Here is a 55,000-nt window from a genome sequence, read left to right on the forward strand (position 1 = left end):
TGTGATTTCACTCCGGACGGCAGTGCAGGTGTTCCTAATGCATGCTGCTTTCCGTATGGACTCAATCAATTAAGTAACCATTAAACTGCCTTTCTTGATTTATTTCTTTACCTTTTTTTTTAGAATGGTCTCCTCTTCACCTTTACGGAAATCGTTCCAAAGTCTTGACGTCTTTTGAGCAGACTTGTTTCATGGTGTGTTTGCACGGCCCACAGGTGGCTCTGCCGATATGATTCAGATAATGACGCATGGCCCGCTGGTGAGAGATGTTTGCGATTCATAAGTGTTCAGTTTGGATCTGGTGTATATATAAGCTATTTCCAATATGTCTGTCTAGATGAGAGAGTCTCCTGACAAATATTTTTTAATGATTTAAAAACCGTCCCAATCCCCACATTTTTCCACTTGCCTGGCGTATGTTTTCAATTGTTTTCAATGGGAAGCGTTTTTTTTCACACTGAAGCGCCGAGCACCCAACATTTTTTACTGGTCGCCGAGAGTTGAAAAATGTTCCACTTTAGATAAAACGCAGTCACTGCCACTTACCCACCCATCCAATCACAGTGGAGGAGGGGCAGGACTAATACCACACTGACCAACTGTCACAACATTCTTTCTGTACAACGACATCAACCAGCAGAGCTAACCAAACAAAATGGATGAAAAATACATTTTTAGAAACGAATTATCTGCTAAATCAGTTACAAGTAAACTGTGCTGAGGATATTCTGTATCATAGCAATGAACCGTCTCAACGGAAAAAACGCTGTGCTACCAAAACGCTTTGAAGCACGGCGTCTTCAGCAGAGCGTCTAGTGTTTTCAGCTGGCTAAAAACGCTTTAGTGGACACACGGCCTAAGAGTCTATGATTGGATCATTATTGCAGTGATAATTATGTTTATTGCATGTTATGTTGGACGACAGTTCTTCTAACCCTAGGTGATCGAGTGTGTAGCTTTTCATTTCTTTAAAACCTTAAAGGGACAGTTCACCCAAAAATGAAAATTCTGTCAGTATTTTCTCACCATCATGTTGTTCAACCCCGTGAGACCTTCGTTCATCTTCAGAACACAAATTAAGATATTTTTGATGAAATCTGAGAGCTGAATCACTCCTCCATACTAGTCCATAGGCTTCTTGAGGGATTGAAACTTGCCGGCCTCGAAAAGTTATTAAAGACATCGTTAAAATAGTCCAAGCGACTACAGTGGCTCAATCTTAACTTTATCAAACGACGAGAACACTTTTTGTGCGCAAAAACATAAATAACGACAGTAAAAACGTCACACGTAGGCTCACTATTGGCTGACGCTGGTCATATGTGTGATGCGTGTGACGTACAACAACAGATCATACGCTGTTAAACTAGTAACCTGACGGAAATGAATTGTTGAAATAAAGTCGTTTTTTATGTTTGTTTTTGCGCACAAAAAGTGTCCTCGTCGTTTGATAAAGTTAAGATTGAGCCACTGTAGTCACTTGGACTATTTTAATAATGTCTTTAATAACTTTTTGAGGCCGGCAAGTTTCAATCCCTCAAGAAGCCTATGGACTAGTATGGAGGAGTGATCCAGCTCTCAGATTTCATCAAAAATATCTTAATTCGTGCTCCGAAGATGAACGAAGGTCTTACAGGGTTGGAACAACATGATGGTGAGTACTAAATACTGACAGAATTTTCATATTTGGGTGAACTATCCCTTTAAATATATTGAAAGTCTTTGGGACGTGCTGGAGGAGACTTTACTGAGTGCTGGACTCTAGTGTTGTCAATACGTAACAGATCTTGACCAAAAATGTATGCACCTCTTGATGGAAATAACATCAAAACATTTACTCAAGAGAACAAAATCATCACTTTCGATGAAATTGGCGTAAAATATCGGTAATAAAACGGAAGTTGTTGCAATCAATGAAAACATTGTGGCTCTTTTTTCCTACATCATAAATGACGTGCATCTAAGAGCGCACAGACGACACGCAATAAACGATATCTTGCGTTCGGATGCTGGTTTCAATCATATGAGACGCTTCTGGGAGGGAATTAAACCAATCATTTTGATGACAGGCATTTCAGAATGACCAAACCAACAATAAGGTACTGTGAATTTTTCGAAACAACCTTAAAATTCTCTAACCTGTTAGTGCAGGGGTGCCCAAACTTTTTCCTACGAAGGGCCAAAAAATCAAACTTGATTGTGGGCCGTGGGCCAAAAGTAAATTTTGCATCATAAATCAAACGGTATTACATTAAAGTTGCTATGGGTTTATTTATTTTATAATATTTAAAATAAATAAAAAACAACTTCAATCTGATTAACTAATGCAGTTTTATTTGTAAAGTTTTGCATTTTAAAGAAATCCCCTCTCCCCGGACGGTATGGCGGGCCAAATCAAAGGATACCACGGGCCAACTTTGGCCCGCGGGCCCTAGTTTGGGCATCTCTGTGTTAGTGCAATTATCAGAACTGCAAAATGTAGCCAAAACATTTGACTTACGCTTCAGTTCAGAAGCAGTTACAGTATATGTCAGTAAATTGGCCAATGACATCAAAATAGAAAGTGTTTTTGTCATTGTGTGAGGTCAAAATGTTTAGATGTTGTTTTTTTCACCATGGAAGTATTTGTTATTTCCAAATTGTATGTTTTTTCAACTTTTTTGTGACATTGACTGCTTTCTACAATCTACTAGAATGTATTTGTCTAGAATGTCTTTGTTTTGTCTAGTTGAATGAGCTTTTCAGATACAGATTTTAACAGTAGGTAAATATTTACAGCAAAAAGTCAATACTGTACATTTGTACTTATACAGTACATTTATTTTTGCAGAAATGTATGTTACATGCAAACTGAAAATTCATTCATTTTTACACATACTATTATGCCTTCCCGTAATATACCACCACACATTCTTACATATCTTCCTATAGTTCTTCCACGTCAAGCAACTGTGAATTTTCCGTTTACATGTAACAAAACTCACACTAAACCAATAGTGTGAGCAAAAGCAAATGTGAGATAAAAAACAAAAGCAACAACGGCATTTTAACTTGTTTCTACAATACGTTGCACTTGTCTGTCAAGTGTCATGTTTCACACTCCAATACCAGAGTTGCTCGAATCACAAGTAAACTGAGCTAGTGAGCAAGTTTATAGCATCAGAAAATCCATTAATATGGAGCTGGTCAAAATTAAAATGTACATGCTTAAAATGCACAACGGTAAAAGTGTTTTGGGGTCAAGGGACACAGAGACAAGTCTTTATAAAGATTAAACACAAAATTAAAATGGACTAAATGCATCAATGTAGAAATACTTAGCATCTGCATTCATCTTTGGCTACCAATGGAAATGTCCCATCCAGCATGACAGACTGAAAAACCTTTAGCCGAAATGTCTTGACACAAAAAAGGAGGGGATTTTTTTTTAAGGGGGAAAAAACTCACCAAACCAGTTTGAGGAGAAAAAACAGTCCTTCTTTTCCATCTGTAAGTGACTGAAATGTCATTAGAAGAAAACTTAAAGCAGGAAAACACCATGAATGGGTTTTATTTGTAGCCAATGGGGAATTAAAGTGCTTCTTTATGGCTTCAAATCACTGCCATGACTTTTTCCATTTTTAAGACAAGTCCGATGCAACATTTAAACAACGGTGAGGAAACATTTCAGGGAATCCAGTCTTTACCAAATGCAGAGCAAATCAGTCAAAATTTCCAGCAGGCAATTGTCGGTAGGGGTGACGTCTCAATGGAACATGCCAAATAAAGACCTTTACAGATGAGGAAAATATCAGCCGGAGCTTTTCCATTCACTCCCAAAATAAATATAAATCAAATCACTCCACATTTCAGCTTGATTCCGGTTTGCAAAATTCCAGCCACAATCAAATGAACTGTTCCAAAACAAGTACAGTCGAACTCTATAACACCATGGGAGGCCTGCTATTGATTCGTCCCTCAGCTTGTAAAACCATGTTTACAGTAATGCACTTTTAAAAAGTCATAGATTAATGCATTCTGAAGAGTTTAACAGTGCATTGTGTAATATTTAAAAATGCAATATCAAATACTATGTTTTCAGTGGTGTATTAAGACCTTACTTAATGACCTGTTATGCGTTTATTACCTAAGATGAGCATTTTCTATCTACATACACGGAGGGTTACATTGAAATGTGCCGACATGTTTCTACAGGAGCCCTAAATGGACAAACATCACTATGTTGTTCTTCGTAGTCAGTGAATAAAACACTGACAAAATGATGAACAAGTAACAATAATATTTGCAATAACATAGTTTTAGTAAACCTATTTTCGTAATTTATCTTTGTAATGAAACATCATTGCTTAACTTCTCCCTGAGTCTGCTGTCAGACGACGACATCTTTTTTTCTGTCGACCACCTTAACTTCTGTTGGTTGCAATTCGCAACATCACCACTAGATGCAGCTAAAAATTACACAGTTCACCTTTAATTAAAGACTTAACTGAATTACTGTAAATGCGATTGTTGTTTATTTTTACAAACTAAAGGAGTTGAAATTAATGTCTCTGGCAACATGAAGCTCTAGAAAGAAAAGATGCCTTTAAGCTTAATCCAAATCTCTCAAGCAACACTTCCTTATTATTGCTTCAGTTCAAGGAACCCATGAAGCATTCAGCTTAGCTATTACTAATTTTATTCTCTTAAATCATCAGAACGGATCTGGAATCGTGCCGAAACCCTGCCAGCAAAGAAGAAAACGAACATTATTACCCATCCTGGCTTTAGTGGGTGAATCCCGTTGCACGGGGGAGACTTCTACTGGATCATACATCATCTGATTTATGGTCCACACACCACGTCTAATAATCCTCCTCTAGCTCCACAGCTCAAGGGACCAGAACACTGCCACATACCTGCAGAAAGGGCATCATCTCTGGGTAACTGTCTGTGAAACGCCCCCACTGGAAGCACAGTGCCGATCGATGAAGGTGCTTTACCGCTGAGCAAGAAACTTCTGGAGTCTTAAATGCTATGGGAGAGAAAAGAAAGGGGATTTCAGAAGTGCATGTGACACAAGAAAATATGCAATATATTCATGCCTCTACGATTTGTCCCTTACATGCCCTCATCCAGAAATTTTCACTCTAAAAATAAAACCCAATATAATGGAGCCTTCCAGGTATATTTGACTACGTTTTAACAGAAACAGGCCAAGTAAGCCATTTTGCTACAACAATAAAATTGTGATATTGAAGCTCTTTTGAGATTCAAAGCACTGGCTCATTTAGTTCCATATCTTCAAAAGGCATTGCTAATAAATACAAATCCTTTAGAGAATTTTTTGAGAGTCAGTTTTGTTTTTTGTGTAAAACATAAAACGTATGAGTTTATATATTCATGTTATATTATATAATTCTGTAAAAGAACATTACGTCTTGATGACACTTTCACCTTATCATGATAAGAAATAGAAACCAATGTCACTAGACAGCCATAACGTTTAAACTATGAAAACAGAAACCACCTCAGTCTTCAACATGAAATGATTATGTGGTTTTGAACTGTTCATCCAAAATTGTAAATTTAAGTCTTATATTTTACTCACTTTCAAGCAGTTCCACGCCTGTGTTGAAATTTTTCGGTGGGCCTCAAAACAAAAGAATCTCTATGAATCTCTCCTACATCAATACATGGTGTCCCGACTCCCGACCCTCCAAAAAGAACAAATAACATCCTAAAGAACAATATTGTGAGCAAAATTTCAAGTCTTCTGAAGTTATGCGGGTTTTATGTGAGAAACAGACCCATATTTTATTTGTTGTTGTTTATTTATTTCCCCGTTTCTTGGAGATCTCGTTCACAGTAAAAACTGTTGTAACGTTACAGAGGAGCTGTGTGAAGACTGCTCGTGTTAAAAAATTAATTAATTAATTAAATAGCATTGAAACAACATGGAGTGGAGTAACGTTACATTATGAAAGAATCAGGAAAGAATGGACTTTTTTAGGTCAACTCCGTTTGTCCACGTCCGTTTCCCTCGTCTTCAGTCTGTGCTCTGGCGCCTCCTGTGGGCTGTAGGCAGAACAAGCTTGTGTTTATTTCAGGAATCTGACGGGTCTTCTTGTATAATGAGTCACATGAGATTACAGCCCTGTTTTAGATGCTTACATCATGTACATTATTAGCTACGGTCTGTCTTTAAAGCATAACAGAAGCCTACAATATCTGGTGAATATGTATTCTTCCATTTCATCCAAAACAAAAGTACAAGTAGCCTAGCCCTATTTGCTCATTCTCTTCCACAATCCAATAATTATGCAAGCAGGCTTGGCATATTGTTTTATACTTATACACATTTTATTGCTTGTTTATTTTAATATATTGTTATGCAACTGTTTTAAATTACTAGTATTATTAAAGATGCTATTGAATTCAGAATCCCTTGATAATGGCGACACCGGTGGTCGTTAAGTAAACTGCAGACAGCAACTTATTGCTCATGCTCGCACTGCACGAGTCTAGTCTAGTCTCTAAAGACTAAATAACAGCAGTTAGGAAAGCATCTGATCTTTGTGATGTGGATATGTTTGCACCAGCTGCAGTCACGGCATCATGTCGACAGATGAGGTAACCTACTCAATTATGATGGATTATAGTAGCCTATATCTGAAACTATAGACTAGGCACAGATCTGGCTATGTGTGACTATAGCCTAAGTTTGAAATACGGTAATCACTTTTCTTTGCATGGCACATTGTCATTACTGTACATGACTCTTTTGGCATTGTCCTGAACCTTGTATCACTCGTTTCATGTGTCCTTGAGAAGAGAGGCTCTCTCTAGCGCGCATAAACGTCACATCCTTTTGATTTTCCCGGCAAAAACGTCCCGATACGAGTCCTTCACATAAAAATCAAACTACAGGCCACAACATGAAGTTCTTGTTTTTTATGTTCGTTAAAGTTGATCATACATTGGCAATAAAAAAGTATTTAAAACGTAAAAATTCTATACAGACCTTTTTTTAAAATAACTTTAAATCAACTTATTTTACAATGTAGTGAATGTCAGCTAGTAGGCACCACTCCAAAATGGCGTCTGTTCTAAAAATACAATGCAAATAATGAAATGCAACTAACAATAAAAATGTACACATTGAGGACAGCTAAATAAATATGCTGATAGCCTACATTGCAAACGAGTCAACTCACACTGTGTATCCAATCCAACTTCATCACAAATTCATCATAAAAGAAATTGCAAATTTGGAATTCGGCAATATATTATTGGCTACCATTGAAATTAAATCTTTTCATTTAAAAATAAAATAAAAATTGGTCGACAATCACTGATTTAATGGCATGTAATAATGCAATATTGTAGCTGAAATAAATCAACTGGTAATTCAGAACAGGAAACTTTGCACTGTCAGGGAACTTATTCCCTTTTGTTCATAACTAATGAGACTTATGATTGATTCTTGCTTTAGAAACCCGTATAGCAGACCAAATCTGGCAAAGAAACGAGATGAAGGTGAAGAGAAAAGATTGTAATAATGCTTTTCTAAGTTTTGCGCTTGATTTAATTCCACGTCGATGAATTAAACATGGCACCGGCTGCCGCCCACTCTTGGAGTTAGGTAATACCAGTGGCGCGTGGAGACCGAATGCTCCCGAGAGTGTGTGTTTGTGTGTGTATTTTTACCCAGACTAGGGAGGGTATGCGCTGATGACTCACACCCTTTCACTTTGCTTTTACCCTCCCCTTGATACCGCTTGGAAGAAATGTTAGTTTAGGCATCTCCATGTAGCCAATCTATTTTTAGTCAAGAAGAAGTTTTCATTGTGTTCCTTTATATCTAACTTGCTTATGATGTTATTTAAATCACTATTTTCCCACTCCAGCTACTACAAAAGCAAAAGTTCTGGAGATAATTAGGGGTGTTTGCAAAAAAAAATTGTTGTAGGATTTACTACGAAACTATTTTCACTCAGAAATTGCTTGTAAATTTAAACCAATGATTACAAAGAGACAGTATTATTACACATTAAATTAAAGATACAATTTTATAGTTCGTAGAAAGACTGATACTTACAATCCTGATACTACACAAGCTTGTTTTGTTTTTAAGCGTGTTTCACAATATTCTGCCTTTTTCCTTACAATTGGTGGTTTACATTTACATTACAGTTTTTGTAGGAGAATTGTGAGTTATAAAGTCATAATTAGGAGACATAAACTCGCAATTGTGAGGAAAAAGTCAGAATTATGACATATAAAGTCAGAATTGCGAGTCCGATTCTGAGGAATTTTTTTTTTCTTCTCAGAATTGCATTTACAGCACATCTCACAATTCTGACTCTATAAAAAAAAACCCTATAAGAAATCAGTCTTATCAAGCGAAACGATCGGTCATTTCAAAAATAAATAAAAAACTTTTATAGTTTTATAAGCTCAAATGGTCGCCTTGCTCTGTGCTTTGATGCGTGTTTGTGACTCTCCTGTTCAAACTCGTTCATCAAAATGAACGAATCTTTTTTGGTTGATTCAACGAACGAAATGACTCGAAAAAAAGATTTGTTCATTTTGAATGTTAATTTTACCACACATTATAAAACGTAAAAATTGTTATTTATTTTTGAAATCGTTTCGCTTGATAAGACCCATATTCATCGTCTGGTGTCGCCCTTTGAAGCTGCACTGAAACTCTCTTTTGGACCTTGAACCGTTTGGTACCCAATGAAGTCCATTATATGGAGAAAATCCTGGAATGTTTTCATCAAAAGTTTTTTTTAAAAATTAACTACTCCTTTAATGAACTGGTGCGAGCAAAGAAAAGGCCATCATTGCCTACGATGTAAATGTACCGAACTCGTATCAAACCGTGACACATACCGAACCGTGACTTCTGTGTAGAGTTACACCCTTTCTATCTGATCAGGGCTTTCTGAGGGCTCACGATGGAAAGGTCAGTGGAATTGCTTGGGATAAAAACAGCATCTCGAAGGGTGGCAGGGAGAAACCTGTGGAGAATTGCTGACGGCTCATTAGAGCAGCCTGAGCGCCAGAGCCGGGTCAGACCGGAAGCTGATGTCTGATTGAGACGTCCATTGCGAAGGTCTGGGGACCGAAGGGTTTGCTGAGGATCGACAAACGCTTGGCATTTCACAAACTCGCCGAGGACCAAAACTGTTGGAGAGAATGTGGGAAAAGTCAGAGATGCTGTTTTAGGAACTGAGGATGACGTGGAGTTCAAGCTGATCATGTGCTCACAAAGACTCTTTTAAGAGATTGTTTTCTCTCAAAAAAGGATCTGGTAGGAAATCTCCTCCCAGACTAATGCCAAATAATATATTAATATGTTATCCAACAACTCTGATTTTTATGGAAGCACATTTCTGCTACTGTAGGCTATATAAGCAATAAAACATGCATTGGTAAATCGTAATTATGACATACTAAGCTATTTTAATGAGATGAAAAGTCAAAATGATGACAAAAGTCAACATTCTGATTCGAAAAAGCTGAAATTATAACATATTAAGTCAATTATGAGACAATTATGGCAATTATAATTGTGAGGTTAAAAAGTTGACATTATGACAAAAAAAATCTAATGTAATGAAGTTGAAAGGATAACATATTCATGATAAGTCATGATTATATGAGATGAAAAAGATGAAATTATGACAAATTAAATCAGAATGACAGTCAATTATGAGATTAAAAAGTTAAAATGATATGCTAAAAAGTCTAAATTATTATTTTTTGTGACTAAGTCATTATTTCAACTTTTAATAAAGTATTTTTTCTACTTTTTATGTTTACAGAAGCAGGATTTTTTTGTGTGGCAGAAATTAGCTTCTATAGATTTTACATAGAGAGGCAGCATAACAAATAACATAATGAAAGTTAGCACTACACTCTTTGGGCTATTATAACTTAAAATAAAATAAACATTGGCTTAAATCAAATATAAAAAACTTGCGAACAACATTGTCATTTAGATGAACTAGTGATTTTCGTCTGTGTCTCATAAAAATAGAGCTTTCGATGCCTAATCGATTAAATACATTTCTGCAAGTTCCAAAGGCAGTATTTTTATGACAAATTCATGTAGGCTATACTTAAATGCAATCCCAGAAGACATTGAAAATCAGTCACTTTTGATTCTCAGAAATTTGGCTCACCCTGCACACATCCTCTTTGTATGCAAATATTTCTCCAACATTTTCCTTTTATGAAACAATGCCGTCTCAGTAACTGTGAGGGATCCAAACAAAACGACTCTGGTAATGATGTCTTCCTTCCACATATAACAACTTGACCTGAGTGCTTTAGATCGGCTTGGCAGCAAACAAGCGGTGTGTGTCTGTGTGTTCCTACATAGAGAGCGAGGGACACAGGCGCCCCCTTGTGCTGGTTTATGGACAATACAGAGTATTTGTATTAGGCAAACAGCAAGGGAACACTTCAGGGTTATTATCGTAACTAAAAATAAACTAAACCAAACCAAACCAAATAAAAACATTTGAGTTACTTGAAATAAAATAAACATTAACTGAAATAAAAAATGTAAACATTTGTAGCTATACCTATAGATTTAACAAAATTATCAAATAAAAAAAAGATTAAAAAGTCTAATTTATGACATAAGTCAGACATACTAAGTCATAATTAAAGTTAAAAAGTCAAAATGATGAATTTTTTGTGTCATAGTTAATAGTTATATATATGTAAAAGTCAGTTTCGACTTTTCATCTCATAATGACTTTTAAATAATGATTAAATGGTCAAAAAATTATTAATAAATTGAAATTATGACATATTAAGTCATAATGATTACATTACAAGTCAAAATTAAGGGTAAAAATGAAATTATGACAAATTAAGTCGAAATTGTGATAAATAAGTCAATTATGAAATAAAAAAAGCAGAAATTATGGTATAAAAAGTCAAAATCGTATGACTTTTTAAATCAATTTTGACTTTCATCTCATAAATATGACATTAAAAAGATTGAATGAACAAAAATGGCAAAATCACTAAAACTTTAAAATATAAAAATAAAAACAAATCCTAAATATGAATAAAAACTATAATAATATCATGATTCTACTAAAACAACAAAATGTTTGAATGTCATTGCATTAGAATGTAAGACCAAGTGGCAGATAATATTCAACACACAAAAGAGTTTGTCAGGCAGCCAAAGTGTAGCCATGTCTGAACATAAAGGCCAACAGCCTTTTCTGATTATGCAACTGCAGGAACGAGCCCGAATTGTCCAGATATGCAGGTAAAAGTCAAAGTGATGTTTGATGTTAGCATCCTCAGTGACACGGGTCTCGCTGGTCTGTGTGTGGCGTCGGGACAGGATTGGGACAGTAGGGGACAGCTGACCTGTCATCGCACACGACCGCCCGCTGCTGTCCCGACAGAGCACACACTCCCCGAGGAGATGAACAAAGGAGAGGCACTTGTCCGGCGCCTGCGAGGGGCGAGGATGCTCCATTGTCTGCGTTTGGCTGCAATGGGCGGCCAGAGCGTGTTATGAAACAATGGAGCCGGGGACCGAGTCCATATTCGAGGCCCTGCTAAAAATAGCGTGATACGCCGAACATCATAAATCCCCAGTTCATTGTGAGCTTTGGTGGGGCAGAATCCGACACTTCAGAGGACCTGGACACACAGCTCGAGGAATTCATCATATGCTTTATATAGAGGTCAAGGGTCAGGTCAAGGTTTCCTCCTCTTTTTTTTTTTCCTTTCCAAGTTCAAGAACACAGGAAGTTCTATAGTCTTGATGTCTTCTAGACACACGAGCATGTCTTGCACATGAAATATGCCCTTTTAGGTGCTCATAAATCACATTTCCAGCATAAAACAACCGTATTTGGAAGTCAGAGTGGTTTTAAAATCAAAGCACAATTTATATGTTGGACTCTTCAGATATGAAAACTTTTAAAGAACATCAATTCAACTTGTTTTTTATTTTATTACATTGTCCTTTATTTAAATTACGAAAGTATTATTGTGCAACTGACTTATAAAATACTAATAAAATAAATTGTATTTTCAGATTCATTTCAGTGGTGCTTTTAACTTCACACAGCATTGTTTAATAAAAAAAGTTATTTTTCATTAAATCAAATAATATGTAAATAAAAATAATGAATGAATGAATGAATAAATAAATTCATTTTTATTAATTGGAAATCTTTTCTGTAAAATAAACAAATCAAAATAAAATACAATATGTAAAACAAACAAACATTTAATTAACCCTTTTTTCAATTAGGTTTTATTTATTTTTTAACTAACAATCAAAAATACTTCTAAGGCATTTAATTAATCTCCTAATTCATGCTAATTTCATCATTTGTTAATATATTCAAATTAAAAGTTGTATTTTGTTAATATTATTTGGACCTGAGCAAAAATGAACAGCTGCATTTTAATTAACTACCATTAACAAAGATTATAAATAATACTGTAACCAATGCATTGCTTATTGTTTAACTAAAGTCAACTGGGCCCATGTGTGTATGATCCATTTATTATGAAATAATTAATAATACATCGCTTGTTTATTCCCCATCTCAAATATGTAGATGGTGTCTTTTAAAAGTGATATGCTAATAAATGAATAAAGCTGAACTGGTTGAAACTGGATGGAGTGAAATGTCCTCCGTGCCCTTTAAATCCCCACACCGAATGTGTGCCGAACCAGAACAGACTGGTTTAGCGCTGAAAGTCACTTCTTGTTTTTGTTTTGATATGATATCATTCTCCTCGATAATGAATCTGTTTTTCTGACCCACTGTCCAATTCTTTAAATTCCAGAAGGGTTTGAAGGAAAGGTCTTTTTCTCGAGTGTATCCCGTTACAGCCGTTTCCTGCTGTGTTCCCAACATTTCCAGGTCAAACACATTCAGCATAACGCCGGGCCGCTCCGCCGTTTCGGCCGAGGAGATGGCAATGTGACCACAACCTTCAGGAACAAAACAAGATATCGATGACAAACTGCTTTACTATGCTACGGATTGATAATACAGTGTGTGTGACACAAATGAACTTACTATCCACTTCATTTGACCTCAAAAACACATAAAAGCACATAAAAACATTCATAGGAAGAAACATTACAAAAGAAGTCTCGGTTGTTTCCCGTAGACAACAATGAGATTAAAACGCAGATCAAATGGATCTGATACAGTGTTATTTTAGGATTTAAACACTATTATTGTTGTTTTTAATCAGCTTTGTTTTCATATTTCAGTTTTCATTGTTATTTTAGTTCTTGATTTAGTCATTTATATATATAGCTATATATATATTTCTATTTAGCTTCGATTTAGTCATTTTAGTTCTACTTTAACTTAAACTTATTTCATTTATTCATATTTTATTTGTTATTTCATATTTCAATTCAGTTTTATATAGTTCACAATAACAACACTGTTCTGAGAAAAATCAATATATGGCAAATATCTCACATCTTCTTCAAAGTTTGATATCATCTGTGCTCAGACTTTTTTTAAAGGATAAATTAGAGATATGCACATTAATACAGCTTGGTCTATGTCAACAAATTGTGTTAAAATATTTTAAAGGGATAGTTTACCCAAAAATAAAATGTAATTTATGCCTTCATTTACTGACCCTCAAGTTGTTCCAAACCTCTATTTGATGAATGTTAACCTGTTGATGGACCTCATTGACTTCCAAAGCATTTTTTTTTTCCTAAAACAGAAGTTAATGGTCTCGGTCAAATGTTTGGTTAACAACATTCTTTAAAATATCTTCGTTTGTGTTCAACTGAAGAAAGAAACTCATTCAGGTTTGGAACTCGAGGGTGAGTAAATGATGGCAATTTTAATTAGGGTGCTATCCCTTTAAGAGAAATGGTTGAGACAAAATTGATATGCAGATGAATGCAGTCAGACTCAATTAAATATAATGCACGTAAAATCGTCAATTCTTTATTTATGAAATATTGCACTAATTATTTGTCATCTTTAAACATCTTTAAAAATAAGGGCGGGGCAACCTGTCACTTACATGAGATCCACCAATAGCAAACCACAACCGTTCAAACATCCAATCAAATCCTAATTGACGACATCAAATCCCGCCCTACATTCATTCTTGTTTGAGAAGCCGTTTCTCTAATATAGGGCAGAAAAGACAACCGCAACTTCCGTTTCAATCGCAAGATGATTATGCACGGCTCTTATAAAGCACTTCCTGAATCAGTCTCCAGGCACATTGCATACAGTAGAAACGCTAGCGTAGACCCGACTCCCTCCATTCTTCACTAGAAGTGTTGAAAGACTCTTTACACGGGGGCCGCTGAAGCGCAGCAGAGCTGGCCAGCACAATGCACACAATATCCTGGAATGAAATAACAAAATAACACAATAACAAAAGCCAGCGATAATCAGCAGGGAACTTTGACTCCCAGACTAGCTGATTAAATTCCTCTGCTGTGACTCTATTGTACCATCTTGTTGAACTTCCGCAGCTGTGCTGTTAAAGTAATGAGCATTGTGCTCATTTAAAGGTCCACGGAAAGGTCCGCAGAGGTCTAAGCATCCAAATGGGGTACAGGCTTCAACACAGGATACTTTGCCCTGGGACGTTTCTAGTGGACACTCATTTTTGGGGGCTTTGATGCGGCCGCGCAGCCAAAATAGAGAGTGACGTGGCTGACAAATCACGCAGTTGTTGGGCATTGAGCTGACGTTTTGATCCACTTTTGTGATTTTGAAAATGTCTGGGAATGGTTTTGATTGTTCAGAGCCATCAGTTAGCATTATTGATCAGTGGCTCTGTTTCAGGACATTGTGAGCTGACAACAGTACATACATATGTGGCATCACACAGCTATTTCAAAATGTTTTGCATACTGCAAACTTTAATAGAGAACTTTGCAGGCTATGATCTGAAAATGTAAGTCCTAAATTTTAGGTAATAAAGTTCCAAAAATATAATTATAATTAACATTACAGCAGAGAAACAAAAATCAGAAGCAAGAAAGACAAAAGAAAATATATTTAATTTATTATGCCTATAGAACAACTCACCAGCCACTTAATTAGGTACACCTGTTCAACTGCTCATTAATGCAATTATCTAATCAGCCAATCACAAGGAAGCAACTCAATGCATTTAGGCATGTAGACATAGGCTGCGTCCGAATTCGCATACTATCCGCCCTAAATAGTATTAGTACATCCTAAATCGTAATGAGACCCAGATGGTCGGTCAGAATCCGAACGATGCACACTCTTACGGCTAATATTGCCCACAACCCATTGCGCATTGGCTGAGGATTCGGTTAGAACTACAAAAAAAAAAAAAAACTACAGACATGGAGGACGTGTGAGTCTGACGGTTATTTCGAGAGGTTTATGGTGCGTTTATGGCAAAACGAGAGGTTTATGTGAGAAAACGAACAGTATTTATATCGTTTTACCTCTTGTAACCACAGCCACGTCCAAGTACTCTGAGGCCGCGGGCGTTTTGGTATGCGCAAGTGCCGGAAATGATCTCTCGCGCGGTTGCGGAAAAAATTAAACGTTGTCTGTTATATCGAAATCGTCTTCAATTGCGATTTCCTGTATATCTAAATATGTTTAGATCTTCACAGTGAAGGGTAACCTCTGTGAAAACAATGAGTGACATAGACGTGTGAGAGATCACTTACAGGGCTTTTCAGCGCTTGTGCAGACCGAAGCGTCCACGCCCTCAGATCACTTGGACGTGGCTGTGATTACAAGAGGTAAAACGATATAAACACTGTTCATTTTCTCACACAAACCGCTCGTTTCGTGTCTTAGGCCATCAATGTGTACTTACATTTACGAGTCATTAAATCATGTTTAATTTGGACTTCTCTGTGCATGCTCTTTGAGGTGGTGACCATAGACCGCCATTATATGACTGACAGACAAGAACGGTTTGACCTAAAAATATCAAAATTGAAACTACTGTGGAAACAAAGACACCTACATCTTGGATGCCCTTGAGGTAAGATAAAACATACCAAAAATTAATTTCAAAGTGAACTATCCCTTTAAAGGTAGCTGCTTACTTGGACAGGGAGCTTGTTGGTTTTGGAACAGAGCCAGAGTCGGGCCGTGTGGCACAACCTCACGTCCTTTATCATCTGGCGGCCGTCGTACATCCGTCTTCACGCCCGTTTTAAAGGATTTCTAACAAATTTAGTGCTCAGATTAAAACAGTGGTTCTGAAAATAGTACCGTGGCGCCCTCTGAATGTCTCCAGGAGGGCGTCTCCTCGACCGCAGGGGGTAAGGGTGAGCTGGGTCTGCACGTCTAAACCAGTGTGCCAGTGTGGGTGCGCTGGGTCTGCACGTCCACGCCAGTGTGCCAGTGTGGGTGCGCTGCAGAAAGACGGCTAAAGGAGATGAAAAGCCTCTGTATAGACTAAATGACCCATGAGGCCATGAACTCGCTTCTTGTCGCTTTATATTTCTGCAACCAATGACTTATGAAAAGCAAACAAGTCAGTCTGACCTCTATTGTGATTTCTGAGTGGTTATACAATTGACATTGTACTATTCATCATGAATTCGGCAAAAAGGAGCCAAAATGGTAAAATGTCAGCCAAGACTATATTAAAAACAGACTGTGTCCAGACACTGAGTCAAAGATATGATGAAAATCGGGGAAAACTGACCCAAATGAATTGCATTTATTTATGCCAACTGGATTTTTCTTCTTTTCAATTTCAACTATTTAATAATAAAACAAACATTTCTACATTTTATATATAATTATATAATTTTTTTCATTAAGTAGGGATGCATTAAATCGCCCAGAACATTTTCAGCTCTGCGTCATTTGAATGAAATTACATTTTACAATATTTTACAAAATAAAATGGTTTAAAATGTAATAATATTTCACAATGTTAAAAGACTTCTGTCGAAAAACATTGGGGAAAAATGACATGAAATAAATAGACGAAGAAAAAAATGGTGTGTGTGTGTGTGTGTGTATATACAATTGTCAAACAATTAATCGCAATTAATCGCATCCAAAATAAAGTTTGTGTTTACATAATATATGTGGGTGCACTATATATATATATATATATATATATATATATAGATAGATAGATAGATAGATATGTATATATATATATATACATACATACACACACATGCTTGTATATATTTAATAAAAAATATTATTTATATATAAATCTATATACAGCATATACATGAAAATATTTCTTAAATATATTCAAGCATGTGTGTATTTATATATAAAAATGAATTATATAAAGCACACACACATATTTTATGTAAACACAAACTTTTATTTTGGATGCAATTGTTCGCGATTAATCGTTTGACAGCCCTAATATATATATACACATATACACATATACATATATATATATATATATAATACATATGCGATTAATCGCATCCAAAATAAAAGTTTGTGTTTATATAATGTGTGTGTGCTATGTATAATTATTTTGTATAGATAAATACATATGCATGCATGTACATATTTAAGATTTGCATGTAAATACTGTATATATAAATACTTAATCTATATTATATATAAATATAAATATTTTATATATGAATAACACATGTTCTTAAATATATACAGTACATGCATGTGTGTGTATTTATATATACAAAATAACAAACTTTTATTTTGGATGTGATTAATCAAATTAACTTTTGCACAGCCTTAAATATATATATATAGTTGTGCAAAATTAAAATATGACTTATTGATTTAATATTTATGGACTTCTGCATACACCATGTATTACTGACAATACGTTTTCATTTCAGTAAATGATGACCACAAGGCGACTTTTACTGCAAAACCTTTTTATTTCAACCGAGCGCAGAGTATTTTACAGAGGAGCATTTGTTCATAAATAAAGGTGCTGGAAAGCACAGCTGTTTGCTCATACAAAATTAAAAAAAAGAACATATCATACACTATCTACACACGCCACTTCCTGCTGAGCGGCGCTTAAGAGGGATTGTCAGAAATCCATTTGCACACGTTAGAGTCTAAAAGAGTTACATTTTAGCATGACACACGTGACAGGCGTTTCATAGGAGAACCCGTGTTTGTGTCTGTCAAGAATGTGTTGGTATCATGACCCTCTCGGTATTACAACCTTCTCCATTTCAAGGCCTGAAATCTTATCGTCCATTCATGGCACATCTTCAATTCAAAAATAAGCCTTTTTTCACACACTACACTGGTAATATGACCCTCAAAACTGTGCAAAACAATAAAAAACAAAGCTTTTTTTCTTGCAGAAAAAAGACATGCAGATTTATTGTTCCCATAATCTTAAAGGCAGCTATAAAAGTGTTTCAGCACCAATTCTGCTCAGGCAAACTTCATCAAAACATCGCAATCAATCAAACCTTCTTGCAAAGGGAAAATACTCGGTTTCAATACACTCAAACACACACAAGCAAACAGCAACACGGACGGCACACTTCTACACAACTACAGCTTCACTCATCAACACAGACACCTAAAGCTTGTGTTTCAAAACATCATGTTCAAATATGCCAATTCTCTATTTTTATTCTCCTTCAATTTTTGTCCCTCTCTACAAACGTGTGTTTTTACGAGGAAAACAATTAAAATTCAACTGTAAAAAAAAAAAAAATTAAAAAGTATAAGGCTGTGTTCAGAATGGAATACTACACTGTAAAAAAAAAAAAAATCACGATTTGTTATCATAACATTTTTTCTTTAGTCAAATCAACTTGTAATTTATGTAGTTCAGATAACATAATATTTTGAGTTTCTGATTATTAAATCAATCTCCTTCATTGAATTAACTCAATTTTTAAATTTCAGTGAACTTAAAGTTTTAAGGCAACCAGGTTACTTTATTTTTTAAGTTAAACCAACAATATTTTTTACTGTGTAGTATACACACTGACTGTACACAGTACTTTTTTTTAAAGTAACGTGAAATTGTATGCAGTATGTTATCATTTTCATCTCATTAAGTTGTAAGTTTAATTCAGTTCCATCCTTAAAAAGTTGTTTTAAAATAGTTATTTTGCATCTTTAATGCAATTTTTGTGGTTATTTCATGCATATAGAATTATTTTCGTAGCATTTTTCATCCTGTTTTCCAGTAATATCTACATGTATTAAAAAGTGTATTAATCAAGTTACATTAACTTAAGCAGAATGACATTAGAAATGAAGTCTAAGTTTTATGCTTCGAATAAATATCTGCCAACGATTCGCTTTTAATTTAAAAGTACTTCTCTTATCCCAGATATAGGCAGATATATTTTCTCTTTTTAAAGCTTAAACTCGCTTAATTTTGATATTTAATATTTGCCATTTACTGGATAACAAGTCAAAAGCACTAAATTTTAAATCATTTTTTGCAGTGTACTGCAGCAATAGAGTAGATTGGCAGTAAGCCATTTCAAACAGCGTAAAAACTGAATAGTAATACAGAATCGAATAGTAGTACTGGACTGAATGTGACTCTTTCTGACTCGCACAATCAGACGGTTGTTCCCTCAACACTCATTCACAGTGCACTGTCGCCCTCTGCAGCGCTGCTCTGCTACTGAAAGTCAACTATTAGTTGCAGAAAGTTGGACCCTCATCAATACCGATCACATCTGAAAGCCTTTTATAGTAACGACAAGCTTTTTCAGGAGTTGTTCAAACTGAAAACAGCTTCATGAATTAGTGCTGAGAAATCTGACAAGCAAAAACACACAATATAAAAAGTCATAGACGGTTGTTTAAAAAAAGAATCATACTCAATTTGAAAAGTCCTAAAGCTGAAGAGATAAGGAATACTTTGGCTTAAATTAACACTGTCAATGACAACAGAAGAAAAGAGCAAAAGGAATCATTTCCCACGATCCTATGTGTTTCGGTGATTTCAACATCACTTTTCATTCGATACATTGTTTTAGACTCACACTGCCACATGTGGAATGAAATGTTAATAAACAAAAAAATATTATTTTAGTAATGCTTAAATACAAAAATAAACAGGAGATTCAAAGGCTACATGATATAAAAATGAAAATAATACTTCAAACTCATTTGAAAAGAGGATGCAGTTGAGTTTGATCTTGTTTGAAAAATTACATATATATTATAATGCATTATAATAGTTGCATTTGTAAGGTATTATGAACAACTTTATGATGCATTAAAATACATTTAAAATGCATTTTATATATATATATATAAAGGCTGTCAAACTATTAATCGGGATTAATCGCATACAAAATAAAAGTTTGTGTTTACATAATATATGTGGGTGCATTGTGTATAATTATTTTATATATATAAATACAATAAATACACACACATGCTTGTATAATATTTAAGAAATATTTTCATGTATATACTGTATGTAGATTTATATATACTTTATATTATATATAAATATAAATATTTTATAATAATTTTCTTAAATATACATGCATGTGTGTGTATTTATATACGCACAAAATAATTATACACAGTGCACCCACATATATTATGTAAACACAAACTTTTATTTTGGATGCGATTAATTGCGATTAATCGTTTGACAGCCCTATTATTAGTATTATAATACTTTCCTATTCATAGATACAGTGTTAACAGCAGCATAACATTTCATATAACACGTAAATTTCTGTTTTTAACGTATTATACTCTTTGTTGTGGATGGTTGTTAGGCGGCTTTAAAATGAAAATAAAATAAACTTAATTATGAAGCTTCATCTGTACGCCAGGTAAAACGCGTTCTCATTCAAACCCGATATTTAATACAAGTTTGTTCGAATCCCTAATCATCAAGCGATTATTCTGCTTACGACTGCATAAGGCTTCATAAATACCTTTATGATACATTACATAAAGCTTCATAGAAAGTGCGAGCGAATAAATATCAAAAAATTCAAAATGCAAACATCTACATTCAAAACAAATCGAATAGTCTTCAACTATAAGGTTATTATTAGCATTAAGACATAAAAAATGAATGGTGTTTATGAAAATGATACAAAAAAAATCTAGTTTATAATGTTTTGGTGGAAACTTACGGAAGGCAAATTATTAACAGTGCAATTTCACACGCCTGTTGGCAAAGACACGCGACAGCTTTCAAGTACAATACATTTGTCTCGTATAACAATATTCAGAATAAACCTGTGACGCCAATGCAAAGGAGAAAATCACCTCTTGATTTACTCACATAGTCGTACGCCAACCTCTCAAACTGTGTCGAACGAGTCCAGGGCGAAGGTGTCCGTCTTATCTTTTAAGGCCTGAGGTTTAAGTCCCCTTATTCGAGTAGGGATAGTATTGCCACAGTAATGCTGGATAAAATGGGTTATACATCAAGACTTTGATTACTATGAACTAACATTTGTACAAGGACAAGCTCAGATTTGAATGTGCACAGGGCAGGGAATGGGAATCCATGATGTAATCCCAGGTGATGGATTACATCATAACAGAACAAAAAGTTGTAGACCATAGTGACTTTTCCAATACTTTTCCATATTATAAATAAGGCATTTTCCATTATGGATACACTTGACCAGATTACTCCAATTAAGGTCCATTGCATAACCTTCAGATCTTACACTTTTTAGACAATTTTCAAAATGCAGAAAGTGCTGAGGGGAAGCCATTTCTTATGGAGGATATAATACTGTTGGACCAGAGTGAAGATCCATAATCACACAAACAGGGATGTTTCAAACCGCTCAGCTGAATAGTACTGTAGTTTAGTGGTGTTTTCCCACACTGATTAAGGATACATAGAAAGACAAATTATTAGAGGATGCTTTTGATGCATCCATCCTAGCTTTATGGCCCAACACCACTCAGTTTACATAAAGCTGAAGCAATCCGTGTGCAAAAGCAAAACAAATGTTCACCAAAGATGAACAAACATCCCAGGATTCATCCCAATCCTCCACCGAGGCAGTTGGCACGTCGAGTGAGTTTCAGTCATTGGCCTAAAATGGTGTTTTTGCTTCTTGAAATGCTAAATTCTCCACTCCAGAGGGTTTCATATAGTGGTCCATTGGCCATTGGTGACTCCTAAAGCTCATTTCTGTGCACCACAGGCCAAACCTCACCTCGAGCCCGGCTCTTCTGCCGGCTGATTGGCTGTGTCAATCAATGATGCTTTCCGTCCGTTCAAAGAGTGGCCAAGATCCGTGAGAATGAAAGGATGACGGTGAAAGCGGTCTGGCCCACCCCGAACACCAGAGCTTCAAGAGGAGCCATGTCCTTCCCTGCCACGCGGTACACAGCCGCCACTGCCGCACCTGACAATTACAATACATGAAGACAAACTTATATTTTGAAAGTTATGGTTGCTAGGTGGTTTCTAAGCAGTTTCTGAGGTGTTCCAGATAGAAATCACACAGAACACCTCAGCAACAGCATAGCAACACACTAGCATCAAGGCGGTGAAATGTAAAAATTTAGTTGGATCAAAAACAGCACAATTGTGCATTAATGAATCATGCACAAAAACACCATGCACATTTATTCATTCGAAGTCCGAGAACATGCGCACTTGACTTAATGTGCTAATATTGTCCGATAAGAAGAGCAGAAGTGTGTGAGTACTGACTGGTGATGACCCCTCCGGTGAGCGAGGCCAGGAAGCCCACGCTGATGAGCACCAGTGTGATGAGCCGTCCTCTCTTATGACGCTGCAGCGTCACACACATCAGCAGACCCACGGCGCTGTGAACCAACAGAGAGGAGAATAGACACCACAGGAACACCCAGTACCACATTTCTGCAGAGAAAACACACACACACACACACACAGAAAAAGAGAGCACATGCATGAATATGTCAGATGCATGGACATAACATTTGATATAATATGTTTAACTTTTGGCTGTTCAATCCAAGAATTAGTCAAAAAAAAGATTTGATTCTGGATGCATATTGTGCACAGTAAATTTTGCAAAAGTACTTTAGTAGAATAGTAATTTGTGCATGTTTTTTTTTTCTTGCTTTAAAAAGTTCTGCTTTCTGCTTCTTGAGTGAAGAGGAACTGCAATGTGTTAAAGAAACACTAACACAGTAGATTCCAACCATTTTTATCACATTAATTTGTCATTTATTTGAATTACTTTAAAAAAAATACCTTTTATGTGACTAAATATCACCCTCATCCCACACCCAGACTTTTCCAAGTATATTTGATTAAACACAAATTATGACTGTCACTGAGTTTTGACGTTTTTTTCAACACAACCAACAATTTTCCCATTATATATATAGTAATATAGGACTACTTGGTTACCAAGGAGAAGAGCAGGAGATGAAGATAAAGGTTAAATTTTGTTCTTTCGAACTTTCTACTTATCAAACAATCATGAAAAAATGCATCACGGTTTCCACCAAAATAGGAAGCAACACAACTGATTTCAACATTGATAATAATAAGACATTTTTCTTAAGCAGCAAATCATCATATTAGAATGATTTCTGAAGGATCATGTGACGCTGAAGACTGGAGTAATGATGCTGAAAATTTAGATTTGATCACAGGAATAAGAAAATCGTTACTTTGAATTGGAATAATATTTCACAATATTACTGTTTTGAGAGTGTTTTTATCAAATAAATGCAGCCTTGGTGAGAAAAAAGGGACAAGAATTCATAGAAAAATATCTTACTGGCCCCAGTAAAAAAGCAAATATCACCAGTCATTTTTTTTTTTGTAATTTCCAATCAAGCTGTTAATTTAGTCAAATTATGCAAAAAAGCATGAAAATATAATTAATTGTGTGTGTGTAAATAAACAAAAATTATATAAATGTTCTCCAGTCAGATCCAATCTTAACCAAGCAGAACACATTGTACTTACAACAGTGAACCTCGATAAATACTCGCCCACTATCACCAACCACTTTCTCATAAACTGTCTAGTCCACTTTCATAATCTCTCTCTCTTTACACTCAACATGGACAGTCTGTCTCCACTGAGAGAATCAGACGGCTCTGGATCGTTCCAGAGGGCTCTGTGACATGGACGAGCATCTTTGCTCAACAACATAACTGATTATCAAACTGCTGTTGTCATGAACGCTGGGAAATGCAGCTCCGTATAAATGAAAAATGCTTGAGAAACCAACACGCTCGGGCAGAAATACTGCTGACAGCTTTAATTTAACATGTCAAAGCAAACGCGTCAAATAACCAACTGCATAGTTGCACATGGGACGCTGTATATAGTGCTGATCAGAGCGTTTGTGCCCTGAAGCGTGAAGAGACGTTGTGCCATTAACACCCTGTGTTCATTCAGCACAGAAATGAATTTTCAGCATCATGACTCCAGTCTTCAGTGTCACATGATCCTTCAAATCATTCATATATGCTGATTTGCTGCTCAAGAAACATTTCTGATTATTATAAATGAGGAAAACTGCCTAATATTTTTTTGGGGGGAAACTGTGATACACACTACTGTCCAAAAGTTTGAAGTATGTTTTTAAAAGAAATTAATACCTTTATTCAGCAAGGACATAAACAAATTCTACAAAAATATGAAGCAGCAAAACATGTTTTCGACATATATAAATTGTTTATATATATATATATATATATATATATATATATATACTAAAAAATGCTGAGTTATTTCAACCCAAATTTGGATCAAATATTGACAAACCCAGTAATTGGGTTAACATTTTAAATGACATTTTTAACCCAAAGTTTGGGTTTGTCCATATTTTACCCAAAATTGGGGTTTTTAGAGTGGATATATATCCAAAGAATGCTGGGTTGTTTTAACCTAATTTTGGGTAAAATATGGACAAACCCAAACTTTGGGTTAAAAATGTCAAATGTTATCAAATGTCATACTGGGTTTTAACCCAAACTTTGGGTTAAAAATGTAATTAAAAATGTTAATCCAATTACTGGGTTATATATATATATATATATATATATATATATATATATATAGTCTGTCAAAAGATTCTGATTGGTTGGAGGGTGTGCAATAAAGCCATTTAATGCACAGGTAGGTTCAAGTCAGTTTAATACTAGTCCGTTCTATATTAATGTGCTGCTTTCATTATTATATAAATATTAATAAATGAACTTCGCAACTGAATCACTTGATTATATTACTCAGCAAGGACGGTGTAGTTTTTGAAAATAATTCAACTCACAACTTCATTGCTAGAAGACAGACACTGCAAATTTGCAGGTAATTCACACACACACTAAGACACTCATCTCTCTCTATATATATATAATATTTATTTGAATGAATCTCTCACGATCGGCTGATTTATTCAAATAAATGTTATAATTTAATCAAATAAATAACCTTTCCGCACTACTTTATCTCTGTGTCTGATTTAAAGCTGACAGACAGAATGCTAGATCTAATGAGTGGTATAAACTATCATTGCATTAGATCATGAGTGACATGTAAAGGTCAAGTATGATAACGCATACTGTATTTAAACCAACCATGTAAGTGCACACACATTAGGAGTAGTGAACACACACACAGTAAACCGTGGACAACCCTTTGGCGCTTAGGGAGTGATTGGGTGTTAGGTGCCTTATTCAAGGTCAAGGTCTTGTCATTTCCTGCCAGTATTGAGAATCGAACCTGCAACCTTTGAGTTACCAGTCTGACTCACTAACCATGACTAACCATCATCTATGTGTAAATGACTAAAGACTGACACAAACACAATGTATTGATTACGCTATAAGCTGCCGCTCACATGCTAAGTGAGACGTAACGTCCAGACAGAGAAGGCTTTTGTGCTGGAGGTCTGTAAACACACACACACACACACACACACACTGTTATCAGAAAAGCGTCAGCCCATCCATGCTGTGCCAGGAACACTGCTGCAGTTCTGAGGTGAGGTGGCAATGCCTAACAAAAAGCACCGAGAACACACAAATCCTGAGACAATTTAGCAATGCGATGCAGGAAAACACACTTTTGCTGGAAGAGAGAGAGTGAAATAGACTCAAACACAGAGATATAGAAGGAGCACAACTGAATGATGCTGATGGAAATTATTAGTTCAATGTACTACTGACCCACATTGCCAGAGACACTCATTTTTACCTACAAATGTATAACACTATTAAACTATGAAGAACCAAACAAAAGTAAACACTGAACAGAACGTGTGACAGGTTATGATAGGTTACTCTAATTTATACAACAACATCAGGACATATTTTTAAGGTCATATTGTCAAACAAGAGGGCGGGGTCAATGTAAAGCGTTTGGCTTGTGAAAGGCCTCTTTGGGTTTTCGTCGTGTCAACAAAGCAGTTTCCGAGGTGACAAAAGCCTCTTTTGTCAGGCTGTCAATGGTCATAGTCAGACAATGTTCCTCAACATCAGCACAGGACAAAATCCTTAATCCAATTAAGCAAGCACACATAAACAAACATGCTAATGTAGCACTATCGAACCACAATAAACTTAGCCAAATGCTAAACGAGATAATGATCCAATGAGCAAAGTTGTCATGCTAACAGGGTTTAAACGTTTAATGAAAGTTTCTACTTCCACACAGCAAACTCAATCGCTGCATACTGAGATAATTAACTTCATTGGGGGTATAATGGATGTTTCTATGTTGGTTTTGATGTCACGGTGAGATCGTATTATAGATAAAATGGCACAAACAAAAAATACAGACTTGCTCTAAAAAAAGAATCACCTACAACCCCTAATGTAGTGACCGAATATTTCCACAGGAAACCAGGAGTATACATTCATGTTTTTAATTTTTTAGTAAATTCAGCAAGGATTAAGCATTCAATTCAACAAAATATTTTAAATGCTCATCAAAGAATTCTGAAAAAAAAAAGTCACGGTTTGCACAAAAATATTAAGCAGCTCAACTGTTTTTTTTTTACATTGTTAATAATCAGAAATGTTTCTTGAGCAGCAAATCAGCAAATCATCGTGTGACACTGAAAAGCAACGTTTGTAAGAACACGCCGTTTACCCAAAGGCACAAACAACCGCTAAGTAGGCAGAACTCCTTCTCCTTCACAAACAGAAGAAGGAAATGAAATGACAAAATACGCTTGTTTCACTGACCAAAACAGGAAACCCCATTAACTCTCCTCTCGAGTCATAATCTCCATTCGTTCTCTTTGAGTCTCTGTGCTTCTCCACCTGTGCTGTTCCTTCATCATCATAAAGAGCGATGTCTCCTGCGTAACACATCTGAACACAGCTGTCTCTGTCAGCAGTGTTCTGACCAATGCTGAGTTGCCACCTCATCCCATCACGTTCTTCAGCCAAAAATCTATATGTGTCATTATTTACAATTATGTAATAAATGTATGGTATTTTCTTTTTTTTTGGTTACTCTACCCTGTTTTCTTTTTCAACTAGCAAATTTAGTGATTTTTGGACTGCTAGTCAGTCACTAAATAATACTCTTTCTGTTATCTGACCGAAAATATGTAAATGGGAACAGCTTTTATTGGACATTCGGTTATATATTGTATTAAAACACAGTATATGAGCACGGATTGAGAGAAAACGGATGTAAAGACAGTTGTCGCATTACGTCATCTAGTGTCATTAAGATACTTTTTGAGCACTGTTGGAATGAATGACACATGGGTGGGTGAGTGATAAATGTCTTTTTTTTTTATTTATGAGTGAATTATTTGCTATCTCACATGCAACCCGTCCTGCAATTCTCTCTCAAGTTGCATCATGTGTTGCGTCATGCCAGATGTCCACAAGATTGCAAAAATTATAATCTGGGCAAATCTCCAGTAGCACCTCATTGAAGTACACAAGATCCAGGGGGCGGAGTTGGATCCAGATCTAAGGGGCGGAGATGGGTAGGATTAGGGGTGGAGTTGGGGATCAGGGGGCGGCGATGGGTAGGATTAGGGGTGGGATTAGGGAACAGGGGGAGGGGATGGGTAGGATTAGGGGTGGGGTTAGGGATCAGGGGGCAAAGATGGGTAGGATTAGGGGTGGGGTTAGGGATCGGAGGGTGGAGATGGGAAGGATTAGGGGTGGGGTTAGGTATCAGGGGGCGGAGATGGGTAGGATTAGGGGTGGGGTTAGGGAACAGGGGGCGGGGATAGGTAGGATTAGGGGTGGGGTTAGGTATCAGGGGGCGGGGATGGGTAGGATTAGGGGTGGGGTTAGGGATCAGGGGCTGAGATGGGTAGGATTAGGGGTGGGGTTAGGGATCAGGGAGGAGAGATGGGTAGGATTAGGGGTGGGGTTAGGGATCAGGGGCTGAGATGGGTAGGATTAGGGGTGGGGTTAGGGATCAGGGGCTGAGATGGGTAGGATTAGGGGTGGGGTTAGGGATCAGGGGGCGGAGATGGGGATGGGTAGGATTAGGGGTGGGGTTAGGGATCAGGGGGTGAAGATGGGTAGGGTTAGGGGTGGGGTTAGGGATCAGGGGCGGAGATGGGTAGGATTAGGGGTGGGGTTAGGGAACAGGGGGCGGGGATGGGTAGGATTAGGGGTGGGGTTAGGGAACAGGGGGCGGGGATGGGTAGGATTAGGGGTGGGGGTAGGATTAGGGGTGGGGTTAGGCATTAGGGGGCGGAGATGGGTAGGATTAGGGGTGGGGTTAGGGATCAGGGGCGGAGATGGGTAGGATTAGGGGTGGGGTTAGGGATCAGGGGGCGGAGATGGGGATGGGTAGGATTAGGGGTGGGGTTAGGGATCAGGGGGCGAAGATGGGTAGGGTTAGGGGTGGGGTTAGGGATCAGGGGGTGGAGATTGGTAGGATTACCCATTAGGGGTGGGGTTAGGTATCAGGGGCAGAGATGGGTAGGATTAAAGGTGGGGTTAGGGATCAGGGGCGGAGATGGGTAGGATTAGGGGTGGGGTTAGGGATCAGGGGGCGAAGATGGGTAGGATTAGGGATCAGGGGTGGAGATGGGTAGGATTAGGGGTGGGGTTAGGGATCAGCAGTGGAGATGTATAAGTTTAGGTATATGTAATGTGGGAGGAGTTGGATATGGATCCAACTCCTCCCCCTGGATTTCTTGTTCTGCAGTGAGACCATCTCAAAATCTCGGAAGTGAAAGGACGGGTGTGTGTCATGTGCCTCATGCACCATAAAACCAGTGTACACTTGTTGCCTAGAAATTCTTCAAGCTGCCTTCCAGACACATTCACTTACCTGCTGTGGTCTGGCTTTTATATTACATCACATTGTTCACCCAGACTTTTGATTCAGGTCCCAGATTTTACATCAAGTGACCCAACAAAATACAAAAATTATCGCACAAATGTATATGAATAGAAATCTTTTGTAACATTATAATTATTATATGTGTATATTAGTGGTTTAATGCACTTTTTGGGTCATAATAACCAGTCTATGGTCATAACTCACTAATTAAGAACCACTGCAATCAGTCAAAAACAAATCATAACATCCTTCATACACAACAAAATCATTTAAGGAAAGGGAAATATTATTGCTGTGGTTTTTCCATGGAAGGTTACACCCTTGTCAATGAATATATGTTTTTACACAGTATTCGTAGCCTGGTCTCATGTCACTCAATCTACAAGGCAAGACTGTTTAATGCTGAACAACAGAAGCCCATAAGCACAGTATCATGTGGAGACCAATATGGTGAAGGTAATTACTAATGATTACTCCACTACACGAGCCGAGAGCCGCCAGAAACCATGCAATGACTCAAGATTAACTAAAGATTGATGGGTGGCACGATGCTTTTTAGAGGTTCACATTGGACTGGCTGGATGCATTAGAGCACTGCGGTCTATGGCTTTTACATCTAATACACAAAAACAGACGTCTCACAGTCAGGTGCATTGGGAACTACTACAACACACATACTATAGTTATTCAGATTACAAAAAAATATAGTTATTCAGATTACAAAATTTTTTGGACATGGTGACATGGTAAAACTATAATTCAGACACAACTATGATGGTACTACCATGGTATTTATTAAAATACTGAACTAAAAATAAATAAATAAAATTATATTAAAAAAAAATATATCACAATATATGAAAATTATACATAGGCTACCTTGATACCATTTGCCACAACAACAAAAATGTTACCCTTACGAAAAGTACTTTGGCTATAACGTTACTGTATTTTCTGAACATGTTCCAACATAAAATCATATTTTTTCCCATATTTCCCATGGTCTTTTTCACTAGGATGGTTAATATATGCAGGCAATCACAGCAGACTGCACACACACGATGCCACGATGTATAGTATAGTTCACTGGCAATACACACTTAAGTGCTGCATGCAATAGGCTATAATGCATAATTAATTTAGCATGTAAGCACAGAGTATACAGTGTGATGTGAAGTGTGACCTTGTTCGGATGGGATGCGCACAGCTGCTCGTGTTTCTGCCGGTACAATAGACTGACCGGTGTGTGTGGAGAGGCGTGTGCGCGCGTCTGGATGACACACATGAACCCGTTTCACCCGATCTTTCTCCTCTCGTGAACGTACCTGTGAAGTGCTGTAGGTTCGGTACCGTGCCCTGGACCCACAGGCTGAGCACTTGCTGCACCGATAGATTAATGGAATAATCCTTATTCATTTTCGCGCCGGGCGGCTGGAGCACGGCCCTCTTGCTCAGATATCTGACCGAGGATGGGGGACACATGGAGCCGGTTCACCGGGGCCGCGGCTCGCTGGAGGAGGATGGCGGAGCGCCGGTTCGTCTGATCAGCTGCTGCTCAGGGGCCATGATGGGTACGGCTGACACACACACGCTCACACACACACACACATACACTCTCTCTCACTCACACACATACACACGCGCACACACACACCAGCAGCGCTTCTGTATGGCGTTTAAAGGCGCAGCGCTCTTAAAGGGAAGTGAACATCACATTTTACACTACGATCAAATACAGCAGTTTATGAATGGATGATAAAAAAATAATTATTACTTAATTCAGTTTATATATATATATATAGTAAAATATTAAATTATATATATATATATATATATAAAATATTAAATTAAATAATGTAACAACAATAGTAACTGATGTTGTTAATAATAATAATGATTGATTGGGCATAGATAAAGCAAAGCATTTAAACCAAATGCTATACAATTAGTATATTTAAATGTCAATTATATAAAATATTAAATAAATAGGACTATTACTACTACTACAAGCCTAATAATATTAGCAAGTTCTGAAATATTAAATAACATTAATATTAATAAAAAAATAATTGGTATTGTGGATATTAATATTATTATATAATAGGATAATAATAATAATAATAATGCTATAGTTAAGTTAAACCAGATTATATACAATTATATTAATTTGTATATTTAAATATCAATCAAATATTATATTATTATTATTATACAGCTTATTTATATATTATATGATGTGATTTTGATTACATAAGCTGCTATACAATAATAATCATCATTATTATCTTGAATGTCTTGCCTCCTCTTACTGAGTGAGTAAAGTTGTTGCTGTAATGGGACATTTTTCCCAAATAAAAAGCAATCTATTTTTTGGAAACATCTTACTGAGTATACATGTAGATTGAAATGCTATCTAGTAAGTGTAGACATTAAGATATTAATGTCTGAGCTAAATTGAAGAAGCTTTCTTAAGCTCCTGGCAGTTTCTGGAAGAGATTATGGGCTTAAATATGTTATAACTATAATAGTTTTGCAAATACAGATTGCACTACATACACCAAAGGAAATGTATGAAGCAAAACTATGCTGCTTATCTAACCTCATAGGCCTGCAAAGGTCTATTGATTAATCATGCAATACTAAACATAAAAGTAAAATAAGCTGCTCTTAGATTTTTTAGGACAATGAAGTAAATTCCCAGAACAGGTTCATGGAGTCGGATTAAAACGTAGGCTAAATATGAGATTTTCACTGACATAAGCGGAGCCGCTTCTGTTCCTCAAACACACACCCTGATCATTTCCCCACTATTTATCGGCCTGACATTTGAGCCTACACTTGTTGTATTATCTTACAAACCCAAACGTCTCCTCATTGTAAAATCACTCCATTGTAGGAACAATACGAAATGATGTCTGAATCGCAGGTCACGTGACGAGCCCAAAGGACTGGATGGATTAGTTTGAAGGCAAACACCTGACACATGATCAGATCTGGGATAGGAATGACTTCTGGACCTTTTGAAGAAATCCCAGCTCGTCTAAATGGCCGAAGGGTGTGTTTCCAAAAGCAGAAGAAGCAATCATTCAACTCCATGAGCATTGTGGGACTTAAAAGCATCACCAGCTGCTTACACAAACCTAGCAGCCACAGAAATGAGTATCGGTTACAATCATTCAGTTTGTACAAAATTAAGAACTATATTTACTATAATAAAGAATTATAAAGTATGTATAATGAATTCATCATTCTGCTAATGGCACACGGAGTAATTAGGTCTTCGTCAAGTTAGGGATGCAAATTACCACAACAAACATCGATATTTGCATATCACAACAACACTCTCCCATGCGGTTCATTCGGCCTTGAATTTAATGAGATTTGCTGCAACAACAAAATAAATAAAGAAACATCATACTTTATAGTGATATTCAAACGTGTCTTCAACGACACGATGTAATAGGTTGTGGAAAATTCCATATAGTAAAATAACTAATTTTTCAGCCTATCCAGCAGATGGCGCTGTGAACTTACATTGTACAGATTGACCCAGTAGTTTTCCAGTGTCCAAAAGCTCAGAAGTATGTAAGCCTACAGTTAGACCTAAAACATCTGTCTGTCTATGTGTCTGTCTTTCTGTCTAGTAAGTAATAATATTTGTGTATTAGATTTCTTTTGAGCAATTTTGGAATTGTCCTTTTGTGCAATGCGAGTGCTCACAGTCTGACTGTAAAAGCTCTCAGCCTATCATTAGAATCGCTTAGGTGTGTGTGTGTGTGTGTGTGTGTGAGAGAGAGAGAGAGTGAGAGAGAGAGAGAGAGAGTCTCCAAAAACGTTCTCGCAGCCGCTGCATCTAAATCTGTTAGTGTGCGTCAGTTGTTGTCAGTGTGTAACCGAATCTAAGGGAGTGACATGGCTGGAAGCGTGTTATATCAATCCATTCATACTTCTTATTTTCTGGATTCTCTCATTGTTTGTTTCTTCTGCTCTTTCTCTCTCTTCAGGTGACTCATGTCTTGGAGAGCTCATCTGAAGAGAGTTACACGATTCACTGGAATGATCAAGTCCCAGCCTGAGTCACAACCACAGACCCCACTGAACAAACACAACATGACACCAGGGCCTATTCATCATAAATACCCTTTTCATTAGATTTTTTTCTGGCTGGTGTTGGTATATTGTCAAATGCAGGGGGCCTCAGCAAATTTCCAAATGGGGGTGGATGATTTTTGTCAAAATAAAATAGTACTATTTCTATTTATTATAAAAGTAATAATCTAATTATAACATACATTTACATTTATATTATAATTATTAACAAATTCACATATTTGGTAACACTTTATTTTAAGGCAACAGAGGTACACTACATGCAAATACTAGTAAATAAACAGTCACTATTGTGACATTATCACAATTTTCTTTCTAGACAAATAATGTAGTTTAGTTTCTGTTGATTAAGTCAAACTCCATTGCATTAATTCATTTTATTTTTATTTTAATGAACTCGATATTTTTAGGCAACCAGCTAACTTGCGTGTAACTTCAAAACCAAAACGGTAACACTTTATTTTACAGTCCTGGTCAAATACATACTAATTACAATAACTAGGTACTAACCTTGAACCTAAACTTAACCTTAACCCATGTAGTTACTTTATTTGCATACTGCAAGTACACGAAAGTGCATGTCCTATAAAATAAAGTCCAACCCGGACAAGTAATGCGGTTAAGAAAGACCTGGAACTACTTTAGCTGTGCGTTTCCCTGAAAATAATAGGCTATATGCACGCATAAGTTCCGCATTTGACGCAAGGATGCTCTTCAGTTTCTGGTTGGGGAGATTTAAAGCGGAGGAAAACCGAGGAAAACGGGATTATGGCAGAGTCTCCCGTCTTTGAAACGAAACTTTCATACGTTTAGATGTCATTTTATATATACTTATATTTATTTAATATAATTTTAAAAAGAAGCATAAACACAACGAGGGGTGTCTGTGTTGTCTGTTTTTGTGACTAACGTTTCTTTAGTATAATCATGGAGTATAAAATTCAATATAAACTCTCGATATTGCATTGGACTCTACGATCGGCGGAAGTTATCGAGCATCCTTGGACCTTCACCGGAAATACCTCCGTGCATAGAGCCCATACCCATTAGAACGTCAACCAATCAGATTCAAGCATTCAACAGGCCCGTGGTAATTAGGCGCGCGAGCAGAGGCATTCGCGCTCGGCACGTTTTAATCCGCGCGGGAGCAGAGAGATTATTTCGCGCTCGCGCATTACATTATTGCACTTTCGCGCTACAATAATGCGCTCTCAACATTTGACAGGAAAATAACGCCATACATTTTTAAAGAATATCCTGGTGGTCAAGCTTAAAAAAAGGGGAAAAAAGAAGCGCTTTAGACGTTGTCCATGCGTTTTTTAGACGTCTTCTGAAGTCAAGCGTTTCTCCACAGATTATATTTAGGCTACTAAAAATCTTTGCTGTGGCTCTCAACTCAAATCTGATGCAAAGAGCCGAAAGGTACCGTATTAGATTTGTGAGATGGCTCCTTATTTTTATGATATTTACAGTGCTGTATGACAGACCCATTGCACCAGTATGTTCTTCAAAAACCTTTGGTTATCCATGCACACAACACAAGACTTCAAAGCGATCCCTCTTAAATTCTCTTGCAAAGAGAGAATATTCAAAAGTTCATTCAGAAAAGTTCAAACAGAATACGGCTTGCTTTGTTGCTGCGTTACTCACACAAGGTGGTTCACATGTGAAACTCTCCTGAGGTTGTTTAACAAATAATAGGCTGTTCAAGCTACTGATGTGGGACTTTAAAGTTTTAACTTGGTTTGACCTGGTCGCCAATCAGTAAGATCATTCCAGATAAAATTGGTTGTATACAGACACCTGCGTGAGACCTGTCCATACCTGCAGGAGACGTGTCCCTGAGGCTACGGAAACCAAATACTGGGACTTTCAAGCTGATTTTTCACGGATTACTCATTTACGCTTAAACCTGCTCTGATCTTAATAAAGGGACTTTCTTTTTTTTTACATTAGGAGACGTATCAAATCACGCACCATACGGAAAGCATCCTTTATATCCCATTTTTCCAAGACATTTCTTGTACATTCACTTTTGGTTTCAAAATAAGCAGAAATAAGCAAGAAATGTTGTTGCTGTTTGTGGTTTGTAACAAAGTTATTCATTCAGACAGTGAAAACTACTATTCAAAAATGTAAGATTTTTTTTTACAGTTTTTTAAAAAGTAGCCTCTTCTGCCCCCCAAGACTGCATTTATTTCATTAAAAATACATATAATAATATTGCAATTCAAAATAATGGATTTCTATTTGAATATATTGCAAAATGTAATTTATTCCTGTGATCAAAGCTGAATTTTCATCACCCTCCCCCCAGTCTTCAATGATCGGTCAGAAATCACTCTAATATGATGATTTGATGCTCAAAAAAAGAAAAACTCTTTCTGACCTCACTTTTATAGTGTAAAGTTTGAAGGACATTGTTGTAACAAAACATAATTCTGCCTTAATTATAGTGCGCTGTTATGGAATCTTGTAATTACGCACGTCATAAAGAAACCGAATGACTACAGCTCCTTTGTTAGCGACAATGATCTGTCCATTTGAAAAAGGGTCTGTGACATCAAACAGACCTACTGTCAATCAAAATCAGACTCCATGGGAACTGGTGGTCTAGAATCCGCTCCAGGCAAACCCAGAGTTAAAGAAGGAGACGTAACTCCAGTTTTTGTCCATGGTTCCGAGAATACGGCATTAATTAGAGTGACACATAGGGTTTGAGCAAGGCCTATCATATTCTTGTCACAACGTGAAGGTGCAAGTCCTCCTGGCTTTGATTAAACAGCCCCCGAGGGTGTGGATTTTTAAAGAGAATTCCCCTCATTCAATCATACATGAGTAAGATGCGCAGGCGGCGGATGCCATCATCAAGGGATGATGCAGACATCCAGTTTTCATTTTAATCACAATGATGTTGGATTTTATAGGTTTTGTCAACTTATCCAGCATTACACATAATAGCAGGATGGTAAGAAGTGGTCTGCACATATAACATAAGTCTCAAAGACCTGTATTAAACATCAAAGCTCTATCTGGGGATTCCTGCCTTTTAAATGAGACTTTAGGTCTTTGCAATACAGTATTTAGTTGTTTTTTTTTCCATCTTTCGATCTACCTAATGGACAAACGAAGCTATGCAATTTACAAATGAGCTCTTTCTGAGACCAGCCGAGCACTGTGAGTGTGTGTTAAAAATCAGGAATGGAGAGAACAGTGTGCTTGGTACGTTTTTCGTCTTGGGTCAACTTGGGTCTCCAGCTGACAAAGTTTAAATCCCGCCTGGCTATCGTAATCCCGCCTTCTCATAATGTTCACGCATTCAGACAGTGTTTTGTGGCTATTTGAACGCATTCAATCATATGAGCGTTTACACTACGAAAGCAATGTTCGAATATGTTTTTGACTACCTCTGGAAGTGCTCAAAACCCCGTTTACACTTGTATTTACCACATCGTCCACTTGTGATCCGATCGGCCGAAACGCATCTTAATACGTTTAGTGTAAACCAGGCCAAAGCTTAAGTTTAGGGATTTCTTCAAATGGGCTAACATTAACCCTCTGGGGTTGTTTGTTTCAGAGTCACACTCGGGGTGTTCGGGTCCAAATGGACCCAAAGGGCGGGATTCATATTTTCATGATTTTTTTTTTTTACTCGTATTTACAATATTTTTTCTTTTCTTTTTTGGTGTTTTGAGAAAATTAAAAAAAAAAATTATAATTAGTATTAGTATTAATGCAATAATTATGACAAAATCTACCCCCATTGAACATAATAGAAAAAATATTTTATATTATATATTTTTTTTTTAAATCTGTATTTCATTTTAGAGTCAAGCCTAGGCCTCATAAAAGCAATTTTTGAAATGAGATGGATGCTATCTGGTGGACAAACTGAGCATTTTAAAAATGCAAAAATGCAAAAAAAAAATTGTGTATAAAAGTGTGTTTGTGTGTGTGTGTGGATGTGTCTGTTTTGCACTCTTGATGTTTTATAGATTCACCCCTTCACTGTTGTGTGCTTTTTTTTTCAAGATCGTGGCTGATTTGTAGATTGTACGCACAAAACAACTCAGTATTTCACATTTTTGCCAATTTTCCATGCATGTCCATTTGGACCCGAACACCCCAAGTGTGACTATTTTTTTTTACAACCACTTAGACTATTCACATCCTGTCCTCAATTTTTTGGGGTGTTCAAATACCAAATATCAACAAAGTCACCAAATTTCGGACAATTCCGAGGAAGCTGTGATTTTTAACATTTTTAAATTTAAATTCTTCGAGTCCATTTGGGCCGAACAACCCCAGAGGGTTAAGTATGAGCTGTAATAGTGATGCTTGACTTGCGAAACACAGACGAGTCTCTAGTGTCCTTCAGATTCAGATGAAGGTTCTCCAGTAAGCGGCTGTGATGTCGAGGGACATGATCATACAGGAACAACACGCCTGACTGAAACAGTGTCAGCTCAGGTTCTTCTCATCTCAGTTGAGATAAAGAGTGAAGAATTACAAAGGCAGTTTATCTGACTGTTGACTGGACGGTGAAATTGGGGTGTATTCATTTCACATAGAGCAGAACCTGATCGTCCTCAGAGTAAGGACAGATGTCCTGCCAGAATCACACATCAGCATCATATATGTGTGTTTCAAGGTAGCGGTGCCCTGATCATGAGATCAGAACATAGTTCTGCTAAAATTGAACAGACCACTGATGGTTTAACCCACAAAAGAAGCTGTGAAACTTTCCACAAGACCAACAGGCAGAGTCATTACACACACTCAAGGAGTGGGTAACCTTTTAAGAAACTCAGGAGTTTCCCTTTCATAGCTCGTGATAATAAATCATTTTGATCAGTTTTGAAGTTACAATTAATTTAAAGGGTTCGTTCACCCTAAAATGAAAATTAAGTCATAATTTACTCACCCTGGTGTTGTTCTAATGTAATGCAGTATGTCATTATTTATTTTTTCAAGCCACAAAAGGAGAATTTAAATATATAATGGCAGTGAATAACGACCAGCATCAATCTTTTTAAAAAAGATGGAAAAGTATCACAAAATGATCCCATGCAACATGTGCCGTATATTCCAAGTGTTCTGGTTTTGGTGGAAAACAAAAGGAAATTTCAGGAATTATTTTATGAAAATCCTGACCTTGGCCTTTGGTTTTCTGTGAGAAATCAAGATTGACAAAAACACAAAAATTAAATACAATCCAAGTTATCGCATTCGCATCTGTCAACTTTCTTTCTGACTGGATACCAGGATGAGTAAATGAGGACTTAAATTCTCATTTTATGGTGAACTACCTCTTTAAAGTATCAGGAGAAATAAAAATAGACAAATCAGACAATTGTTGCCATACATAAAGAGTGCAAAGCTATAACCTCAATGTGGAGAAATATTTAAATTCGCATTGAAATCTCGTCTGACCTTTGGTTGCAGCTATCTTGGAAAACGTGAGCACAGTTTGAGACGCCGTTGAGATCTTTTCTGAAACCAAAGCAAGCGTAAATAAATAAAAAGCAAACAAACAAATAATTAGACATAAAAAAAATGAATTCCCCTTTCTGGTATCACATGGAATCAGTGTCATCCACAGGGCAGGATTTTACATGCTGTGTGTTCGTGGTTATTACTTGCGTGATTGAAGACTTCGGAATGATGTCATACATGTTTTGGGTTTGATCCCAGATCACACTTCTCTTGTGATCTAAAACAAAACACACATCCTCGGGTTGAGTATATTCCTCACATGTCTACAACTAAAAATACAAAAAATAAACCACAAAGAACTGACTCTCATATTGAGATCACATGCCATCTGTCATGGTCACATTTTTAAAAAACTTTTTGAGTTACATTGTATTGCATCACAGCCTTAAAACCGAACTGACGCACTTCTAAGGAAATTATCAAGAAACAGAACTGACCATAAGGGCAGTCATTCGTCAACTATCTGGTTAATTATAAAACATGTAATTAGTCAGTGTTTTACCGCACTCACACCCACAGATGCATAAAAATGGCAAGAGCTGCACTTAAAATGGAAGTCTCCCGTCTTATTGGTTTATGTTTGCAATTTCCAGGAAACATGGACGTTTACAAGAACCCAAGTTGTGACATTGGCACTTCTGAGGAAGAGCTGGGAAAAGACAATGAATCCGCAAGATACTGAAACGTTTGAGGTGTGTCTGTACTATTCTTTCACAGTCATGTTTGGCTTTAAGCCACTTACATGCTTGAGATTACATTGCTTTGGCAATTGTGGCAAATCTATTGATGTCAATAGGGATCACGAGGACAAGAGTTCACAAGGAAAAAGGGCAAGAGTTTGTCAAAGTGTTGCTCTGTCATGTAATCAAAAGTTGCAAAAATGCCAACTTTTGCTGCAAAACAATTTGGCACATAAAAAATGCTGGGTTGTTTCAACCCAAATTTGGGTCAAATATAGACAAAGGGTTAAAAATGTAATTAAAAATGTACAGTTGAAAGTGAAAGTTGAAGTTTTTCAATTACATTTTTAACCCAACATTTGGGTTTGTCCATTTTTGACCCAAATTTGGGTTAAAACAACCCAGCATTGTTTAGAGTGTATGCATCTGTTGACCAATGAGAATCTCAGACTCACACAATCTTTGGTTGCATTGTATTTCCCCCAATTTCAAACTGACATCATTAATCTTTCAAAGTCCTTTCTCTTTAAAAGCGCCGTCTAAAGTTTTCATCATACAAAGAGCAAAATCTCATGTCTTGATGTCTGAGTGGATTGACAAACTAATGTGGACTGGAACTGTAAACCAAATTGTTAAAAAAATAAATAAACCACTGTTTAAAAGTCTGTTTTTGTTATTGAGTCTCTTCTGCTCACCAAGGCTGCATTTATTGCATCAAAAAAACAGTAAAATTGTGAAATATTATTACAATATAAAATAAGTGTTTTCTATTGGGATATGTTTTAAAATGAAATTTATAATCTGAATTTTCAGCATCATTACTCCAGTCTTCAGTGTCACATGATCCTTCAGAAATCATTCTAATATTATGATTTGCTGCTCAAGAAACATTTATGATTATTATCAATGTTGAAAAGAGTTGTGCTGCTCATATAAAGTACAACATTTACATAAAGAACATGATAAATGTCTTTAGAATCACTTTTGATAAATGTAATAAATCCTTGCTGAATAAAAAAACGTACCATAAACATTTGAATGGCATTTTATGTAGTGTTTTACAAAAGCAATACGCTATCAGAGGTTGTTCTACTGTATGTTGTAAATTAAATATGCATTACAATAAATATGATGAGCACATGTATGAATTCTTCACAAACCTGCATGTAGGTCAAGCGGACCCTTTCAGACGGTGTAAAAAGGTGTAACACATTTCTACTGGGACACAAACAAGGTCAATCTGTGCTCATGTCTGAATATCCTTATCAGTGTGTGTGTGTCTCTCACCCCTGCTGTGCTTATGGCTTGATGACTTCCTCACTCTCTCCTAGACCAGACAATGACCAGTCGAGTGCTTCTATCTGATAGATTCTTATCAGGACAAACCCGGCACTTCCCGGCAGAAGAGACATTCCCTCAGTCTGGGTCCTGCGCCGTCTACCTGTGTAGGCTACAGTGGCATGAACTGAAGTGTTTGTGCGACTCATTATCTTGTTTTTCAGATCACTATATGCAGAATGATGTCACGTTAGTAACCACGTCTGCTCGTACTCACATACGGGTTTCCTTTAGCAAACGAGCACACAATGATTGGACACCTGTGAAAACACTTCGGGCAAACATGTTCAAGAAGACACAAAGACATAACTCAAACTTTTCTTATCTCAACCAGTTATTTTTCCAAGATAGCTGATATCGGCACTCGTTTGAGGGGAAGATTTTTAGTGAAGAACAAAACGTTTTCAGTAAGAGGACTGGAAACATTTTATGGACTATTTTTACGGTTTCTGTATTTCTATACGCCTAAATTATGTAGAAAGGAGGCATATTTGCGCTGAAAATAATGACAGTGAATGACTCACATTGCAGGGCTATTCCAGCTCACTTTGAGGTTTGTGATTAAGACTGAAGCAGTGCTATTTTAGTAACATTGATTTTCTATTGAAAAAATACTGTAAAAAAAAAGTAAAAATACATATACTGTAAAAAAAATATATTTTCATGATTTGTAATCACAACATTTTTTCTTTTGTCAAATCAACTTAAATAATTTATGTAGTTCAGATAACATAATATTTTGAGTTTCTGACGCTTAAATCAAACTCCTTCATTGTATTAACTCAATTTTTCCAGTTCAATGAACTTAAAATTAAGGCAACCAGGTTACTTATTTTTTTAAGTTAAACCAACAATATTTTTTACAGTGTATATTATAACAAATCTTTTATGGTTTTAGTTAACAGTGCAGCATGGTAAAAAATGATTTACTTTTGTCAAACCAACTTAGATAATTAATGTGGTTCAGATAACATCGCATTTTGAGTTTCTATTGATTAAACTCACTTTTTTCATTTCAATGAACTCAAAATTTTAAGACAGCCAGGTTACTCATTTTTTCAAGTCAAACCAATTTTTTTTAAACTATAACTGTTAAGTGAATTCACCCCAGAATTTTGTGAACTGTTTATTTCTAAAAAAAAAAAAAAAAACAAAAAAAAAAACACAGCCATAAATATCATGTTCATTTATTCCATCTATGAAATGCAACTCTGTTTTATAAAAGTTACTGTTTGGATAAACTCTAAGCCATGGTTCGCCCACAGCCGGCCTGTTAACTCTTTGAAACCATCATTACTGGATAAAAAGCTCTATCTACTTTGAGCTTGTATCATTTTCAGATCTGTTTGTTTATTAGCTCAGCAAACTAAAGACACACCTCAGCACCTGGATACTATACACAATGCTTCTATTCATAACTCATGAATACAGAGATGCACCTTTCTTCATGTCCAATGCAAGGGTTAATATAAAAGCATTGTTTTTTTTACTGTAACACAAATGTTATAATTTCAAGTTCTACAGTATGATCTTATCTTTATTAACCCTCTGGGGTTCTTCGGGGTCAATAATGACCAGAAGCGTTTAAATAAAAAATTTTTAAAAAATAGTAGCTTCATCGGAATGGTCCGAAACTTGGTGACTTTAATGCTACTTGGTATATGAACACCCAAAAAAATTGGGGACAGGATTTGAGAAGTCTAAGTGGTCATAAAAAAAAATAGTCACACTCAGGACCTTCGGGTCAAAAATGACCCACATAGGAAATGAATGGGAAATTGGCAAAAATGTGAAAATACTGAGTTTTTTTGTGCGTGCAATCTACAAATCAGCAACGATCTTGAAAAAAAGCACACAACAGTGAAGGGGTGAATCTATAAAACATCAAGAGTGCAAAATAGACACATCCACACACACACACACACACACACACACAAACACACCTTTATACACAAACACACCAAAAAATTCAGATTATACATGTGTTTTGCATTTTTAAAAAGCTCAGTTTGTCCACGAAACGGCATCCACCTAATTTCAAAAATTGCTTTTATGAGGCCTAGGCTTGACTCCAAAATGAAATGCAGCTTTAAAAAAAATGTAAACATTTTTTTTTTTTCTATTATATTCAATGGGGGAAAATTTGGTCATAATTATTGCATTAATACTAATTATAATTTTTTTTATTTTTGAAATTTTCTCAAAACACCAAAAAAGAAAAAAAAAAATATTATAAAAAACAAGTAAAAAAAAAAATATGATTTTCTTTTTTAAATATGAATCCCGCCCTTCGGGTCAATTTTGACCCGAAGGCCCCGAGTGTGACTGTTAAACGAAGAACCCCAGAGGGTTAAATCTCTGTTAACAATTTTTGATGGTTGGCCATTCAAAGAGGTCACTGTCATAATGCCAGAATGATTTCTGAAGGATCATGCACTGAAAACTGCAGTAATGATGCTGGAAATTCTTTGCATCACAGGAGTAAATCACATATCATTATTTTACAGTAAAATAGAAAAGTTATTTTAAATGTCAATATTTTACTAACATTTTGTTAATAATATAACGCAGCCTTGGCAAGCATAAGAGTCTTTTTCTTAATAGTAGGCTATCAATGTGTGTGCGTGAGCAAGTTTCTCAGTGTAAAAAAACAAAGGTCGTTTGATTATTCAACATCTCGTCTACGGCTAATGTAACAATCCATCTGTGCCACATGCTAAATGTTCCGGTAAACACAATTATTCCACGCCTGAGAAAAACAAGGCTCAGTCTGGGCGCTCACACTGACGTCACCGGCTAGAAAAAGCGCTCCAGTATCTGCATGGTTGGAAATTACAGGCTGCAGCGACAAACACTGAAGCTGGCAGGGTCTACAGCCTCCTAAATGAAGCTCTTTTATGGCAGGGCTTGGCATGATGGATGAGGGCAAGATTCCTCTTTTCCTTTGTGCTCCAGAAGTGCGAGCCAGGAATGAAACTTTTTTTGTCCGATAGAGGTGCACAGAAGCGTGCTGTTAGTGCACGACAGTCATGCTGGAGTCTCCATATATCTGTCACGGACACTAAATCAAAGAATCCGGATCTGATTTCAGCTCCCCATGAAGCCGTCTTTAAACTATGACGGATTTACTCTAACGAGACGAGGCGTGATGTACAGTGCTGGTGTTCAATTTCATTTGAAAAACGAGAAAGGTTTTCTATTATAGCGTTTTTAACAATGTATTCTTTTATGTAGGTATACTTGATATGACTTCCAAAGTTAATTTACATCTTAAAAGGACAGTAGCTGTTTGATTCATCACTTTTAGAAAAAAAAAAAAGGTTTAATGGAGATCTATATATTTGCTGTTTGAGCATGAAATATATCTGCCAAGTTACAAAGCACAAAGTCCCTCCAATTATTCTCTATATCAGTGTGCACTGTTTCTGAACGCTCTGAAACGCCTCCATTGTAGTCTTGAGTTTTCTTTCGGGAATGAACACGTCACAAAAAAAAGGCATACGCAACATAAAGGGGCGGGACCTGGTTGATTTTAGTCTCCGCCTCAGACCCTTGGCTGAATGTCTGATGCATGGTGCACTCAAAATGGGAAACGCTTTCAAAGTTTTGAAGTCGTCCTCTGATTGGTTGAATTCTGGATTTCCGGAATGTGTGTTGCATTCTTAAACGGTTCATCAGGAAACATAGATTGTGATGCCAAACCCCCTCATGGAAAAGCAAGTATGTTTATGAGAGCTTATCAGGATCAACTAAGCGCTGGATTTAAAGAAAAAAAAAAAATCTTAAGTCCCCAAAACCAATAACGTTGCTACTGTATTTTTGACGGTAAAGTTCTGGCAACCAAAGCTGCCGGTATTTTACCGTAAAAATTGTTTTATTTTACAGACGATTTTAAACTCTCTTCTGAAACGTTACTCTCCTCACCTTGCTGTTGTCCTCTCAGCTCTTGTCTTTACCCCTGAGCTCTCTCTGCATTCAGGACGAGGTCCGACGTGCTGCTTAAAATAACCTCTTCAGCAGGAGGGCATCCCAGGGGTCCGGAGTCACGGTTCTGTCGAATGTTCTCTCTCTCTCTGTCTGCCTCTGTTTTGATCGATTGCATCCTGAAGAATAATGATAAGAAGCACAGTGCATTTAGGAGCGTAAATGGAGAGGATGACCTGCAAAGGTTACTGGAAGAACTGATACTTCACAAATAAATAATCAACATTTATTCATTTAGCAGATGCTTTATTCAGTGTGAATGATCAGGTTATTTCAAGCATATTAAACTTATTCTACTTCACGCTTCACGCCAAAAGTTATTTTGACACCTCAGTCATGCTTAGAAAAATTACACATTTCACAACCACAAAGTGTCAACCTTCATTTTGAGCAGTTTGTTTAATCTCTTGTGAAATGTTTAGCTTGAAGTCTGCTTGTGCTATCTTTTTTGTTTGCTTGTCTTTATGCAACTTTTGGCCTGATATGTTACCATTCAAAAGTCTGGGGTCAGCAAGATTATTTTTTTTTTAAAGAATTGAATACTTTAAACTTAGCAATGCATTACATTGATCAAAAAATGGCGAGATATTTATTATATTACATTATTATGTTATACTTATTATATAAAAAAAATTCAAATAAATGCTGCTTTTGAAAATTCTTTTAATCAAAGAATCCTGAATATATTACGGTTTCCACAAAAATATGAAGTAAACACTTTTTAAACTTCACGATGAAGTTTTATGTTTGTTGGTGAATGGTTATATACCAAACTTAGTACTGTGATAAAGTTTAGAGAAATTGTCACAAATGAAAATGAAATCTGGTGATGGAGGATTAAATGAAAACTATTGATATGTGAAATATGCAACTGTATCTTGAATACACTCTACATACTTTGGTTATTAAAATGTGTGCTTGTGTGTGTAGTTTAAATGTGTTTCATCTAAGGTTGATTATCCAGTAAACTGGGAACTCTTACCCGTATGTAAATGTGTGAATACAGGTGGAGCGCTGACATCACTAGTTCAGAGAGAGATTCAGAGAAAGTGAAACTAACTCAACAGCAAAATGGACGCCAGAATCGATCAACCTCTTTAAACAACAGAATATTTACTGTTCAAAGAGTGTTGTGAACACATCTGACACTCACAGGTAAGAGATAGAAATATAAGAGAGATTGTGCTGAACAGGTTTAATGGAAGTGATCTGGTTTATAGGTTTATGTCAAACTGGACCAGGTTTAAGCGTGTCAAATACTCAACTACTTTAGTTGTTTACTGCACTGAAATAGTATCAAATGTGTATTAAAAGTGTGTCATTTAGATGTGTTGTAAAGCACAGTTTGATGTTTCTGTAATTTTCTCACATGACAGAAAGAATAAAGAAACAGGAAGTGAATGAGCTGCAGATTCACTGAACACAAACCTGTGAAACTGCAGAAGAAAATCACATAATAAACTAGATCAAAATTACACTTGACCATATAATGTATTTGGACTATATATATATATATATATATATATATATATATATATATATGTATATATATATATAGTTTTGTTGAAAAAGAACACTTCTTTAATCTAAACAGCAGGTCAAAGTTCAGATTGTTCTTTAACTTTATTACTTTCTTTCATAATTTTAACCAATTTAATATAAATTATAAAATCTTTTTTTAAATAAATTCTAAAGTCTTGAAATAATATTATTATGAATAATTAAAATTAAACTGTCTAGATTTAAGATTTCATTTAAACCTCAGTGACAAATACACATTAGATGTTTCTTATCTTTGGTCATTCAATAACATTTCTATTCTTGAACACGAAGAGGGAAGAACAATGGCAGAATCTTCACCAACATCAACAAAAGCAAGAAAAAACAGGAGACGGAGTATTGAGGATATACGTCCAAGTAAGTATACAAATAATAATAATAATAATAAACAGAATAAGAATGAATAAGTGCATGAATGACTTACAGTCTTCTCATTTAATATTTAATATGCACAGTTCAGGACTGAACAGTAGCAGATAATAAAATCATTTTAAATTAATATTTTTAATCAATATTACTCCATATATTTATTTATTTTGGTACAGTAAGTGTTTGTGTATTGAGCTTCACATTCGGGTCTGATGGGTTCATTTTACAGTAATGAGCAGCTGACTGTACATGATCTCTCATTTATTTGAGTTTCTTCAAAGTCGTCACTCGTCATCTCTTGACATTCTTTACATTCAACCAACATCATGAGATTCTTTATAAACAGTATTAAATGAGTTCACAGGAGGGTTGAGTCTTTTCCTTCACTCATCCATTTATAATAATAGGCTAATAATAATATTAAGTATTATTATTTTAATCCTTCAGGCAAAAACCATTAGATCAGAAAGTCAAACGTGTGTCCAAACTTTAGACTGGTGATTTACCTTCATCATTTCTCTCTCCAGCGATGTCTTCCTCCAGCGGTCCACTGACTGAGGAGCTTCAGTGCTCGATATGTCTGGACGTGTTCACTGATCCAGTCAGCACTCCATGTGGACACAACTTCTGCAAGACCTGTCTGAATAAGTGCTGGGACAACAGCCAGACCTGCAACTGTCCATATTGTCAAGAAACATTCAAGCACAGACCTGATCTCAAGATCAACACCACACTCCGAGAGATCGCAGATCACTATAAAAAGAAAAGTCCTGAGAAAAAAGCTGAAGTTGTGAAAAAAGCTGAAGTTGTGTGTGACGTCTGTGAGGACAGAAAGCAGAAAGCCCTGAAGTCGTGTCTGGTGTGTCAGAGCTCTTACTGTGAAACTCACCTGGAGCGTCATCTGAGAGTGGCAGGTTTAAAGAAACACAAACTGATCAATCCTGTGAGTAATCTGGAGGACTATATATGTCAGAAACACGAGAGACCTCTGGAGCTGTTCTGTAGAGATGATCAGACGTGTGTGTGTCCGATGTGTGACGTGACAGACCACAAGACCCACAACACTGTTCCTCTAGAAGAGGAGAGTGAAGAGAAGAAGGTAGAAGTTCCTGACAAACTGATTTTAAATGGCTCTTATTATGAGGATCACATGTTCTTTAATATAAATGAATCAGTTATGAAAACATATTGTGTGTTGTTCTCTGTCTATAGACTCAACTGATGAAGACACAGAAAGACACACAGCAGAAGATCCAGGACAGAATCAAGAAGATTCAAGACGTCAAACACTCAGCAGAAGTCAGAAAAGTGAGTTTAAAATAATTCAATTTCACTTTAATTTAAATTTAATTTAGTGCTGGGCAAAGATATATTGTGATTAATCGCATCCAAAAGAAAATTTTGTTTACATTATATGTGTGTGTATAAACATGTGTACTGTATATATTTAAGAAACATTTGCATGTATATACTGTCTATATATGAAGAGTTCAGATGCAAAAGCCTCTAAATGCCATTTGAAATTTTCTTCTAAAATGATCATTTTTATCAAGCTTGTATATTTAAGTTCAGTAATTTCACTTAAATGGCAATGAAGATTACCTATAATTGTCATTTAAGTGAAATTACTGAACTTGAATATAAAAGCTTGATAAAAATGATCATTCTAGAAGAAAATTTCAAATGGCACTTAGAGGCTTTTGCATCTGAACTCTTCATATTGATGCATAATTTATATTATATAAAAATATAAATATTTTACATATATAAATAACACATTTTTCATTTTCATATCATAAATATTTACGTGTATATGTATAAATATAAAATAACTCCGAGTTCAAGCTGGGCCTCGGGTTCGAGCCACCTCTAAGGACAGCAAATTCGTTTACTATTAACCTTTAAGGCTGAATGGGCAGGAGAACTAACTTAAATATCTATTATTGTATATTGAATTGTTGTTTGAATTGTTTATTAAATTGTTGTATAAAAGCAGTTTCACACTCACGGTCGCTCTGCTGGTCTGAATAGACACGTCTGTGATTCCCTGATCACTTAGTAAAGTAAAAACTCATCTCTCCTCATCAAGAATCATGATTTGAGGAATCATTCAGTGCAAACGCTGCAGAATGAGGGATTTTGAAAACACTGAAGTATGAGAAATAATAACAGTGATCAAACTCCACTAATAATGTGTTGTTGATCAGAGAAACACAGAGAAGGAGAAAGCAGCCCGTGTGGAGCTCTTCACTGATCTCATCCGCTCCATTGAGAGATGTCAGACTGAACTGCTGGAGATGATGGAGGAGCAGCAGAAAGCAGCAGAGAAACAGGAGGAAGAGCTCATTGAAGAGCTGGAGCAGGAGATCACTGAGCTAAAGATGAGAAACACTGAGCTGGAGCAGCTCTCACACACTGAAGATCACCTCCACCTCCTACAGGTCAGTCAACATCTCTCTGATCAATGATAATGACACCAGAACACTCCCCATGCTGAAGGATTTCTCCTCTCTCTCTCCTGCTGTAGATTTACTCGTCCCTGTGCAGCTCCACAAACACCAGGAACTGGTCTGAGATCAGTGTGAAGACTGATGAGAGCGAGGAGACTCTGAGGACAGCTCTGACTAAACTGCAGGACTCTCTACAGGAGAAACTCACACACACTGGTACAGCAATATCAAACACACCATACAGATATATATAATTATCATCTTTTTATCAGGACTGAAAACTCAGACATTCAGAGTGAGACTCACACGACTGACACTCAAGCATTCACTAATTGCACACATAAACATGTGAAAGATCTGCTGATGTTTTATTGTCATGTGTCTCTACAGAAGTGAAGAGGATACGGCAGTATGCAGGTACAGTGTGTGTCTGACCTACACTAGATTACATTCAGATACTCACAGCTTCACTTCACTGACCAACAGTATGATTACACACTCATTAAATATTACACACATCAGCACTAAAAGTCTGTATTAAGTTCATATTGTCTGTTTTCTCAGTGGATGTGACTCTGGATCCTGATACAGCTCATCCTGATCTCATCCTGTCTGATGATGGAAAACAAGTGAGAGATGGAGACATTAAACAGAAACTCCCAGACACACCACAGAGATTTGATTACTGTGTATGTGTCCTGGGAAAGGAGGGATTCTCCTCAGGGAGATTTTATTTTGAGGTGCAGGTGAAGGGAAAGACTGACTGGGATTTAGGAGTGGCCAGAGAATCCATTAACAGGAAGGGAGATATCACACTGAATCCCAGTAAAGGACACTGGACTGTGTGGCTGAGGAATGGGAATGAATATAAAGCCTTAGCTGGTCCCTCTGTCTCTCTGTGTGTGAGAGTGAAGCCGCAGCGGGTCGGTGTGTTTGTGGATTATGAGGAGGGTCTGGTCTCCTTTTATGATGTGGAGTCCAGCTCTCATCTCTACTCTTTCACTCATCAGTCTTTCACTGGGAAACTCTATCCATTTTTTAGCCCAGGCCTTAATGATGGAGGTAAAAACTCAACTCCACTGATCATCACACCTGTCAAACACAATCAATGAATTTACAGCCCTAATATGACATAGATGAAAATAATGCTTCATTTAATTAATGTTTAAAAAAAGATGTTTTTACTCAAAGGGTGAGAACCATTTGTTGTTTCCGCTTTACAAGTTATTACAGCATCTGAATAAATAATAATTAATAATATTATTAATTATTATTATTAATAAACTAATCAATTAATTATTGTTTATGTTTTATTATGTCTAATATTAAGCCTGTATGATGACCTCACCTGTATCAGATATTTTTGTGTGTGATTCTTACATTTCAGTCATCAGTTTCATTTGTAGACCTGATAAAATTCACTCTAGGTGGCCTTTATAAACACGTTAAGATGAAATTTTAAAATTTTGAAAATTTAGATGAAATTTTAAAATCAGATATTTTATATATAAAATTCAGTAATAATAGATTTTCCATTTTTACAGTAGATTTTATCACAGTGTAAAAGAGTAAAAGCAAATCTGCGTTGGGATAAAAACAAATTCTGAGAAGTTCACCAGTGCATATTTATAAATATGAAAAGTGTTAATTAACGAATTATTAGTTATCAATTATTGGAATAAATGAAACTTGAAAATCTTAAAAAGGTAAGAAAGTAATAAAAGGTCCAAACACCATATTATTATATTAGTTGCTACCATTTCCAAAAGGTCAAAACATTGCACCATATTTAAAAAATTAGAATAGCTTGATGAAGTGAGACAAGTTCTAAAGACAAATTTAGTTTTATTTCATGAGTGCCAAAGTTACAACCAAACAGGCTTATGGAGTTTTCAACATTGATAGTAATAATAAAAGTTTCTTGAGCAGCAAATCATCATATTAGAGAGATTTCTGAAGGATCATGTGACACTGAAGACTGGAGTAATGATACTGAAAATTCAGCTTTGATCACAGGAATAAATGACATTTTAAAATATATTCAAATAGAAAACAGTTATTTTAAGTTGTAAAAATAGTTCACAATATTCCTATTTTTCCTACCGACCCCACCCTTTTGAATGGCAGTGTAACACAATATTCATGCATTTTTATGTGTCCAAATACTTTTGACTTCCCAAATCCTAAGTAGAAACGTTCTTGTAGAACACGTTGTACTTGGGATCAGATCATCTAAGATGAGTAATCATATCAGGTGTAAAATGGGATTCATCAGCACAATCTCAAATGCACAGTGCTGGAACACTGAAGTAGACCAGCGCTGTGTGTGTGTGTGTGTGTGTGTGTGTGTGTGTTGGAAAAAGTCACGGTGTGTGCTTTGGAACAGTAGCTGTACCCAATATGAGGTTCCCCTCCTTTCCTCTCGTTCTGGGCTGATTGATTTACCAGCGGTCCTCGGCTCTGGGCTCCGGACTGCAGCCCTGGATATAAAGCAAGATCCGGGGATTCAAGGTCAGGTGGTTTAAAGCAATATTCACCACAAATTAACTTCCGTCATTATTCACCATATATTCAGCATAATGGCCAAGATGTTTTTTACTATAGAAAAAAAAAGTGATGGTTGCTTAAACTGTAAAAATATAAAAACACAATAAAATGAGTCCATACAGTCTACACAACCAACACATTCTCATCCTAGGGCGTCATATAGTGACACTTTTGACGTATGCGTATACATCCAACGCACATGGCACCCTTTAGCGTCAATATAACACGCTTCGGTTATGGGCAGGTTTAGGTCTGGGGTAGGGTTAGGGTTAGACCACTAGGAGGCGCCTTCTGGCCCATATATATCTGCATCTCATATTGACGCTAAAGGGTGCCATGCCATGTGCGTTGGATATATACGCCTCAGTATATGACGCCTTGGGATGAGAACGGGCTGACACAACTGCTCACAAGTTTTGTATAAATTAATAAATAAATGTGTAAATTAAAACTTTTATTTAAGAAGGATGCAATAAAAAGAACTTGCAAAATATTGCTATTTCAAATCAACGCTGTTCAAAGAATCCTAAAAAATATATACGTTACTGTAGATTCCACAAAAATATGAAGCAGCACAACTGTTTTCAACATTGATGATAATAATAAATGTTTCTTGAGCAGCAAATCAGCATATTAGACTGATTTCTGAAGGATCATGTGACACTGAAGATTAGAGTAATGCTGATTTTTTAAAATATATATATATATATATATATTCAAATAGAAAACAGTTTGAATTGTAATAATATTTCACAATATTACAGTTTCTTCCTGTATTTTTGATCAAATAAATGCAGCCTTGAATGCAGAAGACATTTAAAAAGCTATTTAAAACATCATTCAACACCAAACGACTGAACTTTTTTCCGACTGACTTCTGGAGCCATACGTGTGAGAAATAGACCGCAATTTAAGCTGCTATTGTTGCTGAAAAACTTCTATGCATTAAAACATGATGCAGGTCATCATGGACATCAAACATGGCATGACTTTAATGCATGCAAGTGCACGTGAAATCCAAAAGTTCTGGCAAAGATGAGGATCTTTAGAGACTTTCACAATGACACATTTTCATACTTTTCTTTTACAGTAAGATGCTTCTTCGTTGCCTTTCAAATAAGTAACAAATCTGTCAGCTATCAAACACATGCTGATAAACTCCTGTCCATGTGGACTGGACGTGTGTCCCTGCCTGAGTCGAGCAACCCAATGACTCAGCCTGTGAAATATGAAGGCTTTTAACAGCCCACCACAGAGGATCACTTACACTCAACCATCTCTCATTTTTGGGGTTTAAGTATATATTTAGTCATCCTGTAAAAAGCAGGGAGTTAAACAACAGTGAAATGTGATTAAAAGAGAGTTTTTGCCATGTCAATTTGCCTTGTGATGGCTCTTGCATTACATCATAAGGTCATTTATCACCTTCAGACAAACATTTCAAGACAAATTACGCCAATCAATGCAGGAGAGGAACTCAAAGAGCTATTTGTGGCCTTTTACAAGCCATTTTTGGATTTATTTGTTCCGGAACAATCCGTGCGGTGAGGAAGAGGCGGTCCAATGAGCCGTTCTCAAAGCAGAATCATCTGGACTTGGAGCGTTTGGGTCTAACCAAACCCTTTCAAGTGGGCTTCTCTGGTTGCTCCACACCAATGCCAGAGGACCGAATGTGCTCTTTTTCACCGGCTGGAGAAAGTAAACACACCAGAACCGAATCAAACCCCATGTGTGGTTGATGCCCCCAGACGACAAGCTGATTTAGCTTTAGATGATCAGAAGGCGTCTGCAAATGCGATGAGCTATTGTTTCACAGCTTTGATAGATGAACATCACCTGACAGAGACCGATGAGGGGGTGGTTTTATTCGTTTAACAGAGCAGGCAAAAACAGAGACTTGAATGAACAAAAGATAATTAAAGAACCAGAAGGAGGAGGGAATGATATGCTAACAAGTCTTTCATTGGCAGTTAATCATAGATGCTCATTAGGAGCACTGATTACACCACACAATAATGAGATGTGCACGCAAACATACTCTCACAAAGTTTACACACATGCACATCCACCATGCCAGATGTTTACGTCAACGCGATGAGGAAAAATGCTTGTTTATGTGAAAAATCCCATTATAGTTCCAAAAACTGAACAACACACACAGACTCACACTCATCTCAGTAAGGAGCGGATTAGACATCAGGTTGTCTGTGTAATTAGTGTCAGATTAATTAGAATTTGTTCAGCAGCTTTAGCGGTTGATGATTCTTTTCTCATTAATGTGAGCTTGAACTCACTCCAGAAACAAACAAAACTAATATTTGTTAAGCCATACTTCCACATTGATTCTGCAGTGTCGCCTCCAGGTCAAAAAGGTCAAAACGCTTCAATGAAGAGAAAGAGAGCCAGTTAAAGGAGTCGTTCACTTTTGAAAAAACTTTTGCTGATAATTTACTCGCCCCCATGTCATCCAAGATATCCATGTCTTCTTTTCTTCAGTTGAAAAGAAATTAAGGTTTTTGATGAAAACATTCCAGGATTTTCTCCATATAATGGACTTCAGTGGGAACCAAACGGTTCAAGGTCCAAAAGACAGTTTCAGTGCAAACTGAAAACGGTTTTAAACGATTCCAGACGATGAAACGATTGCTCAAAAAAAAAAGTTTAAGTTTTATAAGCTCAAATGGTCGCCTTGCTCTGTTCTGTGATGAGCGTTCGTGACTCTCCTGTTCGAACTCGTTCATCAAAATGAACGAATCTTTTTTTGAGTCATTTGGTTCATTCAACGAACGAAATGAACGAATTGACCTGGAAAAAGATTCGTTCATTTTGATGAACGAGTTCGAACAGGAGAGTCGCACAGAACAGAGCAAGGCGAGCATTTGAGCTTATAAAACTTCAACTTTGTTATTTAAAATGAGCGATGGTTTCGCTTGATAAGACCCTTATTCATCGTCTGGAATCGTTTAAAGCTCTTTGAACAGTTTGCAGTTTGCACTGAAACTGTCTTTTGGACCTTGAACCGTTTGGTTCCCAATGAAGTCCATTATATGGAGAAAAATCCTGGAATGTTTTTGTCAAAAAACCTTACTTTCTTTTCGACTGAAGAAAGAAAGACATGGACATCTTGAATGACATGGAGGCGAGTAAATTATCAGCAAAAGTTTTTTTTTTTTTGAAAGTGAACTACTCTTTTAAATTCCCATTCCAGAGACACATGCGTATTTCAACCCAGTAAAGGGTCAGTATTTGGTTTATCTG

At 36.5% G+C, this 55,000-nt stretch overlaps 4 protein-coding genes and 2 long non-coding RNA genes across 6 annotated transcripts in view; 3 read left to right on the plus strand and 3 right to left on the minus strand.

The window, feature by feature from the left end:
* The window catches only part of hivep1 (HIVEP zinc finger 1), an 84,219-nt gene extending 79,205 nt beyond the window's left edge, over positions 1–5,014 (minus strand). Inside the window, exon 1 of the mRNA XM_089123299.1 lies at positions 4,899–5,014. The gene's annotated coding sequence lies outside the window, so the exon portion shown is untranslated. The remainder of the gene's footprint in view (positions 1–4,898) is intronic.
* Positions 5,015–20,354: 15,340 nt separating this feature from the next.
* Positions 20,355–30,690, minus strand: tmem170b (transmembrane protein 170B). The gene is made up of 3 exons (XM_039681390.2): positions 30,534–30,690; positions 22,642–22,812; positions 20,355–22,330 (listed from the first exon to the last, which is right to left on the minus strand). The coding sequence occupies exons 1-3, from the start codon at positions 30,688–30,690 to the stop codon at positions 22,200–22,202; spliced, it is 459 nt and encodes a 152-aa protein (XP_039537324.1). The 3' UTR covers positions 20,355–22,199.
* A 3-nt stretch (positions 30,691–30,693) lies between these two features.
* On the plus strand, positions 30,694–36,833 carry LOC120485570 (uncharacterized). The gene is made up of 3 exons (XR_005623925.2): positions 30,694–30,779; positions 32,105–32,263; positions 33,213–36,833. It is a non-coding gene; the product is annotated as an uncharacterized LOC120485570 (long non-coding RNA).
* A 9,011-nt stretch (positions 36,834–45,844) lies between these two features.
* The window catches only part of LOC120483790 (E3 ubiquitin-protein ligase TRIM39), a 210,250-nt gene continuing 201,094 nt past the window's right edge, over positions 45,845–55,000 (plus strand). Inside the window, exon 1 of the mRNA XM_089122575.1 lies at positions 45,845–45,943. The gene's annotated coding sequence lies outside the window, so the exon portion shown is untranslated. The remainder of the gene's footprint in view (positions 45,944–55,000) is intronic.
* On the plus strand, positions 45,857–50,448 carry LOC120483408 (E3 ubiquitin-protein ligase TRIM39). Its single transcript, XM_089122577.1, has 7 exons — positions 45,857–45,971; positions 46,650–46,733; positions 47,273–47,844; positions 47,958–48,053; positions 48,953–49,186; positions 49,273–49,411; positions 49,760–50,448. The coding sequence occupies exons 2-7, from the start codon at positions 46,661–46,663 to the stop codon at positions 50,305–50,307; spliced, it is 1,662 nt and encodes a 553-aa protein (XP_088978703.1). The 5' UTR covers positions 45,857–45,971; positions 46,650–46,660; the 3' UTR covers positions 50,308–50,448.
* The window catches only part of LOC120483460 (uncharacterized), a 64,317-nt gene continuing 60,437 nt past the window's right edge, over positions 51,121–55,000 (minus strand). The window contains exon 3 of the long non-coding RNA XR_016147213.1: positions 51,121–51,675. This is a non-coding gene — a long non-coding RNA (uncharacterized LOC120483460). The remainder of the gene's footprint in view (positions 51,676–55,000) is intronic.

This window comes from Pimephales promelas, chromosome 18 (genome assembly GCF_988280905.1).
Source record: "Pimephales promelas chromosome 18, fPimPro1.hap1.1, whole genome shotgun sequence".
NCBI classification, from domain to species: domain Eukaryota; kingdom Metazoa; phylum Chordata; class Actinopteri; order Cypriniformes; family Leuciscidae; genus Pimephales; species Pimephales promelas.

Excerpts from the sequence above, each read along its gene's own strand:
- tmem170b (XM_039681390.2), bottom strand. The coding sequence starts at position 30,690 with ATGTGTCCCCCATCCTCGGTCAGATATCTGAGCAAGAGGGCCGTGCTC. Across the intron at positions 22,813-30,533 it reads GAACCTACAGCACTTCACAG|AAATGTGGTACTGGGTGTTC; the intron begins GTACGTTCACGA and ends TTTTCTCTGCAG. Across the intron at positions 22,331-22,641 it reads CACCGGAGGGGTCATCACCA|GTGCGGCAGTGGCGGCTGTG; the intron begins GTCAGTACTCAC and ends TGTAATTGTCAG.
- LOC120483408 (XM_089122577.1), top strand. The coding sequence starts at position 46,661 with ATGGCAGAATCTTCACCAACATCAACAAAAGCAAGAAAAAACAGGAGA. Across the intron at positions 47,845-47,957 it reads AGGAGAGTGAAGAGAAGAAG|ACTCAACTGATGAAGACACA; the intron begins GTAGAAGTTCCT and ends CTCTGTCTATAG. Across the intron at positions 48,054-48,952 it reads ACTCAGCAGAAGTCAGAAAA|AGAAACACAGAGAAGGAGAA; the intron begins GTGAGTTTAAAA and ends GTTGTTGATCAG.